Source organism: Barbatula barbatula, assembly GCF_947034865.1.
Source record: "Barbatula barbatula genome assembly, chromosome: 10".
In the NCBI taxonomy this organism is placed as follows: Eukaryota; Metazoa; Chordata; class Actinopteri; order Cypriniformes; family Nemacheilidae; genus Barbatula; species Barbatula barbatula.
Window position 1 is genome coordinate 10406622 of NC_136773.1, and position 72089 is coordinate 10478710.

Below are 72089 nucleotides of genomic sequence, written 5' to 3' on the forward strand. Positions count from 1 at the left end.
ATATGCAGGTTTTGAACGACATCAAATTTTTATTTTTGACTGAACTATCCCTTTCATATCTAATTAGTTTTTCAGACAGCAATGGCGTTAAATGGAGAGCCCGGGGAAACTTTTGCTTTAGTCACCTGTCACATATCCAAAATGTCTGCAATAAAAAGTCAGAGATGCTAACTTGAACTCAAACATTTCTCAGCAAACCCAAATTTCCGGAGTTAAGCTACTCTAATGTTTGCCATCCAAACATACACAAGATTCCTAATGTTCTGGTTTATAGAGCAAGAGAGAAGGAGACGGAGAAAGAAGGTGAAAAAGCGCTATCGAGAGAATGGATGAAAGGTGTTGGAGTGATAAGGAAGGCGTAAGGAATGCAGGAGGTGATGAGCGTCGGATCATGTGGAGGAGAAGTGAATCAGGCCTCTTCTTTGAACCGTTCATCATGTTAATTGAAACAGCATTGAGGGCACACGTGGAAGATCTGGATCACATTCACTGCCTTTTATTCAATTTGGCTCATCAGAAGGGGTGCGTCTTTCTCCTCCTCGCTCCCATTTCTTTCACCACATGGCCATAAGTCACACAGCAACCCTTTTGCCCCTGACGTGTTGCCCCTCCTGAGCCCGGGGGGGATTGCTTTGCACCAGCATCAGAACGATTCTCCCCCGAGACGGCGCAAGTTGACATGGCACCTCTTCACGCCTCTCACCTCGGACTTGAAAGCACATTCAGATTTACTTTCAAGGACCCGCATGAAAGATCTTTGACCATGCACTTTCTAATTCAAACAAATGAGAGCGCGGGGTGGCAGCGATGGGCTTATCGCTCATCCACAAGGTGTTTCAGACGGGACGCGGACAGACCACTAATAAAAACTACATAGTCTACATAGTAGCTGTAAATGAAACGGAATGCCACCAGTGACTGAACACCACTGCAACTCAGTTTGTCATAAAAATTGTAGAAGGGTTGATAAAACATAATTTTATAATAGTCTGTTTTTAGTTAATTGTATAGAATAATGATTAATATAATAATATTAGAAAAGTATTGATTTATATAATAAATATTAATATCAATTAATAATATATAAATGAATACAATAGTTTTTAATAATTCTTTTTTAAATGATTGTCATCAAAATAATAAATGTTACTATTCTAAAAAACAACGACAATATTAATAACAAAATTAATAACAATAATAATTCATGATTGTTATCATCATTGTGATAACATAATTCATAATTGATGCAATTCATATTGGCCTATATTAATTAGTGTAATAATTATTGTTTTAAATAAACATTTTCAACATAGAAAATATTCACTTTTCCAATATTTAACAAATCCAGTTTAAAATGATTGCACTGTTTGACGCAATGCATTCTGGGATTTTCTTCTCCAAGAAGGATATATCCGATGCTTAAAACAAAACATCTAAATAAGTTTCCGGTCATCTGGCTTTTGTATCAGGTCTGTAGCTTGTGTTTCAGGAGCCTCTTGATAGGTACAGCTCACAAGGTTTTGTAAGGGATAAAATCACGAATACTGTGTTCACACACACGATAAATAGACGGAACTCTTCACAATCATAGTACACCACTGAGGCTTCTATGTCAACGATGCTGTTGTCCAAAACCGGACCAGATGTTTTAATGAAAACAAGATCGCACAGATCTCTGTTCACTTCACATTAAGACAATCCACACTTGTCACACACAGCTGGAGTCTTTCTCAAATTCGCACACACCTCATATTCTCCTAAACACATGAATATACAGGTCGTGACCACCCAGGACTTACAACGTTTTGTTCATGTGCTCACAACAACACAGCTGTTTGTCACTCCTCTATGTCCAAAACTCAGGAACATGTCACAACTCTAGCCCAAAACTGGCTTCCTCCCACTACGAGCATAGAACCTTGGGGACCTTGGACAGGACACAAAAACAGACCACTCCCTAAACCTCTCTCTGACTCTACAGCAGTACCACTCTCCTCCTATTCACCAGTGAGCAACCTGCAGGACAGATATCAGAGGAAATCCACTCATTGTGACCCCCAAGGCTTGCTTTTCCTTTTCCTCCGTATATGGACATTTTCTTCCTGCCCTGTGACGAATCAGAACAGTGGGACACATCGTCAGGCGCAAATGTAGGAACTGGGAAACATTATTCTGTATGCTATACATCCTCTCTGTTATTGACTCTATGTGGTCAACAATAACAGTTATTGAGCGTCATGTGTGTGACACAATTTTAAAAGTGAATGCACTTTAAAAATCATTCTATAAAATATCATATGACTTGGTACATTTATGCTGCGTTCAAGATACCTAGGAAGTGGAATATTTCCCACCACAAACACGGAAGTAACGTCTGGATTTACTAACATCAAAAGGGTTTAGTAACATTAAAACATTAATGCTACTAGTGATTTAGTAGCATTTAACATTATAAATACATGTTAACATTAAACGAGCATAGTTCCATAAAGATAATATATTACCCGATTGAAGTGGGAATTATAGAGTTTCCGAGACGCACGGTAGGTATTATGTATAACAATGGTCCAATAACGCATGGCGTGTTTGTGTATTCGTGTCAAGATTTGTGTCAATTTATTGGGATAAATGTACAGACAATCTTTTTAAAATCATTTTGATTCAATATTTTCACAATCCAAATAATAATAAAATAATGTATATTCCCAATTCAGTTGTTTGAATAAATGATAAGAAAATATATTCTTATTTATTGTTTACGATAAACTGTAAGTAGGCTACAATCTTATGGTCTTATGGCGTTCCCAGATCAGTTGCTGGACACTTGTTTGATGTTGAAAGTCGTGAAGGAGTTTTGGAGTGAAGCGCAGTAATTGGGGAGGGTGGGACTCCGGCAAGTGCGCTTTATCCTTCCTCCCCAAAGACGAGCCAGGTACACACACCAGCTGACAGCTCACCGCAAACAGCCTTCAGACTATCTGCGAAATAACGGTAAGGGGAAGTTTCTTTGATTCCTTTATCGATTTGTCTACGGTAGAAAATGGTTCAAGTGAGCAATTTCGGAGCGCGTAAAACGAGCAGACACTGGCGGTGCTGCGCTGGAGCGCTTGACTTTGAACTTTCTGTTTGGATCAGGATGAATCGCGCCGTTATTCTGATGCCCAAAGAACTTACTCAGCATCAATAATTTGAATGGATATTTGAATAATAGTAAAATAACATTTTGTTCTCTGACAAAAAGGTGTTTTAAAACGTTTTGCAACTTTTCAAAGAGTTTTTGAATCCATTATGTAGCCTATTTCATTATTAACGGTCAGCAAATCGTACATTAACTACAAAGATGCATTACATTTAACATGCCTTGTGGTTAAAATGTTACTGTGACTACAAAAATAGTTTACATGGAAATTTCAGACTCTATTATTTCTATTCATCAAACGCAGATCTTGATTTGCTATTCTGACTAGTGTGCAATACATATTCATTCGGTGGAATAAGAGACTGTTTTGGTAACCTCTGGAAGATTCATCTGTAACAGCCTCAACCTTTGACTGAGTGTAACATCAGTTGCCACACTCTCTAAGCACTTCAAGATGTTCACTATCTCTCTTACACACACGCACACACACACGTTTCTGTTTTAGGTGAATCCTCAGTCGTTGCCCTGCCTGTCTGTGTACGCGTCATGAACTTCTTCCAGAAACAGAATCCTCACAGCTGGGCTCCAGCTCTCTCTGCTAATGGCTGCTCTAGTAAACAGCGATAAAGGCATGGCAGTAAGAGGACACTGACAGAATGAGTAGGGGTAGAAGGGGAGGGATAGGGCAGAAACCAGGCATTGGACCGCCACCAAAGAAACTGAACTTTTATACTGATAACATGGCTCTATATACCGTATTATTACGTTTTTATATTTAATATTGTTTAATTATTTAATAATGTCTTCTTGATAATGTTGCTTGCATAACACAATAGAAGATATTTTGAAGAACGTTGTTGACTGGCACCCATTGACTGTGTCCATACAAAAGGAGTGAATGGGTGCCGGCGCTACCAACTTTCTTCCAAATATCTTCTTTTGTGTTCTACAGATGAAAGAAAGTCATACTGGTTTGAAATGACAAGAGAGTGAGTAAATGATGAGAGAATTTACACATTCATCACTTTTACAAACAAAAATTATGTACATTTGGCCTACACTATTTATGTTATGAACATGAATTATACTTTAAATTGTCAAGGTGTGCTAACATTTTGAGATGTCAGAATTATGCTTTTCATTGTCGGTGAAATAAAAAAATCTGCTTATGAGTTATTTTTACTGAAATAATGATACGTATCTTTAACAATTATATTTACGAATAAAACAGCCAACATGTTCTGTTTTTTAAGCATTTTATTGATTTTGTGTCATAAATATTTAAATTTTTAATCAAATAATTTAGTTCAGTTATATTTCACAATTGTTATTTCACCACGCTGCATGATTTCCAAATGTCAATATCTATCGACATATCTTTCAACCATTTATTCATATTTGAAAATAGTAAAAAATAAATGTCAAAGTTTCCATCAATATACGTTAAAAATCATATAAATCAAAAACGTACAGTGACTGTTCTTTAAATGATCCGATGTGTTTCCCAGCGGTCGGTTAACACACACTTAAGCAACATTGTAGCAACATTGCGATATATAGCCGCTGTTGAACGCTATCACTCTACCATCGTGTCCTGCCCTTCTGCTTGTTTTGCTTCATCCGATGTCATTTATATATCTGAGTGACAGGTTATTACTAATCCTGGTTAACCATACGCCTGGTGGAGTCTTGTCTCTCGGATAAACAGTGTCTGATTGATTGAGGTCCGTGCCCTCAACCACCTTACCTCCAATGTGGCCATGTGTTTGTGTCAATTGTCCGCAGGCTTCCATCGCTGCAGAGATTCCTGCAACGGCTTGTAGAATGAGTTACTACTTGGATCCAGTTTCCTCCTATCAGACTCTTCAACCGCCCAACTGTCTGGGTGCAATGGTAAGACCCCTCCACCTTCCACTATAAATCACATCTGTTTGGCCTAAGCTGCCCACCACACCAGCCATGTGCAAGGCACCAAGTGAAAACACATCCCTCCATCAAGTTGACGGTTGAGCGAGGGTCGGTAGGTTTTGTGTATCGCAAGCAATGGTTTGCATGGTAATTCAATTAAACCTAAATAAGTGCGTAGGATCTGTTAACTGCAGTTTTCTGCATTAACTACTTAGTACTTAGCTCAAGTACATTTAGAGAACATTTTGAGAAAATGTTCTGTAGAAAAGGGTAGGTGCAGCGATTGGTGCAGGGTGATGGGTGGCAAAGTCTGGAACGTGGTTCGTGAGCTCAGTAGTCAAAAGACAAAAACGAACAAATGTACTCTTCTGAAGTTTTTGACGACTCATTTTTAGTAACTGTTATGTTAAACGGTTGTTTTGAGTTTCCGTGTTATGCCAGTACCTTGTTATTTCTGGGAACGAGAAATAATACAGAAATGTACAAAAGTGTGAAAATATTTTTTTGTGAGTACCGTTGATGGTAAAAAAAGTATGTGATTTTCGTATTCAGCATGTTAAACTTCAAATGAAATAAAATCCCTTTATTGTCACTCAACCATATACACAAGTGCAACTGTAGGTGAAAAAGATGGGTGCAGTTCCGACCATCATGGCAGAATGAGAGAAGTGACAAAGAATTAAAAAAAACACAATAGACATTTTCCTGTACACAATTATAAAAAAACTAAGTTATATTGTGTTATCTTCAGGGTCTGTCATCATGTTCATTACAGCTGAAGGTTGCATATAAATTCTGTTGTCTGAGCAGTCTGTGGTGTTACGATGCATAAGTAAATGTGGATGTCAATGGGATTTCAGTGGTATTAAAAGGATCTGAACCCAGGAATGACACCAACCTGCCCTGAATGCCAAACATTAGACACTGAAGGCTCAGAGAAACACATGTCTCAAATCGAAAGTAAAAAAGCGAAAGAGAGAAATTATAATGTGAATCTTTTAAGAAAAAACATTAACCTCATTTAACTCCTCACACGTACTGTCTTGGGGTCAAGGTTGTTTGTTGGGTCGGTAAAAAAGGGAACACGTTAGCTGTCCTGCTGAAGAAAGAAGTCAGGCAGAGCATATTGGGATTCCACGCAGGTGAGTTCAGAATGAAAGGTGTCTAATAAAGATTCAGGGAGGACATTTAGGCATCAGTATGCACAGACAGGGCTGTTAGTCTTCGAGACGGAAAGGGTCGCATGCTAATCCGCACCCGGCCCGGCCACCTCATGCAGGAACTCACCGTTCAGCTAATCTGCTCAGGTGGCCTCCGTGGCTTTTGAAATTGAGATGTCTGTACGCTCGTCTCCCACCACGGTCAAAGGCTACGTGGAGGGGGCTTTCCTCCCGGTTCATTAATTTACATGTACTGAAGAAGAAAAGAACATTCTCTGATCTCATCACCCCCTCCTCCACCTCTCTCGTGAACTAAAGATGAGAAGACCTGCAGAAGCGAGATAGATAGACATTCGTCTGTGAAGTAGATTATTAGCACCGAAGTCTAACAGAACAAGATTGCCTGGTGTTGTTGTTGTTCCGACTGAAGTACGTCTGTTGACACGGCACACTTCATTTTTCTTAAGGGCAGCTCGAGAGGGTTATGTGAACCCCACTTCATCACGGAACACGACTCTCGAAACGCATTGCATTTGCATATGGTCCTTTCTGATTGGATGTCGTAAAGCACAAACCGTGCTGCTCTGATAATCTTCCGCTCATCATCAGACATTTCGGCTCCTTGTTTCAGCCATGAGGATGGGGGACGGAGTGGCATCGCTCTTTGAATCGGACTGGACCCCATAAATCCGACTGCCGTCCTCCCTACTTCCTCTACATCTCCCTCAACAACCATCTATTTCTCTCTTCGCTCCCCATGACTCCACTAGCGAAGCTTCAGACTAACCTATGATCTCCCAGCTCAACCAACCCCACCATCACTACCACTACAACGACAACAGCTCTATAAAGCTTCTGTCAAGTCTAGGTTGATAACCACAGGCTTGCCTCAACAGCAGGCTTTATCAGATGGGCAGTCAGTCACGCTGCATATGCCTCCCCTTTGCTAAGAACAGGCCTGGAGACAGACAGTAGCTCAGATACCCGGGGCTTCTGTCACCAGAAACACTCGAGATGACAAATTTGCTGTCAACCTTTCAAAACATTACAAATATAATACAGTGTCACTTTCTTTTCTTCTTTGTCTTTACCTTTCGCGGCATGCAGGGTGTAAAAGGGGCGGTTCACCAAAACTTGAAAAATCGGTCATTATTTAGGGGTACTAACTGTTATGTTGTTCCAAACCGGTATCTTTAAAAGTTTAGCAGAATATCAGGCATTTACTTTTGCATTATATAGATGGTATCAAAGTGACAACATAAACAAACATTACTGCGCATGTGTGCGTTGGTGGGCTGCACTTAACTTCCGGTACACATTTGCAAACAATAGAGTGTCTGTAGATTATATCTGATGACAAGCAAAAGAAACCAAGAAAGAACTGATAGTTGGCTTAACTTGTCTCTCCAATATTTTGAATTTAGACTGCGATGCCAAGCTCAACCGCTAAATGTCAATGTACCACACGGTTTTTTCAAGACCCATTCAGCAAATTGTTTATATAATAAAATGAACATACAGCAAAATTCAACAAATTGTTCATTTCATGAAACAATTCGGGCAGTCCCAGCGCGCCTCAATATAGTGAAAGTGGATGGTGACCAAGGGCTTCTTTTACAGGCCATTTATAGACTACATAACTACATTTTTGGGCTGCTTTGGCGGACTGAAAACACAAACAGGATTAAAAGTTTTAAAAGATGCCATTTGCATTCTGTGCAAAACAGTCTAAAATTTACGTCATGCGGATGCTTATTTTCTGTTCAGTCTGTTTGCATGTTTCTTTACATAGTAGCATCACCAACTACTGGCCTGGCATGCAGAATACAGCTGTTTTTTTTCTTTATTTTTGCACATCTGTGTAAGTGAAGTTCATTTTGACAACAGTGTCGTGTGCTAATGTGTCGTGTGTACGTGAAACTTAAAAAAGAAAGTAACTTTTAAAGCACTGTAATGAATACTTTTTTCTAAAGTATCCATCCATTTAAAAAAGTGACAAAGATAATAAAAATAAACATTACAACCTTTTAAAAATTATTTGTGGATGGATAGATTTTGATAAATTGATTTTGCAATGAAGAATTCAGAAACAAAAAGTCAGAAAGTTAAAAAAACATGAAGTGAATAATGACTTTGAATACAAGACTTCTTTCTTGACTTTTAGCTTGAATTGGCATGATCTTTAAAGAGCAAGAGTGGTGCTATGATGAAGCAGTTCCAGGCCCCTCACAGGGCACACGTTAAACTCTTTCTTATGCTCAACACTTCGTGCTTGATAAATCTATTAAAAAAAAAAGCATGCAGCGTCTTCTTTTTGTCATAAAGATAACAATTTAGACAGATAAATCTGGAGCAGTTTCATGCGCAAACACAGCAGTAATGCTGATTTATTTACCACAGACATGCTGATATCAGTTAACCTATTCCTGTGCCCAACGCTTTCACAACACGCTGAATGTGTGTGACTACTGATCGCATATCAGGTTTCGTAAACAGAGCGAATTCAAGAACGCACAATAATCTCTCAAACTCAATCACTTAACGCATTGCACACAAAAACTTTATTGTTTCATAAATCTAAAACATTATTTTCAAGACGTTTACCAAGGCTGTCAACAACACAAGAACAATGTCTGTTTACTGTACACACAATCTTTTATACAATTACATGTGATGGCATGTGCTATTGGCCAAAGGAAGTTCATTTGGGTGTTTCAATGGACCTTTATCTGTGAGAAACAGTTTTGTATGAGGTATTTTCCCTTAGAATGGGGCTCAGAGGCTGTATTCAGAAAACATCCTGCAGATTAAGAACGATTTGTGAATCTGTTCGGCCTGTTGGCCTGTTAGACAAAAATCACAGCGGAGGATTTCAGATATTGAGTGGTTTAAACACTGCAGCACAGAGCAAAACATTTTTTTGTTTTTATTTCTTTCCTATTTGATAACACACACAAGGCAAAGGCTGATTCTTGATCACTTCCTAAACAATTCTGTTTTTTAAATGTTGTGCCAAACTTCTGTTTGTTTTGAGTAGTAAACATTGTTAAGAACCAGCTGACTCAGCGAAGTTCTCTCCCTCGCTTTCTTCTGACTGTCTGACTTCCCCTCTCCTGGCCTGACGTCAGAGTCCCACCGAGATCAAAAGAATCAAAAATGCTTCTCAAGTGCTTCGGTTCAACAGAAACCCGAGCCGCCTCAGGCCACACAGGGAATTTCATATGTAGAATACTAAGCTATTTGCTACTTATTGGTGGTGAGCGGTCAAGAAATAAAACCCCCAGGATGACAAAAGGCATTTGCCAGAACAAAACAAAGTTCACAGATATTTAATATATACATAAGATATAACACTATATCACTATTGCACTAATGTCTTGAAAATGAATAGCACAAAATATCATCCAACAATCATCTTCAAATATATGACACCATATTAAAAACTGTATTTTTATTTATTTTATTACAGGACAGGAGATGCTCTTTAAGTGTATGTTGTCATTTAAACACATAAAGGGCGTAAAACCAAATTCTAAGAATATGTCCGCTCATGTACATCCAGTAAACTGTAGTGTTCCGATCATTAATTTGTAATATTTTGAAATAAGAAAAAGGCACTTTAACATTGTAATGTCTCACCAACCAGCAGCCAATGTCACAAAAAGTAGAATTTCTTTTGTTTTCCAAACTTAAATGAAATAAAATGAAAATTTGGATGCCCGGATGAAAGATGTGTGCGACTTTTGAGCCCGTATTATTACAGACTGAATATAATTTTTTTTTTTTTTATTTGCAATAGTCAAATAGTCCTGTTTTAAACTAACACAGTGTTGCTGTGTCAGGCTGTTAAGGATGCTCTCTAGTCATGCACTTTTTGGTCTAAGTCAACCTTAACAATGTTACTTACAGCTGCCTCTGTGCATCGTCTTTAAAAGTTGTCAATGCGGCTAGTGGATGTCAAGTGTTTTGTTTTGCTGTTGTAGAGGCCGAGTGGTGGGATGGCAGTTACTATGGTACCACAGATGCAGCCTCCCGTCGTTTGCCACTCACAAAACCCAGCACCAGCCAGACACCTGTACGCCCATCACATCACCCTACAGGAGGTGCCCAATGGACCAGAGTACAGCCCCAACGGTAAGACATTACAGTGTTAGGATGGATTTTTTTGTACTATCCGGGGGCTTAAAGGAATAGTTCAGTTTTTTCATCATTTATTCTCCCAGATCTATTTGAATTTCTTCATTTGAAAACAAAAATATTTATTAATCCATGGATTACTTTAATGATGTCTGTATGTCCATTTTGAGGAAATTCTTTTGTCTTCAGGTGAACAAAAGAACGTCTTTTTGGATGAGATTGATTCAAGTTTGGAAAGAATTTTAATGTGCAAACAAAAGTCATGGGCTGCTCAATGCAGTATCATTTTGTCTGATTTATATGGACTATTTTTCTTCTAGTAAATTCTAAAAGTTTCATAAGTAAATTTCGGAAATGCATCATGGAATAGATATTTGAGTTTAATGCGATGAAAAAACTGTGCAAGTTAAATGCCCAATCTAATAAAGGTCAATACTCCTCTTACACAATGTAAGGTTCAAGGCTGTTTGCCGTAAAGCATTTTTGTGTGTGACTGAAACGTGCATATGCACACAACCTCTTTAATTTTTGAGGAGGAGGAAACTACAAGGCATCTGGTAAAGGCATCTCTTTAGGGTGAATGTCCCCATTAATCCTCCAGAGAACAATGTTTTCTCTGCCACACTCACAGTATGTTTAAGTATGTGTGTGTTTTTATTTGTGTGTGTGTGATGTGAGATGGGGGAGGCTGCTGCATGCTCTGCATTTTTTCATCCTGGACAATATTTTTTTATGTTTATTCAAAATGAGAACATTCCACCCAGTTTTGACATCAGCCTCCCTGGTTTTCAGAATGATATATGGAAACACCAGCGACATGCGCCATGAAAGAACAGAATGTGTTTAAATGTGTTTGTGTTGGAGTAAATCCAGCGTTGGCACCAGTTTTCGGTTTACACCTCCAAGCAGGACACAAGGCCACAAGGGTCCAAGGGCGCAAGGCCTCAGCAGCGGCCATCGTTTTCCCAAGCCTCGCGGCCCCTTGGGGGAGTGCGGGGGGAAACAGGCCGGGTCGGGTTTGATGGGATTTGCTGATGTTTGTTGCTGGAGACGCTCACCAAAGGCCTCCAGCTTTGCCTGCTTAGGTTGCACCACAAACAATGTAAACTGGAAAAAATCGACCTTCTTAACTTTGAAACCTTAATGTTTTAAGCGCCTAGTTTCTAAGAGTGACTCTTTTTAAGTCCTCAATCTTGAGGTAAACCGTCAGACACGCAGCAGAATCCAGAGATGAAACAATTCGTGTAACGGATTGCTTTGTTTCAGTTGTTTCTTTAGTCATATGTGAGGCAGAGTCAAGTGTAAAGTAGTGAAAGAGCTTGCCTGTGCGAGACGGTAACCTCAAAACATACTCTTGAACTGTCATCCAAGCCACCGCACCTAAAAACCGTTGGACTGCTACAGATGTTAGTCAGACTGAAACGGGACGCCCTCCCGTTACCCAGAAATTCTCATATAAAGCGGTTAGTCTAACTTTTACCTTATACGTCGATAAAAAAATTACTTGAATATTAATAATACATGTCCTTTCACCTAAAACGTGGTGCTTTGTAAAATGAATAGCAAGGGTTATTTTCTTCAGTATGGTCTGAGATTCAGTACACTTTTAATAAAATCCAACACCTCAAAAGCCTATTTGAAAGCATACAAATTGCATGTGAAACTTAGAGTATTACTGTATAATAAAAAAAATGAAAGCGATTGGCCACCACCTGTTTTCCCACCCATAGATCACCACAGATGCACAATCGCCCATTCGTGCTCTGTTATACCCACACCAGTAGCCACATGCAGATTCAACACTGTTTGGTCCATGAAGTTGAAGTGATAGTTCACCCAAAAATGATTTACTCATAATTGGCTCACCCTCTTGTCGTTTCAAAGCCGTATGACTTTCTTCTGCAGAACACAAAAGAAGATATTTTGAATAATGTTGGTAACCAAACAACGGCGACACCCATTGTCTTCCATTGTTTTTTGTCCATGCAATAGAATCTTTTTTTTAATAAATATATTATTTTGTGCTCTGCAGAAGAAAGAAAGTCTTGCAGGTTTGAAATGACAAGAGCGTATGACATGAGTAAATGACTCCAGAATCTTTATATTTGGGTGAACTATGCCTTTAACTTCATGGATCAAACAGTGTTAAAGCTGCACGTGTCCACTGGTGTGGGTTGAACAAGAGGACGACTGGGCGATTTGATGACTGAAACTATCCCTTCAAATGTTAACTGAATGCTGTCAACTCTGTTTTGGGTTCAAAACGACATCTCTTTTTGCGTCATTTGGACGACAGAAAAATATTTCGGAAAGATGTGACTAAACTTCGTTCCTCCTACTTTCCAATGAGCAGACAGGCTCTCCATTGAATTATTTTGACTATGCGACTATTGGCTTTGTTGATGTCTCGACTTATGTCACTTTTTCTTTTGACCTTTTTCATCCTAACCAATCGCATGCGAAAACCTCCCATATTAGACTCAAGGCACTTAATTAATCAATGCCACATTCCTGCAAATGACGAGGTTTTCCATGTGCTAAAACGGAACACACGCTCCAAGCTTATGAAAAATTGTGCCGCCCTTCGGTTTGCAGGTGTGCTGTGAAACGTGACGTGAAACACACCATAATGCACACAGACACGCGCAGACGCCCACATGCTTCAGACAGCACCGTTCCGCATAGCTGTACCTGTCTTGCATCTGTAGGCTGTAGGCGCAGGTGCCAGCAGTTAAACCAGAGACGTGCTGTAAACGGCTTTTGTGCATTACACATATGGGACCTACATGTGGAGTAGAAATGCTCGTGTCAGTTTTCTGCAGTGTGTCACACGTTGTTGCTCCAGAAGTCCATCAGTAAGAAGTAATGATTTGTTTGTTTTACCTTTGTGAATTCTTTGTTTTGGTAAATTACAAAATCGACAAAAGAAGCCGTGTTTATTTCATGTCATGCACTTCTCATAAGTATAATTTGTGTGACACACTCCACATCTGATTTCCTTTCTTCTACAAAACACAAAAGAAGATATTTTAAAGAATGTTTTTAACCAAAAACCATTGGTCCCCATTGACTTCAATTGTATGGACACAAACCAATGTCATCAAAGTCAAGGGGGACCAAGGGTTTCCTGTTACCAACATTTTTCAAAAGAAATTGTGTTCTCAATGAGAATAAGATGTGTAAATAATGACAGAATTTTCATTTTAAAGGTTTCTATTATTAAACTACCAATGCTGAATACAGTTTGAGACGATGTCTAATGAACAAGAAAAATCTCTCTTTTTGCTATTCTTTTTAATTATTTGACATCTATGGGAACGCTGGATGTCAATCCTGCTTGCCAGAAAAATTCCACGTTGTTTAGTTCACAAAACATAAACATTAACAGTGTTTATTTGCGCGATTTACACACACAAAAATACAGAACATCCCTCTCGGACACATTTAAAACTACACGTTCCCACAACTCCATCCTTTTGATTCAAACAAATGCTGTGGACGGCCACATCAATGCTTTAAACACACACACCCAACTGCACCACATTGACAGCTGTGTTATGGAGCTCTGGGACCGCTGGCTTACGTTTTATGATACGTGATTTGACAACTGGACAGCTGAATGGAAGGGAAACTGCAGTTCTAATAATGAAGAGTGTGTATGGGTCTACACACATAACATGGTGTTGTGCACAAGCACCTTGCAGTTTGTGTTCGTGTGTGAGAAGGCTGAATCCGAATCTTTGTATATAGATGTGTGTGCGTTTGGGGGAGAGTTCTGTCTCTGATGAGGGGCACGTCCTCGCGGGCCAAGGCCCATTTTTTCTGGGTTAAAATAAACAGATGACTGGCGGGGGTCTGGGGGTTATGGGAAAGGAGGAAACAGTGATGCTAATCAGTTCTGCACACACTTCCCCCAACTGTAAAACAAAACAAGAGAGAGAGAGAAACACACAGATAGAGCGAAAGACAGAGAGAGAGAGAATATTTTGCCATAAGTGCGCATGAGTGAAAGTTTACAACTGCAGCTCCACTTAACAGAGTCAAATGTCGAAATTTTACTTTAGTTCCTCTTCAAATAGATTTATTTCTTCATATCGGTTTTCGTAAAAGGCACTCCGTGTAAGCTGATATTACAAAATTCGTAGGCAACTGTTTCACAAGAAATTCAAGAAATAGTGTAGCCCAAAGTGACTATTCTCATGTCTGTCAAACTCCAAAATGAAAGTTTGATGTTTTAGATGCAAAACTTCAAGCAACAGTAATACAATGTAATGCAGTAATGCAATGTTTTAAAAAATCTGGAATATGCTTCTATGGTGCTTTTTAGTGAGCCATGTGGAATTTGTTTAGCACCCCTGACTTTCGAAGCACAGGACTAAGGTGGCTGACACAGGACTAAGATGTCATCACGTTTTCGCTTCTTTGTCGATTGAGATAAAATATTTATGAAATAAGCCCTGTATAGCAGTTTGTCAGTTGAGGGTACTGTAGAAATAACATGGCCAATTCCGTGGTGTATGTAGATAGAAATAGGTCATTCTAAGGTAATAAAAACATAACGCTTCATTATGTGACGTCTTTATACACATAGTTATGTATATTTTATTGCATTTCTGTCAATAGATCCTCCAAAAAATTACACACCGGACCTTTCATATTGTTTATCTATTTTGGAGCTTGTCATTATCGGAAGACTTCTCAAGTTTCTTTCATGTTTCGCTGATAATCAAACAGCACACAGTTTTACAACAACCGCTGCATTACGTGATAATAACGATTTATTTTTGGACAAATTATTCATAGTGGATCTTGGCATTCCTACAGTTATTGTTGGATTCATAGAGATTTAAGCCCTCTGACCTCTCAGATCAATGGACTGACGTACAGCAGCACTGTGGCCTGCTGTTATTGAAACCAAAGGATTTGCCTACTGTGTTTGTGTGTGTGAGTGTATGTGTGTGTACAAGAGAGAAAGACTGGGGGGCATAGATGCTTAGAGAGGGGAGGAGGAGAAAGGGCGAGATGGAGGGATGTAATTTAATTTGCCACACAATGGGTGAATAGCAGACACGTGGTGGAGCTAATGGACGAGAGAGATGTCCTTTTTAGCAGTGCTAATTGATAAGAAAGAACTTAGCCTTTGTTGAACCAAGCCCCGTCCCTTCTGTGGATTCGGCATGGACACGATTGGTAAACCCCCATTCTCATTAAACATTCTTCTAGCACTCCACCACCAATACACAAAGACAAGTGTGTTTGTTGATGTGTGAATGTTACATTGTTTAATAAAAATATATAAGCACGTTGTGATCACAACTGTATTAATGTAGTGTGATTTCAACAAACACGTGGCGGAGTAATACAAACCGGTAATGTTTTCTGATCATATATCATCAATTTTAAGAGACGTCTCATTCGATAAGGTTCTAGGACTGGACTTTGTAGTGTGTTTTGGAGTTGTGGTGTGTTCTGATGAAAAATACGTAATGATTTTCACACACATGAATTTCTTTATTTGCATTTTTCTGCAGAAAATGAAACCTGGAGAAACAGGTGAAAATAACAGAGATATGCTCTCTCTTTTTTCAGGCCTCAAATACGGCAAAGAAACAAGTTCATATTCTCTTTTAAGCAATAGAACAGTAATATTTCTACATGTTTTTGTCATTTCGTCCTGTTAGTCTTTCACTTTACTGTTGGATGACTTGATGTCACTCCTGAGGTTTCATTTTGTTAACACTCAACAGACAATGGACTGGAATGGCAACAAAACATCTAGAAATGCTGCATAAAGGTTTATGGTTTATTTTTGTAAGTGGCTGTATACAATATTTTGAATATGTAATTATATTACTGGTATTCAGAAGTTTATACTAAAGATATACAGTATGTGATAATCTGTCGTGAACGATTTCATTGACTTTAACCCACATAAATAAGTAAGCTGCATTGCTATGTTTCAAACAGAGATGGCGACATAGAGTCAACGTTACGGATTGCATCTTTAACTTTCTGTAACCATGATATAGAATGGCATGCATATACTTTACCCAGCCTAATTTGACCTGTTGAAACCATGACAACAGCACTGTGAAGATCAGAGAGGCGAGTCAGCAGTGTCAGCATCTGACTGAGAGGGTGGATTCATGATTGAAGCATAATGAACTTCTTAACATAGCCGTGTTCCTCTCCTCGGGGTAAATTCCCATACAACTATGAACAGTTCTGAGGCTAAACACATGCTTCCAGTAAGTGTGACGGGCCACAGCGCGGGAGCGAGATGTGTTTTTCCTTTGCTGTATCCTGGAAACTGCTTGTTTTGGGGAGTCAACAACATAACACGTTGCTCGAGATCCAAGTTGGAGAATGAATGAATTTTGAATTTGTGAATCAAAACCAAAAGTCCCCTGTGTCCGTGCAGAATTTCTTATAGTTGCACGTCACTTAAAGGGGTTTCAGAGAAATCATTTTAGCCTGCGATTACCTCAACACCAGTTTAGCTAAGTCAACCCGGGGTGGGTTACCGTTATGATATTTTCCACTTATGTTGCGGTGAGTTGTGATGAATATAAAATAATTTTATTCACTGATATATTGTTTGAGCCATGCCACAGTGATGGTATATCATATAGGAAATGGTTTTTGAGACCAAAGGTTTTCAGTTTTAGTGATTTTGCACTTGTGGGATTTTCCGTCTGCAAACACAATGAAAAAACAAAGCGTTACATTTTTCTGAACATTGAGCATTTTTATCAGACTTCAGAAACCAGTTTTAAGTCATTCTGCAAACAAATGCAGCCATTGCCTCCAATTAAACATGATATTGACTTTGAAATTGAACAGACTGAAAAAAGGTAAAACTAGTAAAATGGCATCAAAGGAACAGAGCGTGACAGGCTGCAGGCTGGACATAGGCCTCCATTCTTATGAAGAAAAAGAGCCACTCAGCAACCTCTGGCTCTGATATTAGTCAGCAACCCCATTAGTCTTAATGGCCGCCTCTGGGCGCTGTGGAGCCTGGTCTTTTCTTTTAAAAGTACGTACAAGGAGCTCATTAAGACTTAAAACAAAGAGTATTAGTGAGAGGGGGGTGGAGTGAAGGAGTGAATGAGTGACTGACAGAAGGGGGAGATGCCCCGACATCACCTCCTTCCATTAATGTGCCCTCCCCCCTCAGGCTCTCATTGACGGGCTCCGACCACAGAAGCTCCATAAAGGCCGAGCCATTTCCATAATCGCTCATATCTGTCAGATGAAACACTATCCAGACAGCTTAATGGACATTGTGTAGAATCCCTGTTTAAAAATCCATACCTAATCAATAAGGCTGGCTCCCGGCACCATTTGGAGATGCGTGCTGCCGTACCTGCTGCTCTGTAAGGTAGCTTAGTATTGACCCGGCTAATAGGGTTATTCTGGATACAGAGACCTGCGCTGGTCACGTTTGGACTCAGTTTTCTCTTCGTGATAAACGCGGCCGGTCAGAATTAGTTTTACGGAAACACAACGATCCACCATGACGTAGCTAAGTGTTTCAGGCAGCCGTTCCCACAGTTGTCAAAGCGCTGGGCGCCACTTAGGAAACAGCACGTGAAAATCGCATGGGCAATCTGTTACCATAGCAGCTTATTAACTTAGAGCGGTCGCAGGCCCTCACCCCTATCTCTCTGCTTCCATTCAGCACCTTTTTAGATGCGAGTAAATCTTCGCTTAAATCCATCAGCGGAGTGATTCGATTTGTAAAACTGAATTTGAACCATTTGTGTTAAAAATATAGAAGAAACATATTAATGGTGAAAAGCCTAGTATATATTAACAATATGTGAACCATTTGATGTACATTATGTATTTGTAACATCTATCAAGTGCTTAACTAGCATCTTTTATATTTAAGGTGATTATTACAGGAGTTGGCTGTGGACGGTATGGTGAGAAGTTTTTTTAATGATCTAGTCAAGGTGGGCAGGAAATACGCACGGGTGTTTACGAGGGTTGGACTGAAGTTATAAGAGCGCCCGTTACTTTCAGATCATTTGCAGACTATTATGCAGCGAGAGGAGACGCGCCTTTTTATCCCCCTTTGTTCCTCATGCAGCTTTAAGCAGATTGGAGCGCTTCAGTAAGGGTTAAACTGAGCATAACATCAGCAATTCAGAAAGACGAATGAGATGCTAAAACATGAGCCTGTGGCTTGCACTGTTTATCAGTGTTTTTAAATAGACTGAAAAGTTTTCTTGCCCTTGGTAGCTTTCCTTGAGAGTGTTGCATTCATCATTTGGAGGTCAACTCTTCTTTTGAAATCTCCGAAGAACATCAAGTACATGGATGTTTGTGAACTATTTCTCTGATATGACACTTTTAGTAGATTGCATCAGTGGGGTTAGGCAACGTTTTTACTAGTGAGTTTTCTTAGCCTGAAGAAATGGCTCAAGACAGATAATGGACAAGATGTGACCTCAGTTTCTTTGTGTAATTGTTTTATTTGCCAACATCAGCTCTGCTGTATTGCATAGACTCCTGGCAGTAAGTGAAACGAACAACTGGGAAGTTCCCACAAGGTATAAGTGACAATTGTGCGCAAATAATCACCACATTCATTTTATAGCTTACAAGTTTATTAACGAATGGTGACAATACATTATAGGTGGAGTTTGTAAAGTTTATATAAAGGTCTTATTACAGTGACCATGTCGAAACATGTTTTTTAAAGATGAAAATGGTTATTTTATCAAAAGAGTTCTACACAATGATGCTAAAGTGCTCATATTCAGGAAAAGTGTCATTTTATTATGCCTACATAGCTTATGATAGTAGCGAGATTTTCATTTGGTCTCAACTATACTATTTTTACTTATAAATTAGATTGGGAATGATTTATGGTTTTAATTGTATTTGTTTAATGCTCAAACAACCATTAACAATTTTGTCCGCCAGAGGCGCTGCGCTTACGCAAAAAGCGACGCAAAACTAAAAACAAAAACTCTCCATTTATAAACAACAAAGCTGTATTGGCTGTTCAAGGCGGCGTTTTTGTCGTGTCGAGTTGATATAAAAATAGACAGGGCAAAACTCTGAGGGTAAGACAGCAGACTGTCTGTTTTTTGTAGTAAGACAGCAGAGTGGTGTGTAATTGAATTGTAGCGTATCTGCGCGTAACACCGCCCCTTCAACCGGGGATCAGCCTCTTCCGCGCCGCACACAGATCCGCCCTGACCGGGCTAACTAACAGAAGAGAGGCAATGAACGAGTGATTGAGATGTAGAGGGAGAGAGAGAGAGAGAGAAAGAGAGAGCGGAGGAAAGGACACACATCAATACTTGAGAGATCGGATCGTGTTAAAGGGAAAACCTGTGTAATTCCTGAGAGACTTGAGGCACATATACGGACTTTGGAGAAGAGATTGGGACTATAAAGGAGCACGTACAACACAGAGACATTTAAACAGACTTTAGACATTAAATGCGTGACCATGACTGCAGCTGTCGAAATGAAGCCGCTGACAATTATTAAATCCGAAAAACTAGACGGTAAGTAAACGCGACGTTTTCACGTTTTTCATTCTCGGGTTGATTGTGTAAAATGTGTCTGGTGCAGTTATGAGTAACTTTTGCCAATATTGAAATCATGTAGACGTAAGACCATTTTCATTCAGTGTAAGAAATACACGCCTTTTCGTGTCCAAACGACAACATTGCGTTAAATCGATGTAAAACATGTCGATCCAACGTTAGTCTGTACAGACAGGTAACTTATAACATCTGTTTATGTTCATGTTAATTTATATTAAATGCTCACGATGTGTAGCCTACTTCGTTAATGTTTGTTATACAAATAATCGGTGTTATATACTGCAATGGGAAGTACTGTAGGCTATGCATATTATTGTTTGTACAGAACACCCTAAATGCATGCGTAAAACTGCACTCATTTATGGTAAAGTTGAAATGCAACGTGTCGTTTAAGAAAACACCTTTACTCGAATATACTTTGGGGTTGTTAAAATGGTATTAATGCGTGCATGTGGAGGGTCTGACAGCGAGCAGATGTTGATGCCACACGCAGCCTCCGATGACATGACACACATTTGCGCTCTCGTGCAGTCGCGTCATTTCGTGCATGCCCAGCGGCTTCACATTTGAACTACACCAGTCATTATTATAGTTTATTGAGTACGAAAAATTTGCGTCCTTTATTGTGAATATGTTTATAGTATTTGCAGATCTTTTCTCATCGCTTCAAGCAGATGTTTTGGCGATCCAGCACTGTTATATGTTGCTTAATGTCCTAGTCCTCTCTCTCTCCATCTTTCTCTCTCTCTCTCAAGTACACATATACAAACAAGTATGTCAAAGCAGGGAAATTCCCTCTTGGCTAAAAATGGTTGGTCAGTTTCAACTGAATGATGCTTGATGTGATGCTGTCTCACTGTCCATTCATACCACATCCATTAACCCCCACCGCTGACCCATTCCTGCTCAGGAGGGGCCGCATGCCTGACCAGGGATTAGGGAGGGAAGATGCCATGCTGGTTATGCAGTCAGCACTCTCACACTCCTCCTCTGTTCTCCTGTAGACAGGAATAATATGGCGAGTGTGCAAGTGGGATGTTAGCGCATGCTTTGGCCTGGTGTACTTTCACTCTATAAGAATATGACCCTGTTTTTTAGCCCGGAAGGGCAGGGTGAGTTCAGTGGCCGCTAGTTTCCCTACGATAAAATGCTGACTGTCTCAAGCCACAGCTGGTGGCAAAACACACACCATTCCAAACTCCCTACCTCTCACTTACTTACAGTATACACACACACACACACACACACAGCACCACCAGCTGTTAATGCATCATGGAAAAAAGAATCACCTTTTCAAGCATGTCAGAACGAAAGTCAAACCTGAGGTTTAATGATGTGTAAGATGTTATATGAATCATTAGCGAGCTCGCATATTCGCACATGTACACTTGCCCGCTCTTTTTCTCACACACCTTTGCAGACTTTACAGATGGAGACTCTTAAGCATGGAACGTTTGCAAGAACAAGCTTTGACACTTTTCAACATACACATAATGCTATAACGCACATGCCAGGCTTTCTCCCCGCGTGGAAAAAAAGTTTTTAAAGTGCTGATACGTGCAGCGAGGTTGCCAGAATACCACGCTATCTTGCAAAACTATTTCTCAAGACGAGCTCCCTCGAGTTCAGTCATCCGAAAGTGTTCAGGCCAGGGTGAACGCAGCTCACCGCTCGAGGCTGTAAACTTCTCGTAAGACATGTTTACTGCTGGTGTGGTACTGAGGTCTTCCTGAAAAATAGATATGCGCACCTTGTGGGTATGTTTGACAGGTCGGCACATGGTGTTTGTGTGTAGGAGTATAGAGCTCTGCAAGCTGGCACAAATTTAGTTTCCAGCATGTGTGTGTGTCGGTAATGTGGAGAGACCGTAGACATTAAGCACCTGATCCCAGTTTGTATTGGGTCGTAGATCAAGACAAGCAAGCAGTGTCATGAGAAGACAACGGCTAGCACAGACACAAGCCCTCTCTTTCCCCTTCCCCCCTTTGCGTTTTTGACTGTGTTTATACAGAAGTGATGAATGGTTGAATTCAATCAAGAGTCACACAAAAGTTGTTTAGAGTTCAGTCGAGATTATCTGATTTAACCCAAAGACATGTAGTGCATGAGAGGACAATGGGGGCTACACAAGAACCGGCCAGTCAAAAAACACCCTTGCATTTGTTAATAGAGTTGCTAAAATAAGATTGTGTGTGTAGCTCAAATTATTTCTATTGACTAAAAAGAACTGAAAGAGAAAAATGTTATTGCTCATGAGTTTTTCATATCTTAAAAGATTTTATGACATTCTCAGTTATGTTTCAATTAGTATTAGTAAATTTTGTAGAAGAAATAAAATAGACAATTGTTGAAATACATTACGAATATTGTGGAAATGTTGGTAATCTAAAACCATTGGAACCCTTGACGTCTATTCACTGGACACAAATCCAATGCAAGTCAAAGACGACCAACGGTTTTCTGTTAGTAAAATTTTTCAAAATATGAAAGATAGTCATACAGGTTTGAAATGACAGAAATTTTTACTTCGAAGGTGAATTATCCCTTTAAAGTCATCATGACACGGAAGTTACAAATAACTTATTATCCGTATCGTGACATATATCCGAGTGAAACAGCTTCTGAAATTAGAAAAATGTAGGGCAGGGCTTTTTTTTGCCTTTCCCTTTTTGATTGGTTTGTTGTAATTTGGGCCTGGAGGGGAGGGAACAATGCCAGGCCATTGGACAGTCAGTATAGTCCTACCTCTTTTTTGTTGCTGACGTCATTTGGTGAAGAGTTGTTGTCAAGAGGGGGAGAGGAGCTTAATGTTTTGAAATAAATATTACAAGTGCAAATGAATTTTGAATAAATAATGGTATCCACAGATTAATAATTTATGCTAATAATAGTTAGTCTAAACCCTGCAATAATGTGTAAAAAACACGTAGCATTTTTCCTATTTGATTTCATTGTGACTTGAAAGAAATCTCATCTATAATTTTTCTTTCTTATGGGAACGCACTGCCAATCTGGAGCAAAAAGTGTTTACATGAACAGCAGAATATACCATACTCAGTTGCTAAAGAGTTGACAAGTTATTGACAAGAATAAATCCATTTATGGAGTTGCAGATGTTTATACAGCCTTATTGGTCAACGCTAAACCCATCTTAATATTTAAATGTCTAATACGTTCTATACAGAACAAACACTGCTGTGCCAGAAGCCCTCAGCATCTTCAGAGGTCTGTGCTTTGAAATGGGAGTTGTCAAAACGCTTGACAACGGGGCCACTCCTTTCATCTTTGACCAAAGACTACTTAGCACAGTGAAATGAGTCAGCAACAACACGAGAGACTGCCAAAGGTCCCTCCCACTCATTTGTGCCTAGTAAAAGAACCATATAGAAATAGCTGTCAATGAGAATATCACCTCTTCCCTTTCTCTTTATTTCTCCCTCTCAACTCGTGTCTTGCTCAGGGTTCAGTGAGTGACAGGAATGTTCGACAACTGGGTGGGCTGCCTGCTTCCCTGTTTTATCTGATTAAGACGCTTCACTCTCATCTCGAACCCCTGCTAGGCCGTGGTAAAGCAGAATCCGAGCATCATCAGGTGTAGCCTATAGCAAGCTTCTAGATACTATCTTGGATTCCTGTTGTTACGTAACGAATACACGCAAAAGGTTTATGTAATGTTCTGTAATATTCCCCAGGCCTGTGCATGCCTTTCTACCTGACAGCTGTGCAAACATGGATCTGGGCAATCAAGGTCGGTCTGATTTGAGTCTCTGACGGAGCCAAACAAGTGACTCAGTCTGAATACAGTTTTTATAGATCGTCGAAAGGGCACGAGTCACTACGAAAAGTATGTACTGACATGAGGTGTAGGGCGTGTTGAACATTGAGAGGTAGCAGGATTCATATTTGACACTCAGAATTGATTCACCAGACTGGGAATGTCCATGGAAAATATTGCAGTGCCCCGGGCTGAGATGAAACACTGTTAGATCAGAGACTGAATGTCCATTGGTTAAATGACTCCCTTGTCAGAAATTCTTTCTGGTGGACGCATAATTTTATTGTTCCCTTTAAAGCTTAGTCATCAAAGGGTGACGGGAGGTCCTAGCTTTTATTCGTTCAAGGTATTGGCTATTTAACAGCACAAACAAATACTTTCTGAAGCGTTCCGTGCGTCAGAATAACCAAACGACACGTCAGAGATATTTTCATTGAAAACTATCTCAACCCAATTCGCTGTTGAATTTGAAGTGGTGGCGAACGGTTATCTCTGACCCTGATTCTCTGAACTTCAAAAGACACAGCGTGTCCCAGAGCAGGGAAGAAATAACAACCAGGGTGTATTTCGCAACTATTTACAGCACCCATTTTCTCCCCTGTGTTCCATGTGTCTCTCCGTCTCTCGTCTGTGGGCCACATGGGCTCTTGTCTCCTCTTGCTGGTCTCCCCTGATGTGGTGTCTGTCTAGCCCGTCTTCTCCCGCGTGCTACAGGCTAATTACTGAGTCACAGCCCCTGCCGAGCTGACTCCAGCACCCACCCCTCCTCCCGTATGACATTAGCCCACCCCAGGCTCTCTTGTGGGCTCCAGACCGCCTCCTGGGTGGTGGGAGGCCCTTGAGGTGAGTAAGCCAACCAGCCAGCCGGACCGGTGCCTTTCTTTCCATGACACTCTGTTTTTTCACAGGGCTGTTCTACAGATGTCTCTCATGTACCGTGCGTGTTTTAAACTTTCGGAGGTTGGTGTTGGGTCTGGTTTTGAAATCAACGCAGCATCCTGACTGGTTCTGGCTTAGTCTCACATCTCAGGGAGGCAGGGGAAGACCAGTTCCTAGATTCTTCTCTCCCATCGGCATATGCTCTTTCACCAAGTCACCTGTTTTAGGACTCAGTTCCCATGACTGTTTTTGTAATTATCCTATTTTTGTCTCACCCCTCAAGCTTGAGTTCCTGTATTGGAACTGTTTTGAAAGGATGCTCCTGGCCACCGGTCGGGTTACGTGTGGTATCACGTTATTCAGGCCTTAAGCTTTTCTGTAAGGAAAGTCCAGGTGTTTGGCTGTGGCTAGATTGTCTGTTTGTGAGTTCTGCTTGATATACAGCTGAATAGAAGGCACATGATCCTTGGCAGTCAGAGGAACCAACACAGCTGGGACACTTTTTCTGTCAACCTTCTGCTGGCCATCTACATATTTCTGACAGAGGGGCTCGGGCGATTTAGGCACTAGAGCAGTTAAAGGCGTTCTGTGTAGGTGTCTGGACCGAATCCAAGAGGCGGTCATAATGAGGGCTTGTCTTTGACATTGTTCACTTGCACCAGTAAAGTATGGTGGGATCCAACAACTCGCTGCTTTCTCATAAAACCGTTCAGCAGGGATCACTGTTAGTGTTTTATTCTCCTTTGAGAGTGTGTGAGGAAATATGTACACATGCAATATGTACACGGGGCGTTTCTTGTGCGTTAGACTTCTTCTAACCCTTTCGTGAACTTCAAAGACGTGTTAAATAGATCTGTCGCTATGTTTCTCTGTGACCTTTTGCTGTTTATAGACACAGTTGATGTTGAGCTGGTCACCATAGAAATATTTTCTGTTTACTGAAATTATGTTTCGGATTAGTTACTTTGAAGATGCGTAAGAACACAAGTTCTGTTGCATTTCTGAACAATTTCCGGACCTCCATTCATCTATTTTGGGCTCATGGTCTCTTTTTTATTTCTGCGGCTGTGGTAGTTTATTCTACATTCAGTTAATTGTGTAATTGGTCCATTTACAATTGAACTCAAATACACATCTGTTTCAAGGTCACAAATTCCGAACAAACTCCTAAAAAATCTGTCTACATTAGCGATTGTAAAAAAAGGCAGGAATGTATGGCACGAAACATAAACACAATGCGGTCTGTGGGGAATTAATTTACAGAGAATGCATCTGTTGGCCATCGACTGGCTTCACAATAGCAGAAACCATTAGCCATTAGCTTTCTAATTGCATGCAGAACTTTCCTTCCTTCATTTCCCCAATACGGAAAGCTCCTAGCTCATAAACTCAACTCAGCATGACTGACTGCCCGTGTATGAATTTGCTTTGATCAGAAATGTCCTGCGATGGATTTTTATCCACGTGTCTTTTCCCCCTCCTTAAGTGTTGTAGTTTCAGGTACATTTGGAGGAGGTTTATATTGAGAAACGTCGCAAAGAACGTAAACTGTTTGTAAAGTTCAGCGTTTGTTTGTTCGGAAGTCTAAACAGTGCGTGTAAGATGCAGTGATCCAAGCGGGCCCATGGCCTGGATAACTTAAATGTGTTCACTCTAGCAATGCTGTTACGCTCTCTCAATTTGCATGTTGCAAGCCGCCTCTGCTTCTCCTTACAAGATGCATAGAAGCATTGCTCTGGGTATCTTATACATAGCTTGACGGAGTATTGCAGACTATAGATCAAAGCTAGGTTGCGGTAGTGAAGTCAGTTGCATTTTGTAAAAATGCAGTGATATGCACTTTGTTCTCACCATCAGAATTAGGACCTGGCATCATTTCAATCATGCCAGATTATATTGTTTTTTTATTCACTTATACAAAAAACAACTTTACAACTGAGCAAGAGCTTCAATGTGATTGGCATGCAAGTTTCATGAACTTTATTTCTGTTGAAGTGGTTAAGAGTAACTGCAGAATGGATGCATTCCTTGTCCTCTCTTGTAAAAGAGCCACTATGATTTCAATCCTCAATGTGGGTCCTGTGTGTGTCCTACCGATGGTGATGTTGTGCATATGTGTGTGAGCGTGTTAGGCCATCCAGCGAACCCGGGGCACCCGGCGGCCAGGTCTCTAAGAATAGCTGCAGTGTTCCAGGGCGGGAGACCCCCGGCGCGTGACCCCGGCGGGTCGGACAGGCTCGACATCGCCTTTGGGAGCCCTGTCGTGGGCCGCTGCTATTTCTGTCTCGACCCGGCCCGGTCTGCATGCTTTCAGATGGAAATCTAAACAGTGGGCAGAACAAGCCCTTCTCTTACTGAATCCCCCACCCTTGTCCATGCCGTGTTCAGATTGGACCTGAGTGAATGGCTTTCCTTCATGCAGGCCAGGTTTAGTAGCAGTCTCACTGTCACACACTTTGAGAAAGATCGAGCGAGAGATAAAGAACTGAACCTGTTTATGGGCCACCCTGACACCCTTTTGAGACGGTCAGTCGTCAAAGTGTTAAACCGGTTCCCATTTGCACTCCATAAAGACTTTCATCTGTTCGCAATATTGCTTTCTTTATATTCTTTATGTGCTCTACATCCACAAACAACACATCCCTAGTGTTGCAACTATGCAGTTGAAAGCAAAAAAGCTTGTGTGGCACGATATGCTAATTTGACAAAGACACAAATACAGCCAACACAAAAAAAGCTTTCAGAAGCTTAAATACCGTCCAGACTATTGAAGGGCTCCAATGAGCTATTTGGCTTTTATTACACACCCACCCGCTGTCTCTCACGCACACTTAGACACAAAAAAATAAAACGCACACCCCTCGCACACAGACACGCATTCTTTGAAATGCATCTAATTTTAGATCTATCCATGAACACCTTATCTTCAATGTTTTGTAAGTCCATAGATCAGCCCTGGCTAGATTTGTATGTGATATTAAATTACCGAATACACTGCAAAGAAAAAAACACTTTAAGAATGAATTAACTGCATGGGCCGGGTGCTGTGGTCATGCCAGCGATGATGTCATCCCTTCAGGGACTCCATTCATGTTGTCTCGGATGCTCTCACATTACAGATAAGTGAATCATCCAACCCCTCCCCACCACGCCCGGCTCCTTGAGACCACCGAGGCCCCATGACCATAATCGCAATTTCACAGCCCCCCTGACCAAAGCACAGAGCTGAGAAAGCTGGACAAACCACACGCAATGGCCAAATGCACACCTGCGCTGTATTGCATGACATGAAGATTTCTAATGCGAGACTGGATCAGGATGCTGAAAGATCTTGAAAATAAATAAATTAAGCCTTGGTTTATTCATTTGACTTCACCTACTTAAGTAATAAGTTGCTTGCTTTGGCTGATGAAGTGTCATAGGATGGGTTTGTCCTGCTGTTTGTGATAAGATGAACTTTGCAGCGCTCTGATTGGCCTGTGTTGATGTCAATTTCTGCTCGTAGTTCACTGACTTGAGATCTGTGATGTAAAGCTTCATGGAGATTAAAGCTTTGCTGTGAAAAAGCTCCAGTTATGCCAGCTGTGTTAGCAGCATGAGTAATGTAGTTTTGGCCAAGTGAACACATATTTTTATGGAAGCATATTTTAGATGACATTCTGATTTACAAAAGCAAATACTTTGTAAGATTGGATTCAGAAAAGTAAATGGAAGATAAATTGGGTTCTGTTCTGGCTTCACTCATGACTTTTGGACATACAATTCTCCATGATCCCATGTGACAGCTTTTAAGATGAAAACCGTGATCTTTTATATTTGTTTTTTGGGGGTTTAAAAATAGTGTGTTGGGAACTCTTGTAAGTAAAGCTTTTTACTATGTTATCTGAAGAAACAAATCACCGCTCAGTTGTGGGGGTTTTTCAGAAGACACTTTGTATTAGTTATTAATGATAAATCCTCACTCTGACTTGTTAAGCCGACATCTATTATTTTGTCCAAGTAAAACCAGCTTTCTTTATAAAGAAAGAAGTCACTTTGGGCTCTTTTTTGTCAGTTTAGCTGGATACAGTCATATCACCTGATGTGAAAATGGGTCTCTCTTTCAGTGAATGAAGCCTCTGACGTCCAGCTGGTAGGATGGCCCCTCTAATGCGCAATTAAACACTGTAAATGGAGAACGCAGCATCTCGCTCTAATCGAATCACACATGAGAGCCGCATTGTTCTTCTCCATTTAGACACTCTGCATAATGTATCACCGCAAAACCATTTCTGTCATTCTTTTCCAGGGAAGTAGCTTGAGAACGGGAGGTAAAGAGATGGAGGCTTGAAGGGACAGCTGTTGTACATTCCTGGCTTAGTTATGTTTTGTTGTGGATCGAAGAAGTAAACGCAAACCCATACGGCGCCCAGGGCTGACTGTTAAAAACCACGCAGAGATACTAGAACATCTGGGTTTCGTAGTAAGCATTCGCAGACGGCAAATATAAAAATGACGCAGTGTATGCTTTCCACAGTGTTTGCAATCCTAGACTCTGAGTCACAAAGGTAAATTTAATCTCAGATGTTGTCTGTCAGGTGACGTTATTGAGATCTCGGTTATGTATCTTTCATTGCTTTTGCATTTCTGAATGTCAGATGTTTCTTGTTAAGTTTACTTAAGAGGAACACAAATAGACAGATGTTGACAGTTGTTGACTAGAGAGATTATTTAGTCTTGGAAGAATTGAATGCCAAAATGTTGCAGGAGACGCAAGGGCAACGTCACAGTCAAGAGACCATGATCACCATCACCTTTCCACATTCAACATGACAAAAATTGGGTCACGTCATGTTTGTAAACTCTATGATCTCATTACTACCGATTTGAGTTTTGTCCTCTGGTGCATTCTTGGCTGAAGATTTGGCCCTCTTCAGACCCTTAGGGGGTTTCCCCAAATCCTCTTTTTCTGTCTCTCTCTCCCACTCACAGCCACCCCAATAGTCCTAATTGGATCAGTGGAAGTCATCGGGCACTGTTTAACTCATCAAAGGCCTCTCTGTGTCCTGCTGGGTGCCCATGGGCAGAGAGGGCGAGTTTTCCAACACTGTGTTGTCTGTTCGGCACCCTGCAGCCTGCTGTGACATCATCACCCCTCAACCACGACCTCTCACCCTTAACTATTGACCTCTGGCAACAGAGACCCTTCTGTCTCTTGCCGGAGACAGAGATGAAGCAGCTTGCTGGGTAGAAAGCATTGAGGGGACATTACGAGGTGGTTATGGATAGGTGTAGGCTGTGACCTGTGATACTCTCAGTGTGTTTTTTAACTGTCCTTAGCAGGGTGAAACGAAGTCTATGAGGTCAGCGTAAAGGTGGACAGCGTGGTGTTAGATTGTCCCTTTTTTTATTTTGTTTAAAAAATTTGTTCCAAGATTGTGTGTGTTTGACATTTTTCTTCTTGTGTTTGGTTAACAGATCTGGAATGTGCGGATGTTCCTTTACTCACTCCAGGAAGTAAAGAGATGATGTCACAGGCTCTGTTGGCCACATTCAGCGGCTTCACCAGGGAGCAACAGCGACTCTCAATCCCAAAAGGTTCAACACTACAGCATCTTTACTATAATCTTTACTTTTTTTATAATAGATCATTCAGTTTTCACTCTATTTTCTTTTTAAATTTGTTGCTGATTTCAAATCTGCAATCTTAAGCCGAATTTGTTTAAAATAAACGTAAATCAGTTACCGAGCAAGTACATTAAATTCAATGTTCAAAAGTGTCTCCTTAACCTTTTACAACTGTACGCTTTAAACAATGTTTTAAAACCTGAGCTGTCAGAAACAATGTCATTCATATTATTATCTATATTGTCATTATTGTTCACCTTTTTATCCCTGTGAAGTACAAAAGAAGACATTTTGAGAAATGGGGGCCAGTATTATTTGGTTACCAACATTCTTCAAAATTAACTCCTATAAAACCCTCATACTATTTGCTGACCGTGTTAAATACACGGTTTTTCCTTTATTTGCAAAAGATGGAGAATAATAGAATAAAAACGAGGGAATATGGAACACGAGTGCAGTTTATTTGTTACTGGCAATGGTATTCCGGAATGCTAAAGTGAGATCGCCTAAAAAGAGATCTTGCTAGATAGGCACACAGCAATGTTTAGCTGAGGTTATGAATTACGCTTCCCATCCATGGCAGACCGCAGGATAGCTTTGCTTGCTGTGTCTGGGGAAGCTGTAGTCTGTGTTGGGTCTGCGTCTGCCTTAAAATAGCCGTATGCAGTAAACTCGTGGGGTGGGTATGTGTCTACGGTAGAAAGAGAGTAGATCTACAAGCTAAAATTACAACTGTTTCAGTTCATTCCACCCCGAGATCAGATTTATAGAAAATCACCTGATAATTTCCCATGAGCCACCAGGACTGTGATCAAAATACTCTGCATTTTAAACATGTATTATAAAGTATTAAATACTACCTATAGTTCAATGGCGACTTTAAAAGCAAACAAAACGTTTCTATGGTTAAGAAGTATTGAAATCACTCATTTTAAAATATTATTCTTGCAAACAGTTTGGACAATATACATCGACATTCGACATAGGTTCATATATTGACCTTGTCATTTCTCGTCTGCAGACCCACGGGAGTGGACAGGTGCTCACGTGAGAGAATGGTTAACCTGGACGGTTAATGAGTTCAGTCTGAAGAACGTCGACTTCCATAAGTTCAGCATGGACGGGGCCACTCTCTGCGCGCTGGGTAAAGAACGCTTCCTGGACCTCGCACCAGACTTCGTGGGTGACATCCTGTGGGAGCATTTAGAGATGCTGCAGAAAGGTGAAAGTCAGTCTGTCTTCCTATCTGCCTGTCCGTTCATCCATACATTCATACATGCCTACACGATTGCAAGACATTTAGCTCGAGAATGTGTGTAGTTTCAGTAACACATGTTGTGCGTTTCACACAGAAGACCAGAAGCATTTCCCCATCAATGGTCTGACCTCCAGTTTCCAAGAATCCCGTTACTCCTCAGACTACTTCTTCAGTGAGTATCTCTTTCACTTAGCATCATTACAGTACCTGAGCACACTTTCATATCTTCTGCCAGATCTATAACAAGTAATGTTAAGTTATCCGTCTGCAGAAGCTGTTAACATAATCTCAAGGGAGTCCAGACTGTCTGTGGACGTTTGAAAGCCTATCGCTTAATATCCTAATGTGCATTTATCTCTGTTATCTTTCGTCAGATTACGGCATAGAGCATCCACAATGCGTCCCTCCTTCAGAATACACAGAGCCGAGCTTCATCACGGAGTCGTACCAGACCCTTCACCCCATTAGCTCGGAAGACCTGCTGTCGCTCAAATATGAGAGCGACTATCCGAACGTCATCCTGCGCGACGCGCCTCTCAATCCGCTGCAGGGAGATTACTTCACGGTCAAACAGGAAGTTGTGTCACCTGACAATATGTGCGTGGGCAGAATTAGCAGAGGTGAGTATGTCATGTATAGGACGGCGAAATAAATCAAAAATGCATATCACAATTGTTTGTTTCAATGCATTATAACAGTAAAACATGGCTGCTGATGTTTAGAAGTTGTATTTGCAACACTTTGATGGTTATGCAGTTTTTTTATGAATGAATGTCCTTTAAATTGATTTCACGATTGCAGCTATTTTGCATTTCTTTTCATTATTTTGCAAATGATCGCAATATTTTTCAATGTCGTACATGTAACCTTGCATATACTGTATGCACGTGACACAAGGTATGTGCATGCTGTTATATTTTAGGCCTCAATTGATAAAGCAAAGCGAATGTTAACTCGCGGGATACAAAAGTAATTTTCTCTCGTCTTAGATGTATATTTACAATCCTCCATCTGCGATTTAATTGATCCCAACACCCACGCAGCTATCAGCAGCGTGTTCCTCAAAGCGAAGTTTGTCACGACCGTTCTCATCTCGCATTACCGCAGCCGCTTACGCACTGCCAGGGAGTGAAGTAGACCGTTGGCTTAGTTTGCGGTTTTTCTCGTACACCGTCTCTCTGCATGCTCAACTGCGGTGGGGAAAACAGGAGCAAAAACAAAAGATGTTTGCATCAAAGACGAGGTGTTTGAAGCCACAGAGCGCCGGTGTCAGAAGCTCTACATGAGGCAACGTAACTGTGTTTTTGTGAACCTACAAGTTCTCGTAAGGAGCGAAGGACGTGTGAAGAAAGTGTTCCGGTTTCTCATGAATTGTTGTGTTAGCTTTACCTCACGTACGCCTGGTGCTTCTCTCCCACTTGGCTCTTAAGAGATGAATAAACAGCACGCATTACTCTGACAGTGATAGTTCACCCAAAAATTTTTATTATGTCATCAATTGCTCATCCTCTTGTCATTTCAAACCTATTTGACTTTCTGCTGCAGAACACAAAAGAAGATATTTTGAAAAAAACATTGACTTGCATTGGGTTTGTGTCTATACAATAAACAATGAATGGGTGCCGGGGCTGTTCGGTTACCTTCAAAATGTATTTTGTGTTCTGCTGAAGAAAGAAAGCCATACAGGTTTATAATGACAAGAGGGTGAATAAATTATGAAAGACTTTTCATTTTTGGGTGAACTATCATTGTGTCCAACTGTCTGGCAGCTGAGCAAATGATTATGGATGAAGAGATTTGTTTGAATTACTTGTGTGTTGTTGAACATCACAGAGATGTTGGCATTACGTACACGAAAACTTTATACTAAATGCCGTAAATCCAAGCTTTGGAAAGAGCGCTTGGTGTTTTTTCTGTGTGGGAAAGTATTTGCAGTGCCACCAAACTCACATGTGGCTTCAATTTTTCAATTGAAGATTTTCGAATTCGACCCAGCTCTGTATTATCTTTCATTCTGTAATTGGCATTCAATCGAGACGGGCCTTTTATCTCCAGTTTAGCCAAAAATAGAGGAACAATTTGTTTTGATTTTCTTCCAATTAGACAAACCCAAATATTTCCACATGGAGATTGTGTTAGAGAAACAAAGTGCGCCGTGGACCAGTTCTAGATTTTTCCGCATGACTGGGACCAGACTGCTTGTGAACTTTATTGCCTCATCGCTACCCCACATCAGTTATTTCTGGCCAAACATCACACCCTCTACACCCTGTTATGTAAATCTTGTCACGTCATTTCTATCCACTGTACACAATCGTCTTTTCCATTCAATGACACTTTATAATTCAGTATAATTGACAAAAAACGAAGTGAGTTAAATGTGAGCTTCCCTCTCTTCGTCTCTATTTCAGGCAAACTCGGAGGCCAAGATTCATTCGAGAGCATCGACAGTTTCGAGAGCTGCGACAGGCTGACGCAGTCCTGGAGCAGTCAGTCGTCATTCAACAGCCTACAGAGAGTTCCCTCCTATGACAGCTTTGACTCAGAGGACTACCCCACCGCACTGCACGGACACAAACCAAAGGGTACCTTCAAAGACTACGTACGGGAGCGATCGGACCTCAGCAAAGACAAACCAGTCATCCCGGCAGCTGCGCTCGCTGGGTACACAGGTCAGTATTAACCCAAGGTCAATCATTCACCGGTTATGAACACAATGTGCTGATGCCAGTTATGACTCATAAAAGCCTGACTGCTTGTGAGCAGAAAGACGATACCGTGAAACATAATCCAGTTTCATATCAATGAGGGATGTGGTACTTAAAGCGATAGTTCAGCCTTAAATTGAAGTTTTGTCATAAATTCACCATCATTACTTCCTTCTGTGGAACACAAAAGAAGATATTTTGAGAAATGATTCAATGGTTTTGTGTTCATACAGTTGAAGTCAAGTGTTGTTTGGTTTCCACCGTTTCTCAAAATATCTTCTTTTGTGTTCTGAAGAAGAATTTAATGAGTTTAATGAGAGTGAGTAAATGATGAAAGTAGATTGTTAAAGCTGGTTTGTAAACTCTGCATCTTTGGTTATTTTCCGTAATGGCTTTGTCTGTTTAAGTGTTCTTATGGCAACATTGAACCAACCAATGGAACAGGACTATCTGTTACCTATATAAATACTTGAAAACAATTCTGGTTCTGGAACAGAATTGATACTTGTGCAGTTACATAAAGGTAATACCTGTATTACCTTTATGTAATAAAGGTAAAACGTTTTTTGGACGTTACAATTATGTTTTTTTGTACTATGTACCACGGTGATGCAATTTTTTGTAGATATGTACCTTGGAGTGCCATGTAGATATGCTGCCATCACTTTGTTGTCCTTAATGTCCATTAAATGTAATTGACTAAAAAATATTTTTATCATCGCTGTCCTTCTGAAACCTTGTATGTCCAAATTCACTGTTTTCAGGAAATGTTCTTTGCGAGAAAATACTTTTTAAAATGTCAAAGGTGAAAAGCACTTTTTAATGCTTTTTATCGGTTAGATATTTGCAAAACCCCGTGACAAACACAAAGGTTGACTAATTATAATGATTTATGGCAAAATAAAAATGGAGATACAAGGTTTCGGAAAGACTGCAGCATTATAACCAGGAAGCGTTTGGAATCACAAGTATGTTCATGTTTTCATCTAAGTGAGACACCTCGCCTCTGACTGGGACACGGTTGCCTCTGGATCGCTGAAGACGCATTTTGCACCAGTTTTGAATGCGTTTGTGCACTGAAAAACCGCAGAGCCGCGTTTGTTACATGACTGTTAGGATGTCTTCTCAATCTTTTTCTCAGCATGAGTGCTTCTGCGGGCAGCCCGTGTACCCGGTAAAGGTGCCACGCCCTGGCTTTCTTCAAATGTAAATAGAGGCAGACTGACTCTTTCGTGCTCTTTTTACTGCCACCAGCTCTCCGTTTCTTTCTCCGCTGTGTTCTTTATCTGCAGCCCACATCTCAACCATTTCCCAGGTCGTCTTGGCAACAGAGGGTGCAGCACAAAGTGATAGCAGCCCTGTGCACTTAAGATGAGAGCTGCTTTATCGGCCCATCTTTGGAGAGCTTTTTAACCTGTGCTGTATTTCTCAAACCTGCACATGACTTAAAACTCTGTCAGGAGAACAGAAAAAGAAAATAGACCCCACTATGTGTTTCTAATTTCTATTTTTGGCGACTTTCAGGTTTTCGTTGATCGTTTAAAGGAACTTTGCCAGACTATTGGTATAATAAAAAAGGGCATTTTGTTCTTGTTTAGTAGTGCTTGTGCAAGTGTTCTTCTGGATGCACACGAATAACAGAGCGATATTGAAATATTTTTATAGCAGGTTGCAACAGTTGTTTATATGGCGTGTTAGCCACAGTGTCAAAACACTGAGTTGAAGATAGAGATGAGGTAGATAAATATAGCTTGCTATGTTTTTCAAAATTAATCATGTATGCAAGTACAAATCCATCAGATTGTAAGGAGAACCACAGAACCACAATGTACATTTTTCAGCGAAGACTGAAGTTGTTCCAACGGTGTTAAATGGTAGTCAGTTGTGCCCCAGGAGTCTCATTTGCTAACATTCTTCAAAATATCTTTGTGTTTAACTGAACAATGTCACTTATGCAGATTTGGAACAACTTGAGGTTGAGAGGTTTTGAGTGAACTATCCCTTTAATATGTTTATGTGCTCGCTCTGTCTGCATTGTTTAAGTGCATGATTCACTAAAGTTCACCCTAGTAGTGGAGACTATCTGCTTCGATCTGACATGCTTTGCAGGGAATGTAAAGCATTGCACGAACAATCCAGACACCTGAATAGTGTCTTTAAAATGCCAAAACATGTGCTTCTTTACACCACATTTCAGAGATATGGTTATATTGAAATGCCATGCACAGTTAACGTTTCGTTCAAGAAATGTGTACGCAAACTTTCCTGTGTTTCGTTTTTTTCCTTCTTCGTCTTTACGTAGCCATGCATTGAATGAATGAAATGTGGTCTTGGTGAACTTCAAGAGCTTTTCTGTAAGTCATGCAGGTTAAGCATGCGCATCATTTTCCATTCCCAGCCCCTTTGGGTCTAATGAGGGTGTGTTATAGTTTATGGAATGTTTTAATGCTGTTACCTGCAAAAACAGATGACTCAAGCGTTACTGATCCAGGCGAGCGATTCAGGTGTTTCAAAGATTTATATGAAGAAAAAGAGAGCCTGAAAAAGATGGAGCGTCAGTATGAAGACGTTATAATCGCTTTCACAATTACATTAGCTGTTTATTAATGGTTTTCTTAACAAACTCTTATCCAGAAGAGTTTCTTTCACTGCTTTTGTGCCTTTGAAGCTGATGATGCCATTCTAAAGCGCACAAACCACAAGACGAAAACGGCGAGTGCTCAACTGCTGCTGCCCACACACTGTGTAGCTCTTGCTGGAGAGAATGTCTCGCTCGATAGGTCAACACGACCGCATAAACCCTTCCCTCAAAGAGCTGCACTTGTTGTTAAATCGCCTATTGTATTAAAGTGCAATATGAATGCACGATCGCGATATTTCACATCTCTTATTTAACGTTGCGTAGAAAGGGTAAAGTCTTTAAAGTTGACCCGATCACAGTAAGGCGAACACAGTGTTTTTTGCAGATGGCCGTCGAGGGCTTCTCTCTCTCACACCCACACACGCCGTTTGCACATGCAGATATCACACACATGCATTCTTTCAAACCCGACACTCAGACCTACACATCATGGCTCGTGTGATCAAACGCATTTATTCAACAGATATTTAGCCTCGGGGCAAAATTCTAAATGATGTCAGCCGTCTGGAATTCACATAAAAAGTCCAAAGCTCAACTTGGACATGCAGTATGAGCAGTGCATGGTCAATACACCATTGTGTCGCTCAGGTCTGCGCTCTCATAGAGTGTGACATACAGCTAATGGCATGTGAGATTCGCTTTGGATCACATTAGAAATTCTGATACTTCTTTGTTGCTGTAACACTGTAATCACTTGAAAAGTATTTAACTTTTGTTGTTCGTACGTATATGGTACTGGCTCGGTACTCCAAGGTACTTCATTGAAACACAATGGAATTATCACAATTCATGTCTAAAACCCACAATAATTGTTTAACAAGTGAGATAAAAAGCATTAAGAGTCCGGATTGTTGTCCCAGACACTTATTAAAGGGGCCCGATACGTTTCTCTATACTATATTTTTTCATTGAGTATCTTATTGGAAAATCCAGAAAAGATTTGATTAAAGATGTGTTATTTCTTTATTCAGGCAGTGGACCCATCCAGCTCTGGCAGTTTCTGTTGGAGCTCTTGACAGACAAATCCTGCCAGTCTTTCATCAGTTGGACCGGAGACGGCTGGGAGTTCAAACTTTCTGACCCTGATGAGGTGAGCGGTCACAAATGTTTTTTTTTTCTTTTTTTACATTTTAACAGGTTAATACCAGATTTGAAGACATGCACCATTAAAATCGCATGTTTTTTTAAGTACGTTAAATCCCTTACAAAAAATAAGTTTGTTCAAGTGGGGGAAATTTATAGTTCTTTGGATCTAAAAATAATATAGTATACTTTCATTATACTTCTCAGAAATATACTTAAAATGACACTTAGCATACCTGACTTGAAAGTCAAAACATAGTTGAGCTATACTTGTGTTTAGGCTATTAAACTAGTAGTTTACTGAGAGTATAGCCTACTTTAAAGTACTTTTATAATCTAAAGAGTTATAGTACAATTATAGTACTAGACCATTGACCTTTGTGTACACAGACGTACAGTATACTGCTATATAACATGAACTTTACTACATAAAGTATACTTATTTTGCATGGTATATGAATATGGTAATAATTCAGTGTGGTATACTACCAAAGTGAGAGAAGTGTATATATGCATGACCACCAAGAATCTAGAAGTCAATTGCGTTTCTTGAGTTTGCTGGTTCTAAACTGATTCTCGCTGACCTCCAGGTTGCACGTAGATGGGGCAAGAGGAAAAACAAGCCCAAGATGAACTACGAGAAGTTGAGTCGCGGTCTACGCTACTACTATGACAAAAACATCATCCACAAGACGTCCGGCAAGCGTTACGTCTACCGCTTTGTGTGTGACTTGAAAAGCCTGCTGGGATACACTCCCGAAGAGCTCCACGCCATGTTAGATGTGAAGCCTGACACGGATGAGTAAACTCCAAACTGGAGAAAAGGAGATTGAGGCTGAAAATGTCCCTCAGACATCCTGGAGTCAATTTTGTCTCGAGTCACATTCCATCTGAACACCTAGTTGTGGTCAAGTCTTGTTTTGAGCTCATTGAAGAGACAAAAGAAAGCATCAAAACATTTACCAAAGTTTATGACATGTGGACTTTGTGCGTCTGTATTGTTTATAGCTCTGCGGGGGAAGAGAAAACTGTAAGTTCAGGTAAAAATGCCATTTTGACTCAGTAGCACAAAAAGCAGACTGCAAAAGCAGAGAAAAACAAGGACTTCTCGGACTGGTCATTAAACACGTTGCCAAAATTAGAGACAAGAGGAATATCGCAGAAATATTTACTACAATGTTTTGTTTTCTGTTTCTCTCTCCTTGCAAACACAACACGAGGGAAGAGTTCTCAGCCGGACCAAAATAACGAAAAGTGTTTGTTTATTTTTTTATTGTTTCGTAAAGATATATATATATTTACTGTATGTGCCAGTATTCATTTGTGGAGATCACTTGCTGTTTTATTGTTGTCTGGACAGAGATTGTGCCGTTTGTACATTTTCATACGCAGAAGATGAAGGATTATTAAAGTCGTGCTTAGACATTCCCCCTCTTTTAAGGTCATAGTTGGTCGTGTTCTGCTCTCACCACAATGTCTGTGCTTGAAAAGGCTGTTTTTGATCAACCAATCATAACAGATACCAAAGTCTCGCCTCATTTCTGTTGAAGGAGACGCGTCTCAGTCAAACTGAGAGTTGGCGAGAGGCACGTTTGAAAACGGCCGTTGACTGCTCAGTGGTGACACACAAGAGCACGCCAATGCGTCTGTGGTATAAAAAGATGCCTGTGCGTTCAATACTCGCGGTTATATTAAGACAAAAACATCAATCTCCTTTTTTGTACACTTCATTTTTCTCTGTAAAGCGTTGCCTTAATGGGATGTATATGAACTTGATGTGTTATCGTGAGGTTGATTGAAAAGTGTTGGGTAGGTTACGACCAAAGCTTCTTTTCAACCATTTTCAAAGTAATCCGTTCGTGTTAACTGATCCAAAAGCCATAAACTCAAGATGTTTGAGAAGTGCAGTGTAAGCATTCTTACCTTGATGAAGACATTATTAAGCCATGTTTTAAAGTAAAGCTTGCGTAAAGTATTGTATGTGGTTTGGAAAGTGGTGAAAGATCTACTGGGTAGTGTTCCTTTTGTTTTTAAGATGGATTTAGAAAGTGGCTGTTGGCTGTTTATTGGGTGATACGCGTAAGACCGTTTGCACGCTTTACCAATGCCGTTGACGTTCTGTTGGCATGGTTAGCCGTGGCAAATGACGCTATCTCAAACAAGATAGCAATGCACAATGGAAAATGGAAGATTGTGGTTTTTCGATGCAGTATTATGGACATTTCATTGTTTTTGTCATCACTGGCTGTGCTTTTTCGGTTACAATACAGCTTCCATGTTACCGTTTAGTCACATAATACTGAATCATAGTAATGAATAACATGCTTTAAATGCAGTCGTGAAATTGTGCATTTGGCGTAGTTGTCATTGCGGTTGATTATAATAATGTGCACAATGTGCAAGATGGAAACTGTAGTGTAAGCGTTACACATGATGTTTATTTTGCGCTGGCTTTTATTGTGCCGAACATCATTTGGACTGTGTTTCTGTGTGGGAAGAGTCTCACACACAAGACCTTGTGAGAAAAAGCCAAAGTAGAGAACGTTCAAAGGAAACAAATATTATTGTTTACATGGGTATTATGCCTCCTATTCTGGGTGATGTAGCTTTGGCTACTTTATGAAATGTTATCTGTTCCCTGACCGAGCTGTTGTCATGTCCATATTCATGAGGTATTTTTTGCAGGAGAGCAGAACATAAATATCTAGTTAATTCAGTGATGAATGGTGTGTTTTACTAGCATCTTAACAAGTCTATTGTTTTCTAGTAGTTGAAGGGCTTGATAGATTTGTGCACCCCCACGGTGATGTTACTTGTTCTTAAACCACACATGACAATGTCAGGGATATGTTACGTTGAAACTTTTTTGTTTTAAAGAGATCATAATGCAGTCCCAGATATGATTGTAATAATTGCGAATTTGATGCATTTGTGTGAGACTGAACACTTTTGACAGATGCATACATGCATACACATACTGATCAGTGTTTTTCTCTTTTATTTCCCCACAGTTTTGCCTTATTTTGTATATTTTATATTTCTGTATTTTTTGTTACATGGAAATTTTAATGTATTTAGTTCACAAACATTTGATATTTTTCAATAATTTATATTTTATAAACTTTGAAATATAAGATGCAGACAGCTGGTGCTTCCATGGGAAAATTAAGGTAGCGCAGGACAAAATGTAGCGAATCTTCTTTTTATACGAAAAAGAGAAAACATGAAAAATGTTGAATATAAGGAATTTAAAGACCTGTCTGCAGTTAAACGGTTGTGTATAGATATGGCTGATGCTGGCCCATCAATATGTTCCGCTGGAGAGTTTTATAAACAGTAGCGTCTATTTCTTATTGTACTTTAAATTGTTATGGTATAAAATATATGTGGAGAAAACCACCTGTGTGCTTTATTCTTATAATGCAATAATGTGGAATAAAATGTTGCATGAAAGAAACACACCCATACTGTAGCAACATTGTCCCACAAACACACACTTGCACAAACTCAGGTTCAAAGATGCTAAACATGCACTTCTCACCTTGCTCGCTCCGTGCAGGGTTTGTGGCAGATTTGTGGTTGCATGTATTATGATTCTTGGTTAAATGAGCAGCTTCTTTCTTTCATTGCTAATCATCACACATACCACATCTGCAGGTTTTCATATAGCACGGCTACTCGTGGACGGTCTTATCACGGAAACTCAAAGGCTGTTACCTTTAAGCATCTTGCGTATTGGTCTATGCATCACATTTGGGCTGTTTGATGGGCGCAATGGGGAATCCGTTCGTATGAATACTACATCAGAGTAAAATAAATCAACTTTACAATAAATTAAAATAAATAAACGAATAAAAACTGAAGGTCCTTCTCTTTCTTGTTCTTTCTGGTGATCGGAGATGGACACAAATACATCAAAAAGTATTTAGTTACCACAAATACTTACTAATAAAATGTATTTAAATAAAATACAAAATACTCCTGTGAAAGAATGTATTTCATGAAAATACAAGTAACTTGCAATTTGAAAATACAATAATTTTTACAAGGCAATAAAGTTTATTTTGCGCTGGCTTTTATTGTGCCGAACATCATTTGGACTGTGTTTCTGTGTGGGAAGAGTCTCACACACAAGACCTTGTGAGAAAAGCCAAAGTAGAGAACGTTCAAAGAAAACTAAATATTATTGTTTACACGGGTATTATTCCTTCTCTGGGTGATGTAGCTTTGGAATTTTTACAGATAACATTTCATAAATTCGCCAGAGACAGAGCTGTTGTCATGTCCATATTCATGAAGTATTTTTTGGAGTTAGATACACAATAGAAAGAGAGAAAGGTTTTCTAAACAGCAGTCCATCAAACACTCAGATTTTAGCAACACATTTACACACACATGTAGGCCTCCACATCATTTTAATATTATCATCATTATTGATTTATCTCATTCTTGGGCTCATCTCTGCTGGCGATCCTGTTGTGAATCAAGACTTTAAAAGAAGTTTTATTGACAGAATATATTTGTTTACTTTATGTACAGGAAAAAGGTAAAGAATTTATACAGTCCGGCCCGGTACTAAAATGGCTTGACTGAGGGGAATTGCATAGTCTGGTTGGCCAGAAACTGTATATAGTCCAAGTTCACTGCATGCATAATTCAAAAAAAATCTGTAATTAAATAGAAAAATCTTGTTTAATAAATAAATCAATGCTGGATATTTTTAGAGGGGCCCGGGGAAATCTGAGGGGGGGGGGGGTGGTTCCCCCTAGAACCCGCCTCTGCCTACAGTCCCTTAAAATAAGGCTAGTACAATACAATACAGTATGTAATAAAAACAACAATCAAACACCTGCTTTACATTGTTCTAAATATTTAGATATTATTTGTCATAAATAATATATCTACAGTATAGTTATGTACTTTGTGGTTTGCACTATTACATCACATCTAACTCCCTCCAATTTCCTTGAGCTAAATATTACTTTTCAAACAGCCGAGCTTTAACACATCTCTCCCACTTTTCAAACCGATCTTACGCCCCTGCACCTTTAAACTTGCTGGGGTTTCACCTCCCAGGTATTAGGAGATAGACTTCAGAATTTAGTCGAAAAGCTTTAAAGTGGTTTCCAGAACGTGGGAAGTCATTTGTGCATAAGTAGTCCATAGGTCAAGAAGAGATTTTCCACTTCATTTAGTTGGCAGACAGAATGAGTCTGTTTGTCAGGTCTATGTCTATATTCGCTGAGTCTGTATGTCTGGATTTGCAGTTTAGTGTTGGTCACGGTGGTCAGGTGTTCCGTCAGATTTGCAGTTTCTATTTAGAGGCATACAGTACTTTGTTAGTTTCATTCAAGGTTCTGACTTACACAAGGCTTCGAGGAACGTTTTAGCATATTTTAGGTACGTATCTGAATGTCAGACAAATTTGTCTCAGAAATGTTTTCACACCCAAGTATGTTGGAGGGTTTGCAGGTGGTTCTTCTCTTGCCTTTACCTTGTCAACTTCAGATCCACAGCTGATCATACACTAGCACGCACTACTAACATTTTCAGCCTCACCATTTGACAGGTTTTGCTAAAAACGTCTATAATATATATGCAAACGCGTGTAACTGCGAAATGAAGTTCATTAGTGGAGCGAGAGGAATCTTTTTTTTCACTTTGCAGTTAAATTTTTTAGAAATGGTTGTCAGGTTAAACAGACACTGTGTTTTTGTGGGTTTGAAGGCACCTACGTTTGGGGATTTCAAAGGGTAATTTTCATATCTGACTGAGGTAACTTTCCATTACGGTTGAGTGAAAAACTGAAAAAAGGCATAAAAGACGAAAAATGTGTGAGGCAAAGTCAGGTGATGTGTGTCTGCATGCTGTTGAAGAACTCCGTTTACTTTTCTCAAGTACACTTTACAGACGCACGTACACATTTTTTACTCAGGTGCTCTTATAGACACAATGACTTTTATATTAAGCTATAATTATGCGATTTACTTTTTCAATCAAAATCTAACTTCCATAGAAACATGTTCACATTATTATTCATGACAAAGCTAACATGATTCATGAGCATTTCATTGATATGGTGAAGACCACTTCAAATGTCAAGTTGTTTTTACTTGTTTAACTATATTTATAGAGACATTTTCATGAATTTGGCCCTCATAAATCTAGCCAAACACACACACACACACGCATACACACATACACAGTTTAAAACATTCTGTGCAAGAGATGGACCAGTGTGTGCAGTTTTAGCACAAATATTTATGCTAAAGTCTATGGCCGGGCCCAGCTGTCTCCTGTACCTTCAATCTGAAGAGATACAGAGAAACAAATGTGACAAGTCCACCCTAAATTCCATTAAATGCAAGAGAAGAAAAAACGTATTGATTCTATTTGTACATAATTAATACAGTAGTGCAGAGATTATGCCTTTTTGGAGGCCAACCTGGAAGTTAGCTCTGCATCGGCTCTCTCAACTGAAAACATGCAATTTCCCCATAGACATTCGAAAGGTTGCAAAAAAATAAGCTCAGTGATTAACAAAGGTATTTTTTATTTATTTTTATTATTTATGATGTTTACACGTTTTCCCTCAAGATCATCTTCGGAAAATGACACAATATTTGCAATTTTTGAAGCCTAAATACCATCAGAACAAGGCTAACACGATGCTATAAACAGACTACACCACGCTCGCTTGATATCCACGTCACCACCACCAAGCCTCCATAAATTAATCTCCATCCACATTTGAGATTTGTGTCCATATTGCATTATTTGTGAGATGCTTATGCTTGTAACGTCCCCACCAAAGGATGAGTCGCTTTTAGCAACTTGTTAGAAACCGCCGTTTTTAAAACACAATAAAGCTTTAAAAATCAAGAGCGTGTTTTTACTGGCCTGTTTTATATAGTCAGAATAAAATGTGAAAATATTTTGTGTTTGATAGCTACAGACATTATTCTAGACATTTACCCAAAAGCCTATACAAAAAACCCATTGACTTTGGGGCGATGGAACCGTTTGTGCTAAAATGCTAACTAGCTCCCAGGTTTTGCATACAAAAAAATGAAATCTCTGCGGTACTCTACAGCACTACTACTATTGGTACAAAACACCCCCACCACTGCTTCCATCTACCACGTTCATTGCACAAACAGGATCTTTCCCCAAGCTTTCATAAGTTGAGAAAATCACTAATAATGTAGTGAAGAAATGATGTAAAACTGGAAAAAAACACCCTAAAGCATCATTTGTTCACATAGATGTATTATTGACATTGGACTGAACTTTCCTGTTCAACCATTACAGGCTTTTATTTAATGCAACCCTTATTACATGATCAAACATTCTCAGAGTCCCACAATTTGTGTCACTTTATGTCATAACCTCCCGGTCAAGGCAGCGGTGAAGTGATACTATCTGTGCTTCTCAAGATGATGTGAGTGTGATAAATTATCTCACAGAACTGGCCATCTATCCCTGTGAAGAGATGGTGAGAGAGATTGCCCTCATGACGCATGTTAAGCTCCTCTCACTGGTTCCATTACGCCAGAGATCGTGAAATACGAGCCCATTCCCGGTTCCCCAATGTCCTCTTCATAACAGCGGATTCTATTCTGGTCTCATTGTCCTGAACGGTCGAATCTGGTTTGGGTCAATAACACCAAGGATCAGTAACAGTCTTGGGACTTCATTACGTCCCCATAACTGATACTATTGGACTATCAATGTCGGATCTGTCTCCATATTCTCATGGTTTCATCTATGACTCATGATGTTTTAAAAATATTATCTTTGTTGGAATCTATTCAAGCATTTAGGCAGGACTGAGGACTCAAACCAACACTGGCCCACATTGACTTCCATTGCATGAACACAAAACCTCTGAGACATTTCTCAAAATATCTTCATTTGCGCTCCACAGTAGAAAGAGTCATGTACAGGTTTAGAGGGTGAATTCATGATGACTGCATTTCAATTTTTACTTAAACTATACCTTTAATGTATCTCATTTTTTGTATAGTATTTTAATATTAGTTACATGTGTTGCCATACACCGTCTTTACATGTTAAATGCACATTCAAATTAAAACAAAAAAGCTAAGCATGTCCCTACATTTTCAAATAAACCCTCTGGACATAAAAGGGTTAAGCTTAAAGTTTTAAATCTTTAATCTTTAAAAGTGTATTGTATTCCTGACAAAAACATCAGTTGACTGTTATGATCCCCATTTGTATTTACATTTAAATGTTTTCATGCGAAACAACAAAGACCTTAATGTCATTTCATTCACTCAGTGTGCAGTGTGAAAAACTTGTCTCAGACGCTTTGACTTTTCATCTCTCGTTTTTCAACATCTATATAGGAGTGAGGCCACCCTGACCCAGATGGGAAGTGTATTATGTGGGCGTACAGGGGTCGAAGTCTGGGGCCGTCCAAGCTTTGGCTGCAATTTGCATTTTTATTACACTTGTTCTAGTACAGATCGCAAGTAATGTGCTTCTGACTCACACAGGCACCTCGAGAAACCCACTGTGTTCCTGTCTAGATGAGAGCAACTCGGCCGGGCCGCGATTTATTCATGAGGGCCCAAGAGGTGGGGACCTGGCATTCGAGACAGGAAATGGAGATGTCTTCAGATGGAAATGCGGACTTTCCATCGGGAATGCTGATTGATTTTTGTTTGGGATGGCATGACAGCTCATGAGCTGGTAGATGGACACAATGAAGTGTGGTTTGGAGGCAGGTCAGGGAGATGGGGACCTCCTTTTTTATTCAAAACCTGACACACTGACGCTAAAATCATCTCCTATTCTTCAATTGTTACGAAAGTCAAGTGCCTCATTTTGCACCTCACATGGTATTTATGGGAATAACAAATTTTCACAAGCTCGGTTCCTTCCAATCTAGACTTATACACCCAAGTCCATTTCTTCTGGTCGCAGTATGTTATACTAAGCATGTCTCTGCCTTGTTTGCAAAAGTGCACCGCATGCGTGTGTGTGAAGCTGAGAGTGTATGTGCAGCTGGCGGTGTGCAGAATCTGCTCCATGTCCAGTGACTCGTTCAAATGTTTTCACTTCACTTTTACTGCACTTCGGCTGGGAGCTAGCACGCCTTTCCCAGGACATCTGCTCCCTGCGCCCACGGCTGGCCTCTCATCCAATCGGAACACTTTTAACACCCTTCAAATGAGCCACCGGCATCCTCTGATTGGTCGACAGAGGCAGGGCCCAGAAAGCGTAGACCCGAGCCTGAGAATTTTCCGAACCCCTCACCCCCTCCATCGCTTGCTCGGGCCAACATCTGCTTCCAATCACAGTTTCTCCTGAGACACCCCCGCACCTCCCCTTCTCAAGGGCCCCCACCAGCGATCTCTTCTTGGGATTGTCTTAATGGAATTTTAGCAGGGAATTTCAACCCCTATATGATGTGAAGGGGTTTTATAGAAGACACATCTGGGTAAACGTAACACTTGGCCTGGAACAATAGAAACACGGGATCTCCTCATGTAATGGTGTTAGATGGGAAATACGGTGGGAAAAAAGCTTTTTGGTGGGAAACGCACTTGGAAATGTTTTGGCAGCTTTAAGAACAAGATGAAGTAATATTCAATTCAATTCAGTTTTATTTATATAGCTCTTTTCACAATGTTTCATTGTTGCAAAGCAGCTTTACAGGAAGAAAGACAAAAATAAACAAAACTCAGTATTAAAATATTAAGAGTCAATCTTTGCTTGATGACAGAGATTGACTGGCCTGGAGCTGGGAGTCAGTTAAGTTCACGGGATCTCGCAGGAGGATGGCAGACATGAAGCCTACAAGTTCTCGCATAAGGATGGCACATGAAGTCACGTGAATATAAGCTGCTGACGATCAATATATGGCATTTAATTTCTTTCTTTTTTTACACCTAAAGAAATAATATAAATAAAAGAGGCCAAAAGTGATGTCCAGGTGACATATTTGTGCAATAATTGGTAAGGTTAAGATTAAGACATGATGAGGTGTATAGTACAAAACGGGAAATTTCTAAGGCATTTATTAGACAAAATGATTTTGGCAAAAAGCAAAGTATAAATCAGGGAATACACTTTACTTATATACCAATAAAACACACAGAAAAACAAATAGCTTGCAGAAAAAAAGCATACATTGACTACAATTGCATCTGTTTTTAATATTTGTTGAGCATCTTGTGTAGTATTATTTATAGTTTTATGCTGGGCCTTGACTCGTGTGTTGCACATAACCTTTTGCCAAACTTCCTTATTTTTCTCAAGCTTCAGTTTACATTCCAGATAATTTCATAATACATATTTGAAATATATTTGAATGAAAATTCACACATAAAAGCGATAACGATCAGGCGTAATATTACAGCAGCTGGGGTGCCAGTAAAGACAAAGTAACATTTTTTGTAAAGTAAAGTTCCAGACAACCATCTTTAGCAATACTGTAAAAAATCCTGTAAAGAATTACAATGTTTTCTTGAATTTCAAAGTATTTTGTAAATAAAAAAAAGAGTACAATTCTGTAAAATATTTTTGTTTACATGGCAGGACTGTGTAGCAAGCTAACAAACACAACAACCCACAATAAGAAACCCTAGACTTATCTCAGCTAGGCCCCCGAGTGAGCCCAAACTGCCACTGTCAACCCAAAGCTAACATAGGTGTGTGACATCCTAATGCTATTCAATGGAGTGCCCTTTACATCTATTCAACAAAGGGGCCCTCTTTGTGTTATATGATTGACCTGTGCGCACTGATAGAACAAAAACACGCTAAGCCACAGAAAAGATTAGGCTATGTATGTTACGCTGATGGAGAAAGGTCTTGCTGCCTCATATGTAAATGTTTGAAGTGGTTTCAACGGGCTATGGGGGAGCAGCACTGGTCTGGTTTACACAGAGCTGTGTACACTCTCATAGCTAGACCACCAAACTGCTGCAAGCACGCTCTCCCACGACATCTTAGCCCAGGGTCAGAACTGTGTGTCTATTTCAAACTCCTCCTCTTTTTTCGAACTCTTCCCCTTCTTGATGTCTCTCTCTCATCTTTCGATACCCCTCAAACACCGTTTGCATGGGTGGTTGCTGGTGCAGCTTTTCTTTTAACGAAATTCAACTGTAATACCAAACAAACGGCCGCAAAAATAAGTTAATAATAACAGGTACTTACCGTAACTATTCAGGGTTAAGATTGTTGAATCACTATGGGCTACAACACACACACACAAAGATGGAGGCCCAGCATGGATTTCCATTACCAGCGGCTCTGTGCTTTCCTCTGCGTTCAGGAGATTGTATGAGACTTGAATGTTGGCATCTGGAAATTAAACGCAGTTTGGGTGAAAAAGTTAAAGATAAATGCAGCATACACAACGCTTAAAGAGAATATCTAAACATTCTGTCATCATTTACTCTCCCTGAACTTGTCATTTTGACGAATGTAGGAAACCAATCGGTTTTGGGGCACCATTGACTACCATAGTATTTTATTCTTCCTAGTGGATCGTGTCCAACAACTTTGAGTGCACTATTCCTTTAAAAAGATTAGCAACTTTGTTTTGTGTTTGCTACACCGTCAGAAAAAAGGGACAACACTGTACTTTTCAGGAACAATAGCCAACACTTGGTTGGTACCATAAGGCCTCCTTTGGTACCTCTAAAGGGACCGGACAAAATATACTATATATTAATCTATATTTGGGTACATAATGGTATCCCTAGAGACCTATTTTGTACCTTTAAAGTTACCGTTTTATAATTGATGTACTGCATGTATCCAAAATGATCAAGTATTTTGTGTTTTGTATCTGTAGGGCTATAATAACTCTTGAGGGTAATGTTGAGTTTTACACTCCAGTTGAACTTATATTGTGCTTTTCATCAATGAGTATACATAGACAAGCTCATACATTTAAGAGAGTGAACACCCACCTGGTTTGGGAAATATTTCTAAATCTCTGTTCAGGAATATGAATCATGCACTTTATAGAGGATTCAGCACTACATTTAAAATACACAGACCCGTTTAATAGCATATCATCATTTAACAACCTAAAATATTTGTATGGAACTTTGTTGCTGTGCTATATGTCGAATGTATAGCAAAAAAATACCAGTCTTGTTTAAGACTATAGCAGCATATTGTAACTTCCTTCCTGTTATACCCTGTACACATATGCCACACCATTTGATCCCAGTCTGATTTATTGATAAATCTGACTGTGCTTCCGCTGTCTAATCTTAAAATATAAAGCAAAATATATAGTTTAGTTCACATTCAGTTCACATTGTTCACTTAACAGTGCAGTTTTTCTCACTGAGCTCACACACATCATTTGTACCGTTGTCTCATTTTAAGATTAAGACTCAATGAAACGTTTATTTGCAGTATTGACACCTTTTAATAAGTAGCACTTAGTATGCATGACAGTGGTCTGAAATGACAGCTCACATCAGCGGTGGGCAGTGTGGAGCTAAGAGCTGACATTTATATTAATCTCAAATTAGCGGCTCAAATCTTGGCCTCCATTTTAGCTGCCCACATTTGGATATTTAAAGGAGTAAAATGCTAAAATAATGTTTGACTATACCAAAAAGCAGTCATATCAGAGCCTCGAATTAGCCCAGCATGAGCAAAGCAAGATAAAGACATTAGGGAGGAAAAACAGTACTAGCCGCTGACATTTTCCGTCATGAATCATCTTCGTTTGGTTTGCTACTCATCAGATTCTCTGTCAGGCTAAAACCTGCATCGTCTCACATGAAAGAACATAACAAATCAGATCTAAAAAAAAGCACATCATTACAAGCCGTCTTACCAGGCAGTCCGTTTCTAAAAATGTCATCTCCAAATCTTAGAAGGCGCTTTTTTTGGCTAAAAAAGAAAACAAAGATGTCTCAAAAACATTCAAGAAGTTAGAAACTGTCATAGTGGCGTCCGTGATAGTTTGTGGTCTGTGAGATCAGATAGAGCCTCATTCGGCAGAGATGGTGGTGTTATGTCTGCCTATATCTTATCTTAACCGAATGGTAAATAACTGAAATTCTGGATTAAATATTTGAGATAATATGAGATGTCATTTATGTTTCAAGTTGTATTTGACAAAAATCTCAGTTTGTATTCCTTCATTTACAAACACAAGGAAATGAACATGAAGTGACTCATGTGAGGCAGACTTACACATTGGCACACCAGATCACAACTTTGTAAGAGTCAGCCGGGAATGTCCGTAAACTCATTCCATTTCAGTGACGTGTACGGGTGGATTAAGCATGAGAAAGGCTGAAAACACAAGGTGATGCATACTATCCATAAACAAACGCATACTGTACACACTCACAAACGTTTATGCATGTTTGCACATCCAATTGGTGCTTACACAATAAAAAGAATGGAAAGATGGATTCACAGTGATTCACAAACATGAATACAGCAGCTTGAGCTCGATGTGAATCAGAAAGTATTGATGCCATGCCAACCGGACACCACCCCTGGGTCTTAAATAAAAAACCTCATTTATGGCCATCAGTTGGAATTGGTTTTCAAATAGGTTGCCCAAATGTTGCCCATGTTTGAGGGGGTGCAGATAGTCTCACGCTGAAATCATGAAATAAATGAGACAAAGTTGCTGTGTCAGGAAGCACAAACAAACAGCAATGTTTTGATAACCACTAAACCATAGTGTTTACACTTTTGAAAACTCAACCTACAAATAACTTTCTTTGAGTGGTATCTGGGACAGGACAATGTACTCAAAATTAAAATTTTAAATAATTAAAGCATTATATGGACAAATACAAAAATATTATTTATTTTACATTATTTAAATATTTTAGAACAAAGCCCTACTATTCATACTTTTCTTTTCACAATGCATAACCTTAGTACTTAAGACCATCCAGCTCCAAGCTCTGGACTATCTTTCTCCTATCGCCTGTTAACTGTTTCTCTGCGAGTCAGTGCCAGGCCCTGAGATTGTTGGTTTCTGTTTGATTTCTGCAGTCGGAGCCCAAATAGACTGCTGTGTATTTTATCTTCCAACACTGCACTCACTGTACAACACGGACACTGTAGATTGCATTATCATAACCATGCCAAAGGCTGGAACACTTTCGGTGTGTATTTTCAGATAATTATAAACAAAAAAGTGAGTGGTAAGGCCGAAAGTATTTGCTATTTTGAAAAGAAAGGATTCTCCTTGACAGAGATAAACGTTACGACAAAATACAACGTTACGACAAAAAGTTAGTTATTTGACTTCCTATATGGCATGTTTTTGTCTTCCACAGACATAGGCAAAGTTTGGATAGAAGTTTCATCTTTTTACCCAACATGTTCATGCGGGTTTAGGATCCTCTGCTGGATCCCCTCCTGGCCTATTCCCACATTAGCAGTGTCCACGCTGCTCTCCAGAGCCAGGATGCTGGGAACGGCAACAGCCTGGCGTTCTCACATTCATAGACCAGTTGTACACTGGCCAGATGTGTGGATGAAGAATAGACAATCACACCAGTTTAGAGTTCAGAGCAACATAGCTGATCAGAAGAGTTCAACATGAAACTGAGAGTTTTATAGCTTGATTGAAGAGAAAAGATCTTGAGTTATGTTCAAGTCTATGCTCAAAATATGCTATATCTGGAAGCTGGGGCTGTACATTTTGTTGTACATTTTTCTCGTGTTTTAAAACTACGTGAAAAATTCAGTGAAATAACAGTTTTTACATAAGGCTTGAAAATCCTGTAAAAACATAAATGACAACAAAAGTATGCATTATACATATAAATCTGTAAAAATAACAGTATCATTATGTAAAAGTTTTATACATTATATGTAAATATTTTATAAAAATAATTTTTTTTACAGTTTAAAGACACCCAAGTTGTTGTTTTTAACATTATAAAGTAAGTTTTGATTTATTTTTGTGCTTTTCAAAATGTATGCAAGCCATTCAAAATGACAAAATAAACATTTTAAGCATGCTTCGGTAATACATTCAATTTTCAAGCCACTGTACAATATTTCATGAATGTATTTAGCATTTCTAATGAATTATTTTGGAATTCCAATAATTTATTTTGGAATTATGTCAAACACTAACATCATTTTCTTAATAGCACATTATGTTTGTAGCACAAAGCGCAAACTACACCGAATAAGCCTATGAGACACAAAAATGTGTCGCGTCTCTTTTAAAAAGAACAAGATTACTTCATTTACATGTTTGCGGTGCAATGCTTTCAGGCAATTACATGTAGGTGGTTTGTGAAAAAGACACAGGTCTTGTGCAGAAATGCCACGCATGCAAAAAACAAACGTTTGAATATTTGTTGCAACTAATATTTTTATAAAGGCCCCTTGCATTTCATTTCTTTATAATGAGGGACAAACTTGGAATAAGGGGAGAGAGATAGAGAAAAGATTAAAAGATAGAGTGGTGAAGCTCAACAATCTGCAGAATTGCAAACCGCAGCTTGTGCTGAGACAGAACACCTTTTCTTCCCCACGCTGAACGAGTGCAAGATGAGTGGGCGGCAGAACACCAGATAAGAACAAGAGAGAGAGAGAGAGAGAGAGAGAGAGAGAGAGAGAGAGAGAGAGAGAGAGAGAGAGAGAGAGAGAGAGAGAGAGAGAGAGAGAGAGAGAGAGAGAGAGAGAGAGAGAGAGAGAGAGAGAGAGAGAGAGAGAGAGAGAGAGAGAGACGAACGAACGGACGAACGAAAGAGAAGGAGAGAGAGAGAGATTGAGAGAGAGAGGGGACACTCTAGCTGCAACCTCTGAGGCTGCAAGCAGAGGCCTGTTGAGCGCTCCTCATGGGTGGACCTTGAGAACTCGACCCCCTGAACTCACTATGCGTCGACACCTTCCCCTCAGCTGTCACTGCACTTTCACAATCTCCACAAGCAAAGTGGAGCATCGACAGGAAACCACTTTATCAGGAGCGCAGACGCTTTCAGAAAGTCATCTCACGGTAGACACAATGATAATGGAGTCTGATTATAAACACTATTCAAATTGCAGGGCACTAAAGGTTATGGTTCGACTTACAGGGAACACATGTCGATCAAAAAATGTACCTTCATTGCTCTGAAAGTTGCGACAAAACAATGATGTTAAATTGTGTACAGGTTGCTTTCAAATGGTTGTTTAAGTGTTATTGTATTTGTATTTGAAAAATATGCTGCTATCAGCTAAAGACCGATGCCGAAAAACACCCACATGCTTCTTTTGACCTGTGTGGTGAATTAAAAAATGAACTTGAGATAAATAAGGCCAGGGACAGTTTCGTGGTTTTCTAGACTGCTGTCCTATTTAACAGCTAGATAAACACCAAAATTTAACATGATCATAAAGTATGTTTTAATAGAACAAAGATTCATAGGCCCAAGTGGAATACACTTGAACATCCTGCAAAATGTCATATGTGCATAGAGCTTTAGCAGTGTCAACTTACACTTCATATAAACCATTTTAAACCTGAAACATCAGAATAGACCAGTGCATGTCAGGTTCACACCAAGAGGACAGAAGGATCCTTCTAGGAATGACATGAACAACTGTAATGTTGCTTAAAGGGACAGTTCTCTCAAAAACACAAATTCTGTCATCATTTACTCACCCTCGAGTTGTTTCAAATCTTTATAAATTTCTTTCTTCTGTAAAACACAGAGAAAGATATTTGAAAGAATGCTTGTGGCCAAACAGTTCTGGGGCACCATTGACTACTATCGTAGGAAAAATAACAATGTAAGGCAACAGTGCCCCAGAACGGTTTGCTTTCCTACATTCTTTAAAATATCTTCCTTTGTGTTCAACAGAACAGAAATTAATACAGATATTTTTCCTGTGGAAGTCAATGGTGGCCAAGAACTGTTCGGTTACATGCATTCTTCCAAATATCTTTGGATCCAGTTGAGTAAATGATGACAGAATTTAAGTGTTTTGGCCAACTGTTCATTTAATTGTGCATGTATTTGATGGGACCACGGTTTAAAAACACTGTTTATAAACACACTGCGTGGAACCTCTGTGTATAAAGAGGATATAGAAGAAGGAGTACCCGTCTATCCTCTAAAATACATTAATGTGAAGCATCTGTGGGGCTGGAGGGGATCTTTGTATTTTTAGGCTGGGGGACGTGCCTCTCATTTACCTGCAGACGCATAAAGCAATGATTTATTGATCTCAGTGTTTGGCCGGCTGCTCTAAATGTGAATTAATCAGGTGCGACACACATGAAGCCTTCAGACGGACACAAAAAGAGAACTGAGATAAGAGATACAGGAGGGGCGGCATGAGCCAAATTGAAAACACATTATTTTCAACATGTCCAGTCTGGCTGAGCGAATCTTATCTTGAGGTGAGAGAGGATGAGCTGCGGTAGAAGTCTGGATTGAGGGTGAGAATAGAGGGCTTGGCACTCATCTGGGTGGAGCTTCTGGGCCATGCCTAATCCTCGCTCTATCCATACCTTCTCTTTTTCAGTGGCTTTGATGTACAACTGATGCATTTTAGGCACGCTCTGTCACCAAATCACAATTTTGATCTGCTCTCAGGTGGGATTGAGTCCAGATGGGCCACTGTGGGTGTGGGTTCTAGTATGAATGTTTAACCCCTTAGGCTCAGAAGGCTGCGTAGAAGAACTATTTTTGGTTCCATATAGAACCATCTCTTTATTACCTTTGCATAATCTGAAGAAACCTTTTTTCGCCACAAAGTACATTTTGTGAAATAGAAAGGTTCTTCAGATGTTTCAGGTTCTTTATGGAACCAAACGGTTCTTCCATGGCATCGAAGAACCTTTTAAAGCACCTTTATTTTGAAATAGAGAACATTGCAATTCTTTATCCAACAATGCAGACTAACATCTTTAATTTTACATTTACATATTACATTTAGTCATTTAGAAGACGCTCTTATCCAAAAAGTGTTTTTTTGGTAAATCACCCAAAATAAGGTCTGTGATAAACAAAACCTCTAACACATTTTTAATGTTAAAGTTAAAGTCTAAAAGTGACGTTGATATCGACCGGCCTCAGGTTTAGTCTAGCATCGTGTCAGCTTTTTACTTTTGGTGATTGCATATGGACTTCAAAAGTTACAAATTAGATGTTCATTTGTAAAGATTATCCTGATAGACAAAACGTGTAAACATCATAATCTGTTGTTATATCAAAGAGCTTATTTTTTGCGATCTTCCAAAAGTCTGTGGGAAAAATGCATAGGCTTTCGGTCGAGAAAACCAGCGTGACGCTTACTTCCGGGATAGCCTACAAAAATATGTCATCTCTGAGGTACTGGATTTCCAGTGATAAGAATAAATAAAATTTTTAGCGCCATTTTTTACATTTCTTGGCCCGTTATTTAAATAGGCTGTCGAGAAATTGTACACACTAAATAGATTTCCGGCATTTTCTTTTATCAACAGTACTTGTAAGAATCTTGCACATGGAATGTTTGAGGCATGATGTTTTTAATGCGAGTTTAATCCAACAAGTCCTTAAGAAACACCAAAACATCTCTACATAAAGGCATGACATCAATCTGTGATTTGCGCAGTTGTTGATAGGTCTGATAAGCAGGTCAAAAGTAACACTCGGCTCACAGATCAGGGTGTCTTGGGCCAGTTCCGGCCCGGCAGGAAGTCTGCAGGATCCTCCTTAAAAGACTCGGCTTCCTTTGGCTTTGAAGAGACCATAGCTTCTGCAAGTAGGGCAGGGTGCCATACTCAGATCTGACGGATTTCCTTTTTCCTCAAAAATTCAGCTGAATCTTGTCTTTTAAAACAGAGGGCGAACAAGAAAGAAAAGGAAAATCGTGGAGCAACTGAAAGGTGAATTAAAGGAGAGCATCTGTCGGGCATTCACTATACCTTGAGCCAAGACGTCTGGAGAGAATCTGATCTTGGCATCGCTATTAATATAATTTTGTCCATGTAACTTTCATAGAAAATGGGAGGATATTAAATGAATCCAGTGACTTACATGTCCTTAAATTGATCTGACTGGAGGAAGTAGCCGGTAGCAAATCCCTCTATATATAATGCTGTGTGATTCATGGAAAAACATCACATCTGTCATCGGGTTTCTGCAAAGGTAATATTTCACACAAAATCCTAAAGTTAAAACCACTGATGCCAACTAAAAATGTATTTTTTTTCCTAAAGGATGTCTAAGCAGTTGTGTAAATCGAATTCTGAAAAGTAGACTAAACAAAAAATGTCTGGAACATGCTCCAGTTTATACTGGACAAAAAAATGCCCAATTAGGCTAAAAGAGATCCTGTGACTCACATGTAAAGTCCAATCACAGTAAACATCGCATGTAGGCACAGATACAACTGCAGGGATTAGAATGAATTCGCCACGTGCACATGCATCCTGATAACAATAGTGTCTTAAAATAAGTTTCACACGTATCTTGCTTTCAGACACAGACATGCACATGTTTGCAGACTCTGTATGTTTTTGTGTGGGTGTGGATGTGAAAGGAGCAGTGAGTGGTTAAAACCACACTAAAAACATACATACATAAGATTAGTGCCGAACTGCAAAGCGCACATCTTTAAGTGTGCCTCAGGTGCAAAGTGGGAATAAACAGCAGTGTATGACATCATGATGATGTCATAAAGGAAGCATGTATCCACAATGTGCATCACTTGAGTCTTACTTTGTGGAAGAAAATGAATGATAGAACTTTTCTTGGTCATTTCTGATGATGAAATTAGTGAATGACTTCTTAAAGGAATAGTTCAGCAAAAATGAAAATAGCTTTTACTGACCCTATGATTTTTCTGTTGAATACAAAAGGAGTTCTCATTGGCTGTCGTTGTCTTTATTATGTCTAATTTAAAAGGTGTCATATCTCCATAAATCTGATTCATGTTCATGTGTTCTTCAATGTGCCACATCAAAACTTGTTGCACACAGTTCGACAGCAACACCTTAACCTTGTCATCTGTGAGTCTGGATTCCATGATTCAGTACAGGTTTTTGTTTATATTCTTTTATTTTTGTATTATTCACATAATACGAATTCACACAAATTAGCCACCTCGTAAAAGTAGTTGCGAATTCTTGTGAGATCAGGTTGAACATTACCCTGTGTGTGCAAGCCTTTACCATGTGATGGTACAGCCGAAAGGAAAAAATATAATGCCGCATTTTTATTTTCAATGCACTGTTCCTTTAAGAGCTGTCATGAAAGTCAAACAAAGCAGACGTGTGATTCAAAACTGTCTGTAATCACCTGGCTTGAATCCGTGAATGTTGTATTCAATGCTATGCAAACCATCCTTTAACCTCACATCCGCTTGTCTGCCACCTGTTTGCAATGTGGATTCATAAAGGTTAACTTGGCCTTCGTCCGAGAACATCTTTAATACCTCAACATTTTTAAAGAAAAGCAGCTGGAGAGTGAGGTGCAGCCAGTCACGTAGATGAATAATCCACGCTGACCTCTCTCTCTTAAGACTATATAAAGACACTTTATATAATGACCTCCGTACAGTAGATCAACAATTCAACTATATTTGGACTAGCCTAAAGTGCTACAGAAATGTGCAGTGAGAATCATATAAATATTTTATACTGTGATGCTTTATTTCTATACAATTGAAACGTAATTCATTGCAAAATAAATGTCATTTTTGTCATTCCCAGCTGCAGAATTGTTTAGTCTTGTTGCTGAGTTACCCCGCTGTGATAAGGAGCAGCGTAAACACAATGTGCAGGACCCGGACAGGGTGTGTTCGACCGAAGCTGATGGGGCAGACGAGAGCGCAGTCTATGGCCCTCTCATCAACCACAGGCAGATCAGGAAACATCTGGGTCAATGAAAGCAACAGATGTCGTAGGCTGATAAGGGAACAAGTTAACCCCCCGTCTGACTCCCCACCGCACTGAACTGTTCTCTCTCATCTCCAGGTGGGTTGTAACCTTGGCTCTGACTCTCCGAAGGTCTAAATAATCAGACCGAGTCTTTTTTTTCCACAGCAGGGACAAACACCTGGCCTGAACGAGGGATTATGACTTACAGCTATTGTTTGGTTATTATTGTTTACTTGTGGGTTTGATCTATTGTCTAGTTGGGGTCTCCAGAGAATCCCTTTAAAAGTGATTTAGCTGTTCAGTGACTATCTGCGTCATTTCCTGTTTCGCTTAATCCAAACTGTGAATCAATGGTGGGTCATTCATTCAATTCTCTGGTTACTAACAATCAGTCTGAACTGATTGAACTCAGACAGAAACTGGTGTGAACTCCTTAAAGAAATACTTTAACCAAGTTTTTATAGGTCTATTGACATCTAAATAGCCATTTCATAAGCCATAGACACTTTTTAAAGGTTATTTAAGGGGATTGTTCACCCCAAAATTTCACATATACGGGTTTTGAACAACATGAGGGTGAATAAATCATGAACAAATAACAATTTTGGGGACGAACTATCCCTTTATGATCAGCTTTACATGCGTACAATGCACACACTAACATGGATGTTGAAATAATGAATCTTGCATTATGAATGCACAGCAGAGGTACACCTGTCAGCGTGTTAAAACAGCACTGAAGAATTAACAGACAAGATTCACTGAGTTTAGGAAACTTTGCTACACTCTCATGAGACCATCAGCATCTGTTCCTTCTCAGCTATAAGAAAACTCTCATGAGATTCAGTCATCAAGCACATGTCTCTTGTCGGCCTGATCGTGCTTTGAAAATCATAAACGGAGACTTTGGATCTTATCATAAAAGAAATAAACAAGACAGTGCATTTTCCACTACTTAGAAACTATCTGATATGTAGCGTTTAACGGAAGGCATCTGTGTGACTGGATATCAAATAGATTGTTGTCAGATTGAGATTTGGCATACATGACAGATTTTACACATATATGTTGTAATGATGCGAACTGTGGTTATCTGAGGACAAGTATGAGTATGAGCAAAATATTTTTTTATTTTCGTCTCAGGGAAGCATAACTGTATGATCTACTCTATCTAATCTGAAACTTACAAATTACAAGCAAATCATAGATCGTTTTGAAACTATGAGCCACAAACTACTCATCATTTAAAAGAATTCTATTGCAGACAAAGACACTAAATATCAACTCAAAGAACTCTGCTCTGATTGAAGAAGCTGATTTTGGTTAAGACTGGATAGAGACAACACATAAAGTCCCCTCCCCATCAACATTTGGAGTAATTAGCCAAACAACCGTCTGAACGACCCCCAGGGGGTCCCGTGTCTGCGCTGGGATGGGCAGCCTCACAAACAGGAAGTGGAGGAAACAGCAGTGAATGTAAGAGGAAACGGGGACGCAGGGAGAGGTGTACGCCACAATGCTGATGGAGGAAACATCGGATTATAAATAGACGCACGGCCTTACCCACGCTGAGTGCCGGGTCACGGCTGAAACCTCAGACAATAGAGAACTCGTCCTTGAGGTCAGGGCTGAAAGAGGTTGGGTGGTGAGGCTGGGAAAGTCTCGGCTCGGTTAGGCATTGACAGTGCGGAGGCACAAGTGTGTTTATAAGATGGACAGAGGTGAATCATTGTGTTTATTGTTACGGTTATATTCCTCCTACTTAAGTGTCATGACGTACAGCATCAGCTTGATATATGACAGAGCTAGGGAAATAGACAATAGAAGTAGTGAGAGAATTACGAAAGATTTGAAAATTAAGTAAAAAGTCTAACAAAAGATAACATTTTTGTAGAGACGACTCAAAGTGTCATACTTTTAAAATATATTTACAGTGTTTTTATAGACAGTATTATCGGACGCACGTGCCGGAAGTTAACTTCTGGTCTGTGTTGGATATAATACAACAATTGATTCTATATTTAATTTATATTAAAGGACCATGGTGTCGTTTTAGCGGCTTTATAGTGGTGAGGTTGCGAATTGCAACCAACGGCTCACTCCACCGCTCCCTTTCAAAGCACTAAGGAGGCTAAAACAAGATTAAGATGTCATCACGTTTCCGCTTCTTTTTCAAAGGAGATACAGCATTTACGAAATGCGTTCTGCAGAGCAGTTTGTCTTTTTAGGGCTACTGTAGAAACAACATAGTATTCTTGAAGTGTCATGTAAATGCACGATACATCAATATAACCATAAATGTAATCATTAATGTAACACGGTATAAATCATATTATTTGCAGAGGGTGAGAATTGAGCATATTCTCAAAGCTCAGCTTTCGAATCAACGTTTCAAAACTCTGAACAAGCCACAGGTGTGATTTAAATAGTTAATTTATTCAAGTCAAAGCTGAAGATTATACATTTCAGTAGCTACATCCTCTTTACTAAAGGAAGTGAATCTTGTTTTATTGACTATGCAAAGAGTGGCTAATTGTGTATTCATCTTCTCCAGGGATTTCAACAAACCATGCGACTGCACACACTCACACTGGGCCTTTATAATGAACCCAATGAAAACATGAAGATATCAATCACTTTTTACAGAGCACCTAAACTGAATTTGATGGTCACCCGTTGAACCCACAACAGCCCAATGGTGAACCACTTCCTTTTGTGGTAAAATTAATAATTTTCTGTTTCGAGGAACCGTGAACTTTTGTCCTGACAGCCGAAACTACACGCGATGTTCCCCAAGCAATTTCAGTCCATTAAATCAAGTGGCAGCTTCACAGATACAATTTGACAGGTATGATTCTCACAGGGTCCAAATGTCTGTCTCAAATCAGCCATCAATTATTGCATGTCTATTGTCTCCGACAAGCTGAGACTGAGGACATGAGCATGCAATAGTCTGAGTGAGTTTTATCCTCTCATTGTCATTTTGATAAATGATCAGGTCACATGACAGGTTGATTATACAAAATGACGAGTAGAGTGAACGTGCAACTCCTAGATTACATACATAGATTATTATATTATACTTTGGAATACCAAAGGAGAGGGTAAAGTAAAGTCATAGAACCGGATAATAAGGTTCTATCTGCATTCTGAGCATTTATGAGATATTGAGCTTCAAAGTTTTTGCATTCCATTTGACTTTGTAGATAAAATCTTTGTTTTCTAAAAAATTTCTAAAATGTACACAACATGAAGGAAAAATATCACATGACGTGAATACATTTTCAGACAATAAGAATATGCAAATAACTACGGAATACAGGCAAACATTTTATTTAACACTGTAAATAACTTTAGTCCAATAGCCGCCTCGAATTTGATGTTAAACTGATTCATAAAATAAAGCTGCAATTGTATAAAAATCTACAATTGACATCTAACCAAAGTTATATGAAATGCAACTAGCTTTTTAAGTGAGTTTAATATAAACTTATAAGCTTTTAAAGTTAAGTTTTTAAGTTGATATTCATGACATTTTTAATCAACTATTGCTTTAAGATGTCATCAAAACCATCAGGTTATTTATGTTGCACAAACAAGATGACTAGGTATACATCAAATTGGGTATGGCTAGGGTTGCCAGATCTGCTCAGCAAAACCAGCCCAATACTGACTAATCTAAATACCTAAATTCAAAATATATGCATAAAATACATATTTTACAGTCCCTGCTTTGCATTATATGGTAGTAGTCATAAAAGGTAGTCTGTTTTCATTTATACCTTCATATTACCTTAAGAATTACAGCTGATTAACAAAATCTATCCACCACTATTCTACAGAAGAAGAGAAACCTGTTACAACTATTTATAAGTAGTCCTTTTCGGCAGGGAAATGTGGACCTGGCAACGCAGCTTATGGCATGTCTTATTTGAGCAATCACCTTATAAGATCACCTTTTTTATTTCTAAAAACCTTAATGTCCAGAATATTCAGATGAATATACAAAATGTCATCTCTTGCATGTTCCAGTACAGGGGTCAAGATTTGAGAAAAAAACTAGTCTTTTTCTAGTAGCTCTTTACAGCCAAGGTCGTGATCCTCAGGCCTGTTAAAGACCCCCATGGGGTTGAGTCTGTAACCGGATATTTAAAATAACAGTGACTGGGCTCTGGTGAAGCACTGTGCTGCGTGGGGAGGGAGCGCTCCCTGGAGCTCTCGCTGGAGGTCACCCCTGAGAGGTGAAAGGTCATGAGAGGCCACGACACTGGGCAACATACATCAACCAGTGCCAGCGTAGAATGAAGAACTCTCTCAACGAGACACAAAGAGTGAGAATTGCGCCGAGCAACAAGTGACCATCTCAGAATACAAATAAGACTTATTTGTATCAAAAACTTATCAAAATACAACTAGTATCCATGTTAGGCTCATGGTTAAATAGCATCTTCACTGGTCAAAGGTGGACACAGTATCTGTCATACTAAAACAATAGAAAGAAAAGCCTGGTAGTAAATATCTAATCTTGATCTCCTCCTCCTCACTATACATACATGACACGAAGTGCTCTAACTCATGTGTGCAGTTTGGGCTTCATACTCCCTGAGTGAGAGGCAGGGGTGAAAGGGAGTCGCTATATCCACCGTAAGGTGAAAGCCATATGTTCCGATCTAAAGACAACGGAGGTCATCCCACACAGAGCAGTAACTCTGGTGTTAAGAAAGGCATGACTTGCAAAGATAAACCTGATCAAAATGTTCACACCAGCCGTTTTTTCTCCACCTCTCCTTCCTACCTTTCGAAGTTTTACAGTGGCTGAAAGGTTTTCGCTTCTTTGCCGAAAGAAAATAACGTATTTGCGACACAAGGTCGTAGAGAAATTTGTCCATTGAGGGCTACTGTAGAAACAACATGGTGAAATCTATGTAAGGGGACCCGCGGTGTATGTAGATAGAAATTCTCATTCTAAGGTAATAAAAAAAGCTTTTCATTATGCAAAGTCTTTATACATCTCTGAAGACATAGTTATGCATATTCAATTGTATTTATGTCAATACTAGACCCTCCAAAAAATACACAGTGGACCTTTAAAGTATGAGAATAAATATTGTGAACAAAGAATGTTTATTTTAACAAATTGTGTATTTTAGCTTCTTCAAATGTCATTAGGGTAATTCCATGCAAAGTAAGTTGTCTCACAAAAATGTGCATCCTTTTTATGACGTGAGATTTTTCCCTTTTAGAAAAACTTGTGCATACATAGAAAACTAATGCATTAATGCACTAATGCATAGACTCAGGGTTTGTAAAATATAAAAAGGTGACTCAATATATTGGTAATAAATACATTCTAGGAGAATTTATGCTTCAAGTTTTGACAGAAAATATCACATCCATTACGCTAGAATTGCCCATTACACCTGGGGATCCATTTTAATCTTCAGCTTTAAACTTTAAGGTTTTAAAGATGTTATGCTGACAATTTGATGTCACCTTGAACCACGATCTGATCCAACTCACCCAAAGTCTATTTTGAGATTTTAATCCAAAAGTGAATTTTTAAACCTTTGTATGTCCGTCTGCCAAACTAATATCAAGCATTTACAATTATAATTCTTCCTTTTTAAAGGTGAAACGATCAAACATATTATTGAGTTAAATAGCATTGTGCACAATGTTCTGTAATTTTCTCTCCTCCTGCTTCCAGATCGGATCTCTTTAACGTCTCAAATAAGAGATTAATCTGAGGTCAATAAAGTGGTTAGCACAGAGCACTCGTTCACTGCCTCCAGTGGAAAGTAAAAGGTCAGAGCTGTGACTGTTTACTGACTGCTGATGTTTCGAAAAGAGAAGTTGAAGCGTGTGTGAAAACAAGCGTGTTATCTGTGTTTTTGAAAAAGGGAGAAAAGGACAAAAACACTTTGCATGGGCATTTGTACAAGTGAAAGACAGAGAGACAGAGAACAAGGTTGAAGGAAAATGACAATCATCGCTGGAGAAGCGCCTCGCAAAGCAGCTCACACCTTCACAGAAAGTGATAAACAAATCCAAAGATCCCCTGGGTGCGTGTGCTGAGGGGAACCGCATGGTCCTCATGTTCTCCCGCTTTACATTAGCATATTTATAGACCCTTTGAAGACCCAAAGGCACCGAACGCACCATAACAGTGGCCTGCAGCACATTCACACATGCACGCATTCACACCACACACACAGAGACATGCAAACACACACACGGAAGAAAAAAAAGGCACCTGTTGTGCAAACCGCAATGTTTACTGAGGGCTAAATTAGAGCATCGCCATGGCAACAACAACAGATTGAATCACCACGGATGGCCTGGAAGGAATATTTTACCTGCATGAAAAAAATACATTCGAGCATTTAAAGTACAACAAATAACTAAAAGTACTGCAAGTGTTTGTATACAAACACAAGACTATACTTGCTTGCTATACCATGTTCTGCAGTTCAACTTGATTTGTGATGAAGCGCATTTATTTCCAGCAAGGAATATAAGGTTTTACACAGCAATGTATAAGTTAATTTAGCTCAAATAAATCTAATAAATCAGACAAGAGGTACTTTTGCTAAACTCTGCTGGTCTGCAGGTGTGTTAATGTGTGATTAGAGCTCCCCTAGTGGTTCTTTATGAAATTACAACATGCACGTGTTTTCTGCGTGGCAGTTTTTAGACAGTTAGTAGATGGCTTTTCGGTTTCAGACATCTGAGGATCTGTGTGACAAATTTATGTAAAACCCATTGTTAAAAATACTCGGTTAATTTTGTTGTCAGGAAGACAGAGGATGAAATTGCATGAACTTGTAACTTGTAACTACACATCACTCTTTTCTGTATTGTTCAATTCAATGTTGAATTATTTTCTGTACATAGAGCTTTTCACAATGTGCATTGATACAAGACAAGAAGCTTCACAAAAATACTTAGGCTGCTTTTATTTCATGTGTAATAATAGTATATATAACACCAAAAATATTTATATGCATACAGAAGAATGTTATTGTGAGTAAATATTTGCAATTCAGTAAACCATTGAGACAATTTTTAAGAGCAGAAAGTTATAGTCATGACGTGTCACTAGTCACTATGTCTGCAAGTGTAGTTTGTATGTAGGATGTTCTGGGACCCCCTGTTGTTCTGTAATGAAAATAGTTAGAAGAGTGTGTGTGTGTGTGCGTGTGTGTGTGTGTGTGTGTGCGTGCGTGCATGTGTGTTTGTGTGTCATGTTGGGGGTGGAAAAAGCTTATATTCTGAATGAGTGCTCGGCAGATGAGAAAGTAAAAAATAGCGACAAAGTTTTAGGGCTTCTTTTTTGTGTGTAGTGTGTGGGTGCGTGCGTGTGTGTGTGTGTGTCATGCGTGCAGGAATATATCTGTTAGGGCATGAGAACATAAACCCTCACATAATTATGCAGATTGTGAAAGGCCCGGGAAGCTGGGAACCATCGTGGGGGTGTTAGACAACAGGGTTTGAGTTTGTAGCTTAAGGAGATGAGGCCCTGTTGCATCACATATCATTTAAAGGAGTCATATGACGCAATTTTGTGTTTTCCTGTATCTTTGGTGTATTAAAAGTTGTTTGTTCATATATTAGACAAGTCAAATTGCAAAAATGTAAGTTTTAAACCAAAAGAGATGTCTTTTTTAAAAGCGGAGGCTCATCTAAACCTGCCTAAAACCCTTCGTTTAAACACGGCCTCACATTTCTACGTCAGTTTGTGAGAAGCGTTGAAGAACACCGCCCAAAAGTATACACAAAGAAAGAGGGCGTGTCTAATCCCGCTGTAGTGTTGTTGTTGTTGCTGCCGCCATGTCGTGGAGACGCTGTATGTTTCATTACAAATAAAAAACGACTTAGCTGAGTCTTCCAAACGAGGAAACTAATCCTCTGGCGGTTCTCCCCTGCCGCGTGATGCTACAAGAAAAATGTCAATATAAGTCATCACATTTTCATTAAGTATGTCCATGCTGGATGTAACAGATGCCTCGTTAGAATATGTTTTATCGATTTTGTCGCGTGGCAGCGAGACATAGCGTCAAGGCAGCTCAAGAAGTTCAACCTAATATGCTGCGTTCCAATCCGCATACTATCCGTCCTAAATAGTATTCGAAAGTAGAATTAATGTATGTTGAAAATAGTATTCCAAAGATTCCATGATGGTCTACTACTTCCGGTAGAAATTCAAAGTGCAGAACGATTGACACGTACGGCTAATATTACCCGGCGAGAGGGCGGAGCTTAGTGACGCTCCGCTGCATTAATAAAATTAAATAGCAGCTGCTTCACTGAATTAACAAATGTAAGTATACAGTAAACATTACATAAGAAATAATGAATGAATAAATACTAAATGCAAAGAAGAGTTGTATTGTAATGTTTATGACTGTTAATGGTCACGGTGTTTGAGTACCACTGCGTGCATGCTGTCTTGCTATGCACTAAAATGAATATACTTTTCCACTTTTAGTGCATAGTATAAGTAGGCGAATTGGTACGCGCCATCAGTTTTTAAACAATACAACTTTACCGGTCTGTTACGCTCTGCTGGCAAAGTCGCGCTGGCAAAGTTGATTTATCCGCTTGGTCAAATGCATTTTCCGAATACGGTAAGGGGTGTTACATTTCCGCCACATGCTTGAGGTATTCGTCCAATCACAACGCACCGAGGCGTTTCAAAAAGACCGGGCACAGAGGAGCAACAGTAAAAACTGGGATTTTTAAACTGTAAACCGCGTAAATACACTGCATTACGCCAAATACACAGTTGAATTCATCCAATATGACCCCTTTAATAAGCCTGATGCATAAACATTTGAATCTCTTCTAGCGATCTTGCGGTTATGTCCTCTGACACATGTACAAACAAATGTCAATGACAAAATAAAAAACAATAAAGTCTAAATCAAAGATCAACCATATTAACTAACTCAGTGCATCTATGATCGGATTTATCTGAACTATCACATGATAGTTTCACGGTTATTGTTCATTCAGACCACGTGAATGTGCTCAGGAGGGAACATGAGAAACCACAAAACCAAAAGCACACAGGTAGTGACCTTTTAACCCTCTCTTCACTTTCTCAGCCTCTATCCTTGCTGATTTACACAGTTTCATAAAACCGGCCCAAACTGTTTAGAGAAGCCAAATCTTCTATTTTCCCCATCGGCACAGTGCCAGGAAAGTAACGGTTACGGCTCTAGGAAAAGATAGAGCAGTTTTCAATTATTAGGATAAATTACAACAGGAGAGAGGTAGTGAATTAGAAAAAGGGGCAGCGCAATAAAACACATGAGTGATATAAATAGCTAGGCTGGGTGGAGGGAAAATGAGACAGAGTTTAGAGTAAAGCACAACACTGGGTCCGGAAGCACACTCCCCTACATCACACACACACAGACGCTGCACCTGAACCCTGGGTCTCATCACTGCTACCTGGCAGGGCTTAAGCTTTGGCTGAGCTCTGGCTCGTATCACACACACGATAGCTGGGTAATGGAGAACAGCTGGGGAGAAGCAGACAGGCCCATTCATAACCCACAGAGCTCACATTCTAATGAGGATAATGAGTGAATGGTTACAAATAAAAGAATTGAACTGGGTGCATCCTCTGGAAATTATTGGAGCGTGTCAACCTGTTCGCTGGAAATGAACTTTTCCGTGTTGTGTCTCCTGTTGTACTCCCCTGGGTCTGCTTTGGCCTTTGGGTCACGGAAAGAGCTGAAGAAAAACGGATGATGCTTAAAGGAGAATTTGCGATTAGCAGAACAGCAATTTAGAAATCTAAATCTAAATGTTCTGGATTCTACTCCATCTTTTATAACTGCAGAACCATCTATATTCAAGTGTACTGGGTCAAATAAGGCATAAATACGTTTTTAAATCTATTTAAAATTAGCAGCTTTTCACACCTGGAGATTTGTATCCAATCAGATTCCCCTAGAACAAGAATGTCCCACCCCCAACATTATATTCATCCAAACATCATGGATCAGGACAGGCCTACTGAGGCAACTTAGTAGTATTATCATAGTTCATTGCATGTTTAATCATCACATTTTTCTGTGATTCAGTTGGCAGGTCATTATTTAATAGATTATATGAATAAGACGTATTTAATATTAGTTTTCTAATTGTTCGCTGGAAATTTTAGGAGGGGCCCAAGGAAAATCTGCGGGGTGGCAATTCACCCATAAACCCCCCCCAGATCTGGCACTGGTTCATGGATGTGATGTAACTAATGCCTATTGGCTATTTAAGATACCTATCCCTGCGAATCGTCCTGTTTTTAGGAAACACAACACTAAACTGCCTTTCTTCTCACAGAATAACCTTGCAGTTGGTAATGGCATTTAAACCTACTTTGAATTGCTAAAATCTTTATATGTACCTGAACAACACAACCCCAGTTAAACCAGCCTAAAGACTATCTGTTTATATACATTATCTGTAGAGATATTTTTGTGCAGATGATAGGAAAACTGCAGCACTGTTGATCTCAACACACATCACCTCTGTAGACATTCATCTCATTAACCTGCATCGTTTGTCCGCCAGCACGTTCAAGAGCTAGCGATGGTTTTAACAACCCACAGCTTGTGTCTGACAGAACCAAACATGTATAAAGGATCATGACACCATGCAGAGAGAGGGTAATACATACCACGTGTGTTGTTTAACAGATAGAGCTGGTCAGAGGGAAGACATCTGAAAAATCTCAACTGCTCTTGAGTCTATAGAGCTTTTACTAACATTGTACTGCATTTAAAAGGGTGACCTTTATTGTTTTTTCCCAAGTTTTTATTTCAGGACCCACCTACAGACATTTAAAATGTTAAAATATCGTGTTTTCTTATTGTGCATTCCAAGTTATATCAATCAAATATTGATTGAAATATTGTTTTTTGTAAATAAACTCTTTTCTTGTCATTGCTTGTTTTCAAATTGGTGTCATTGTGTCAAAGTCATGACGTTGTCTGACCCACCTTATCCCACTGTGTGACCCACAATTTTAAAACTAAAAAATAATAACAATAAATTGAATTTGGACCAATTCCACGTTTGTTTAATAAACTTTTCAAAATCTAATTTGAACTTGACACCCTCTTTATTGAATGAATGCATCTTGTGCGTGGGTAGATGATTATACAGTGTTACCATTTATATATTTTTTGCATCCAAAATAATAAGGGAGCATTGTCCTGAGACAAACATTTCATTATATACAGTTTACTGTATAAAACCAAACATCAAAAAGACATTAAAAAACTTTAAGAAAAGCTTTAAGGTTTTTACATTTGAATATGGCGCATGTGTCACTTCAGCTTATGATCACTTCAGTGATCAATACTGACATATTCACATATATGTCAATACCATCTGTCATTTTCAGAGTTATGAAATTTTTATTACATGTTCATGCGGTGTTGTTTAACATACCCACAGAGCTCTTCCTCATTCGACCCATGAGAACTTACCGCAAACAGTGTGATTCTCTTTTTAGCATGACGAGGCCATGAGGATATTCATGTTGAGTTCAGTTGGAGTTTAACCGATGTACACAGAGCGTGTGCGTGTGTGTAATTCACCCTCAGGTTGAGCTGAGCTCAAGGCCCAAGCTAGCCAGAGACAGCCTGATGTCCCGCTGGGTGACTTCCTGATTGCCGAAACGTGATCCCGCCATCTAAAAATAAAGATGGACACCACAGGAGCTGATGGTTCACAGTGAAGCAGCAACATTGTTCAGTTTCGAAAAGGTGGTCAGATTTCACAGATGATGGTTAAATTGAATATTGGCTGTCAGTCATTGGAGCTCAGATGATGGCAGTACGATAGCTGGTATTGTATTGCATACACATCAGAATTCACTATTTGTTTTAATATTGATATTTTCCTGTAAATGTGAGAGCTTTCATTGTTATTCATCATGAATTTTGGCAAAGCGCCTCTGGAGCTCTAATCATTGGTTCATGAATATACTTGATGGAAACAAAATTCTGCTGCATTAATATTTGTACTTTTGTAGATCTGTTCACATCTGCACACCAGAGTTACAGTTTTCTAGATATTTACGAGCTCGACGTTATTCTACCAAATTCATATCCATTAATCGAGCACAATTTTAAGGCAGTTCTTATTTCCAACATGTCATCGAGTCCAGCTGCTGGGGGAGTGGGCAGTGTTTGTAAGGGAGTGGTTGATTCGCTGTTTGAATGATAAGCTGGCAGAGATTGTTGGCCACCTTTGAAATCTGGGGTTTAATGGGGTGTCCGTTTCCATCGGCCTCGGTCTGGTCAAGCAGAGAGGCATATTTGTGCAGGGCGGCTTGTGTTGTTTTAGAGCTGTGGAGCCACAGTGATTACAGACGTTGTTCCGGGTCATTGAGTAGCCATGCAGGGAGTCGTCTTTTTTCCCATGCCTATAAAACCACAGGATGAAGATATCAAGGAGGTGGAGTAAATTGAACTGAATGATTTCACGTCAGAGATTAAATCAAGAAGTAAGAATGCATTTATTTTACATTGGAAATAATTCACAATCACCAAACGCTGTGTATTGTTCCTGTATTCAGACATCCTGCTCTTTTGATGGGCTGTGAAACAACAAAGAGGTTTTTTTAAGAAAAATAGAAACAGGGAGTTGATAATAATATTTAATGTCAGCATGTTCTCATAAACTGCCATATCTGTGTATACAACTCCCTCCTTTTCATATTGTCTAATAAACATTTTTGTATCTTATAAGTCCATCTCTGCTAAAACACTTCATGTATATCTAAACATCTGCATGCAGACAGAATAACATAACAAGCACACAATGTTGCCAACATTTCCTTCTATTGGTTTCTTTAAAGTGACATTTATTTTGTACATTCCTTGTGATTAAAATGTTTCTTTACTAACATGAATCTATTTTTGGCGACTCAGTTGAGTGCATCAGGAAGTGATGCGGAGGATGAAGAACAGGGGCTAGGACGTGGGACTCAAGCTCATGTATCCATTCAATGTTTCTGTATATTTTTGTTGTTTTCTGGCCGACACAATTTTTCAAAAAGCAAGAATAAAAAGATAAATATACAGTATGTTTGCAAAAATATAAAGGCAATTCCTCACATTTTGTTGCCATTTTTCTTAACAAGTTTTACAAAGTGTACAATACAAAAACAAAATGACTTAAAAGAAGGGTGTCAGAGTACAGGGTAAAAATAAAGTACAAAGAGGGGTACACACAGATCTGTGTCGTATTAATATTTTCCATGAGCAATGCTAGCACTTGTTAAAAATTTCACAGAGGCAGATATAGAGGGAATGTGGGTAAAATGGTCTTTATAGTTCTCACCACAAATGAGACAAATTGGGGGAA

General features: G+C 39.5%; 1 protein-coding gene across 4 annotated transcripts; it reads left to right on the forward strand.

The window, feature by feature from the left end:
- Positions 1-2921: 2921 nt before the first annotated feature.
- Positions 2922-41700, forward strand: ets1 (v-ets avian erythroblastosis virus E26 oncogene homolog 1). Of its 4 annotated transcripts, none has more exons than XM_079465756.1 (10): positions 2922-2991; positions 4925-5032; positions 10191-10341; positions 30025-30144; positions 31196-31396; positions 31527-31604; positions 31807-32052; positions 33844-34104; positions 37753-37871; positions 38455-41314. In XM_079465756.1, the coding sequence occupies exons 2-10, from the start codon at positions 4964-4966 to the stop codon at positions 38668-38670; spliced, it is 1461 nt and encodes a 486-aa protein (XP_079321882.1). In that variant the 5' UTR covers positions 2922-2991; positions 4925-4963; the 3' UTR covers positions 38671-41314. The 4 variants fall into 4 exon arrangements, with proteins under 4 accessions (XP_079321882.1, XP_079321883.1, XP_079321885.1 ...); XM_079465757.1 differs by having other exon boundaries at positions 2935-2991; positions 31530-31604; XM_079465759.1 differs by lacking the exons at positions 2922-2991; positions 4925-5032; positions 10191-10341 and adding an exon at positions 19453-19871 and having other exon boundaries at positions 31530-31604; positions 38455-41700.
- The last annotated feature ends 30389 nt before the right edge of the window (positions 41701-72089 follow it).

What these genes read in the sequence shown, in the direction of transcription:
- ets1 (XM_079465756.1), top strand. Translation starts at nt 4,964, where the DNA reads ATGAGTTACTACTTGGATCCAGTTTCCTCCTATCAGACTCTTCAACCG. An exon ending in TTTAGAGATGCTGCAGAAAG is followed by an intron (nt 31,397 to 31,526) that starts GTGAAAGTCAGT and finishes CGTTTCACACAG; the next exon opens with AAGACCAGAAGCATTTCCCC. An exon ending in AACTTTCTGACCCTGATGAG is followed by an intron (nt 37,872 to 38,454) that starts GTGAGCGGTCAC and finishes GCTGACCTCCAG; the next exon opens with GTTGCACGTAGATGGGGCAA.